General features: G+C 40.0%; 1 protein-coding gene and 1 pseudogene across 1 annotated transcript; one reads left to right on the top strand and one right to left on the bottom strand.

Annotated features, from left to right (window-relative positions):
- Nucleotides 1-13,673: 13,673 nt before the first annotated feature.
- On the bottom strand, nt 13,674-32,996 carry Wsb1 (WD repeat and SOCS box containing 1). The gene is made up of 9 exons (XM_047544636.1): nt 32,667-32,996; nt 25,944-26,112; nt 24,671-24,939; nt 23,214-23,345; nt 21,215-21,315; nt 18,806-18,978; nt 17,974-18,087; nt 16,890-16,997; nt 13,674-14,821 (listed from the first exon to the last, which is right to left on the bottom strand). Exons 1-9 carry the CDS (start codon nt 32,704-32,706, stop codon nt 14,662-14,664), a joined length of 1,266 nt encoding a protein of 421 aa, XP_047400592.1. The 5' UTR covers nt 32,707-32,996; the 3' UTR covers nt 13,674-14,661.
- On the top strand, nt 15,053-15,622 carry LOC124981242 (high mobility group protein B3-like; annotated as a pseudogene).
- Nucleotides 32,997-72,089: the final 39,093 nt, after the last annotated feature.

The raw sequence follows: 72,089 nt of genomic DNA on the forward strand, positions 1-72,089 counted from the left end.
ACACAATATCTTTATTTTTAATTTTTAAAAATTGTCGATGGACCTTTATTATTTATTTATGACTATGTGGTGCTGACAATTGTTCTCCTTGGTACTTTGTGCTATTTTTGCTTACTCTCTGCCTAAATGTCAAATTGGTGATCCCCAGACCCATAGACTGCAACTTTCATGGTTTTCCATTGACATTCACTACATGAAGAACGTGAAGAGAGAGCCTACAGAATGGTAGAAAATTTTTGCCACCTTCACCTCAGAGCATTAATCTCTAAGATATATAAAGAACTCAAAAATTAACACCAATAAAAAAAAACATAATCAATAAATGGGCTAAGGAACTCAACAGACACTTTACAGAAGTTATACAACTGATCAATAAATATATGAAAAAATGTTCAACATCTCTAGTGATTAGAGAAATGCAAATTAAAAATACACCTAGATTTCATCTCACTTCAGTTAGAATGGCAACTATCAAGAATACAAATAACAATAAATGTTGGTGAGGAAGTGTGGGAAAAGGTACACTCATACATTGCTGGTGGGACTACCAATTGGTGCAACCACTCTGGAAAGCAGTATGGAGATTCCTCAGAAAACTTGGAATGGAACCACCATTTGACCCAGCTATCCCACTCCTCAGTCTATACCCAAAGGACTTAAAATCAGCATACTATAGTGATACAGCCACATCAATGTTTACAGTGGCTCAATTCACAATAGCTAAGCTATGGAACCAACCTTCAACAAATGAATGAATAAAGAAAACGTGGCACAAATACACAAGAGAATATTACTTAGTCATAAAGAAGAAATTATGTCATTTGCCAGTATATTAATGGAACTGGAGACTATTATTCAAAGTGAAATAAGCCAATTCCAAAAAACCAAAGGCCAAATGTTCTTTCTGATATGGAGATGCTGACTCACAATAAGCAGCAGGGAGGAAAGAAGTTCACTGAATTAGATAAAGGGAATGAAGGGAAGGGAGGGGGGTGGGAATAGGAAAGACAGTAGAATGAGTCGGACATAACTTTCCTATGTTCTTATATGAATACAGGATTAGTATAACTCCACATCACGTACAACCACAAGAATGGGAAATTATACTCCATGTTTGTATGATAAGTCAAAATACATTCTACTGTCATGTATAACTAAAATGAACAAATAAAAAAAACCAAGAATTTTTAAAAATTAAGCAAATTTAAATTGCAAAAACAAATTGGGAGAATTTGCTTTTATCATATCTGAGAGAAAACATATTTCATATCTATAATAAATTCTTTTTCCAATATAAAAATATAAATACAATACAAAAATATAAATGCCATTAGATAAACAAGCAAAGGACACGACTAGACAACTACAGAGACATACAAATGGGTAACAGATGTAATAAATATTCTTTCTAAGAAGGAAAGATATAGACATTTTGCTAAATGTTAAATATTTTTAAAATACTAGCACCATTTTTTGAAATAAGCATATTTTGCTAGGGATGTTAAATAACCTTCTGCATCAAAAAAAAAAAAAAAAAAAAAGATTGGGAATGTAGCTCAGAGGTAAAATGCCCCCAGGTTCAATCCCCAGTGCCAAAGAAAAGAAAAGAAAAAGAAGAATGTGAGCTGACATGGTGGCACATGCCTGTAATCCCAAAGACTTTGGAGCCTGAGGCAAGAGGATCACAAGTTCAAGGCCAGCCTCAGCAATTTAGCAAGGCCCTGAGCAACTTAGGGAGACCCTGCCTCAAAATAAAATATAAAAAAGGTTGGGTACGTATGTGGTTCAGTGGTTAAGCACCCCTGGTACTGGGTTCAGTCCCAGTACCAAAAAAAAAAAAAAGAAGAAGAAGAAAGGAGGAGGAGGAGGAGGAGGAGAAGGGGAAGGGGAAGGGGAAGGAGAAGGAAAAAAGAATGTGAAATGTCCTTAGTCAATGATAAGGGGTCTAATATGATTTTTTAATTTTTTTAAGGAAGTCCATATCCTTTGACTGAATGGATAATATCAGGGACCTGGTCAGAAACAGTGTTAGGCATTTAGTCTACAATTAAGGTGGCATTTCAAACCAGTGAGGAAATATTCTACTAAAATTAAAAGACTGAATATTGGCACAGCGGGCCCTCCTTATCTCCAGGTTCCACATCCACAGATTCAATCAATTGCAATGGGAAATACTTGCCTCCAAAAAGTTTTATCTGTACTAAACATGTGAAGATTTTTTCTTGTCATTATTCCCTACACAATACAGTATAATAACTTCTTACATTTGCATTTGCACTGTATTGGGTATTATAAGTAATCTACAGATGATTTAAAGTACTGGGACTTGAGCATCCCCAGATTTTGGCATCTGAGGGGGTTGGAACCGATACCCTCAATGATACTAAGGGATGGCTGTATTGGGGAGTTGGCTAACTGAAAAAAACTAAGAGTAGATCTTTATCTTACACCTTACCTCAAAATAAATTCCAGGTGGGTTTAAAAGCTAAATAGAGGAGGAAGAGAACAAGTAGGAAGAAGAGGAGGGAGGAAGAGGAGAAAAGAAAAAAAAAATAGAATCTAAAAAAAAAATTAGGGGAATGTTCGATACTCAAACAGGAACAGTCCTATGGCTAAAAGGGAGAAAGAATAAAGGAAAAACATCGAAGTGTCGTATCATATAAAAATGTCACGTGTGTGTGTTTGTGTGTCAAAAATCACCAAAAACAAAATCAGAAGATAAATTCTAAACTTAGCAATACCTGTGCAACACATTAAGGGCTTCGAAAAATCAGTAAGAGAGGGAAAAAAAACAGAAGAGCAGACTAAAGATATGAACAGGCAGCTCACAGAAGAAAGGCAGATGTTCTTCACATCTGTTTATAAAAAGAGGCGTAGACACAGCTCTGGGGATGCAGAAGGCAGGGCCATAAACCAGGCTTTCAGTAAGAAAGCCAAGAACCCCTTCTGCAGCTGGAGGACCGCGGCACCGGGAGCCGGGGTCAGGGTGCTCGCGGCTGGGAGGTGCCGGTACTGGGAGGCGGTCCGAGAAACAAGCCCCTCCTTTGTCAAGGCCTCGCCCAGGGCAAAGCCCCAGTGCCCCTCTGGTGTGTGGGATGGGCGACTCCGCCCGCTTTCCAGGGAGGATGCTGGACCCGGAGGGGAGGGCGCTGGAGCTTGCAGTCCCCGCCAGCTGCAGGCGGGAATCGGGCGAGGTCACCCGACTGCCTTCCCAGGCGCTCCGCCCCCCTGGTGGCCACCGGGGGGCGGTGCTGCCCAGAGGACGCCAGCTCCAGGCGGCCCACAAAGGCCCCTTTCTCCACCTGGAGATGAGTCGCGGCCCTGGCAAGGGCCGTGCTTCAAGGCGGCTGCAGAGAAGCGCCTCTGAGTCACCCTGGAAGCTGGCTCCGGAGGCAGCTGCTTCTCCTGGGGCTTGGCAGGCCACGCGGGGAAAACTGGGTCAGGCGTGTGGCCTAGTTTCCTGGTTCGTAGCACAGGCCAATGGCAGAAGGTGAGCCTAAAGGGCATCCTGATTTACTCCCTGCTCCTTCGTGTGACCAACATCTGAGGTGTCCCTACCTATGCCAGTTCCTGGGTCAGGCATTGACTGGGTGTGGGACACCCCAACAGCCAGTTTCAAGTGCACTCTCAAAATCCAGGTCACATGAGTTCAGAATGTGTCATCTCAGAACCCTGGATCTGGACTTGCCTGGGCAGGTCCCCAAATCATTGGTCTCCCTGTCATATCTCAAGTTCAGCTGCTCACATTGGAATTGAAATGCCTCATTCTTGGCACGAGAGACCCTGGTGATTGAATGCCTCTGCACCTCTCTGACTGGCTCCCACCAGGTGGTCGTCATTCTCCCCACCCCCACATACATCTTGGGACCAGGATCTGTGTTCCTATCACAGCCTGCAATGGTCACCTGCCTCCCATGCCCGCCCAAGCCCATGCAGTCTCTCCTCAGCTTCTTCGCCTACCTGGAGGTATCTGGAGATGACATTTCTTTTTCTCTCTGAAATTGTCCCCTGCCCCCAACCCAGGACTGGGGATCTAACCTAATGTCTCTCTACCACTGAGCTACATCTCCAAGCCCTTTTTATTTTTTTATTTTGAGACATGGTCTCACTAAATTGCTGAGACTGGCCTCAAACTTGTGATCCTCCTGCCTCAGCCTAACTGCCAGGGCAGTTATCAAGTTAGTTTTTGCTTGTCAACTGTGTGAGAAAGAATGTACCAGAGAGGGTAAGGCAAGAGGCAGGGAGAACAGGGAGAACACTATGATATCAATAATACTGTCTGTTTGCTACATAGTATTGCTATTTATAATCATCACATGTTATTTTCAGAATGTTTTAGTTTATTCAGTGATAATCTTGTACATAAAAACTGTCAATGCTAAATATCCACAATCCTTAGTCTCCTCCCTTCCTTCTTTAGCCACTAATTTCCTGACTTGGTCTTTGCAAACAACCTTCATAATGTGAGCCATATCTGCCAATTATCTGTCCTATTAGCTGCTGCTACTGCTTCGTAGTAGTAGTAGTATTTTGCAGTGCTGGGGATGGAACCCAGGGCCTGGTGCATGCTGGGCAAGCACTCTACCACTGAGTTATATCCCCGACAATAATTACTTAATATAATTAAAAAATTGACTCTTTTTAAAAATTGAATTTATTTGAAAAGATTTGGGAGGGCTGGGTGTGACACAGGACTGTAATCCCAGCTACACTGGAGGCTAAGGCAGGAGGAGCACAAGTGTGAAGCCAGCCTGGGCATCTTAGAGAGACCCTGTCTCAAAGTCAAAATAAAAAGGGCTAAAGATATAGCTTGGTAATAGAGCACCTCTTGGTTCAATCCCTGGTAACACAAAAAAATAAAAAAAATAGCGAGGGAGAGAGGCCAGTAAAGAAGGCCTCAATTCTGAGAGGGCTAGAGAGTTTGGGTGGGGCCCAGGGAAGTAGACATTTAAAGAAGTCCAGCCTGGGGACCAAAGACCTATGGGGACAGCATTAGCAAGAGTGGATGCCAAGAGATTATATTTAACTTTGGAAAAATGAATACAAAATTTGGAATGCATGTTTTCCTCTGGGGAGAGAGTATCAAAGGGTTCTCTCTCTAAAGAGTTAAGAATAGGGTCTCCTGGGCTAGGGACGTGGTTCAGTGGTAGAGTACTTACCTAGCATGTGCAAGCCCTGGGTTGTCTCCAGTACTGCAAAAATTAATGACAAAAATAATAGGTAGGGTGTGCCCCCAAAAGGTCCCGAAGCTACAGGAGGCAGTGGGGCCAACTCCTCAGCTGCCAGTTCCCCAGTGGAAGGAAACCCTCAGATTCCAACCCCTTTCTTCAGGCCTCATCTTATCCCTGGCAGAGATGGCCCTGTGAGTACAGATGCAGTCCTGATGGCCAAGTCCTGGAGGGACTGGGAGACGTTGTAGCTACCCCTATTGCTCTGCCTAAGAGAGGGCACCGCAGTCATCTAGACAGGAGCCCTCAGTGACAAGAACTGCATAAGTGGACCGTGAAGCCCGGGAAGAGGCAGCCAGGAAGGGTAGCAGGCCCTGCCCCAGGCAGTTTCCAGCTTCCTCCCTGGTTTCTTGTGCTTTCCGGGTTTTTATTTTTTTAAAAACCTTTATTTATTTATTTTTATGCGGTGCTGAGGATCCAACCCAGTGCCTCACATGTGCTAGGCAAGTGCTCCACCACCCAGCCCATTTCTTGTGCTTTCTGCTGTGGTCTCCCTCTTTTGAGGGTCCCATGTGTTGTAGGGACTGCTGGGGCAGTAGTTCCAACAAGAGGATCGAAATAAAACGGCAGCTCCACTTCCCTCCCTAGGTTCCGCTGCTGACTTCTGTCGTGCCTTTGCCAGGCTGATTGACTTCAGTAACATCAAAGGTTCCAAATCAGATAGGTGGTTCTCAGGCAGTTCTCTGTGTGGTCTGGGTTGCTGTTCAGAATCTCCAGGGAAGGGACCTGTCAGGGTGATTTCAGAAGTCCCACAGTCATTGTGAGGTCAACACTGGCCTTAGCTCACTTGGGGTCCCTTGTCACCTCCCCATTCACTGGTGAGGGCCGTGGGGCACACTCACTGTGGCAGGGGTGGGGGCTGTGAGTTTGGGTTGGAGTGGGCACAGAACCCCAGCACCATACCAAAAACTTGCTGGCTATGAAGAAAAACAACACTTAAAATTGTGCTATGTGTCAGGTCTGATTACATTTTGAGAAATATTAAGGCCCCAGTCCTAACAACTCTTTAAGGATGTTTATTACCCTCATTTTACAGTCAAGGAAACAGACTCAGAGTAGTGCAGTCCCTTGTCCAAAGTTCCATGCAAGTTAAGTGGAATGCTGGGATGGCCACCTAGCAGCTCCACTGCAGGCTCTTTCTGTCACTTCCATTAGTGACCCATCATAGCATGTGGCCCATCATAGCACTTATGAGGTTGTCCTTTCTATAGCTGCTCAAGGGTTCGAGGCCTGTGATGTCTGAAGACAGGAACTGTCTTGGCATTTCCTGCACCCAGAAGAGCCTGGCATAGGGCAAGAGCTCAGGTACTGCATGTTGAGTGAATGAACAGAAGACCAGTGCTGGGATAAAGGGAGGCACCAGATGCCAAGGAAGCTGGGGCAGAAAAGCCACCCCTAGGCAGACTGAGAATCAAAACCCAAAAGGGAATTTTGTGCCTCAATCTGCCCATACCGAGGACCCCTAAATAGTGTATCTTCAGCCCATCTCAGGGAGTTGACCTGAGTACTGTTTCTAGCTGAAATCTCCACCCATCCTATGCTGCAGCCTCCCCAGCCCTGGCAGGCTTGCTGTGGAAAGAGGCTCCTCCCCTGGGCTCCAAGGCTTATGTCTTGGGGACAGGAAGCCAAACTGGGTTTCTGTACACTTCCCTCCTCCCCTCTCATCACTCCCCAATCATCTACCGCTCATAAGACATCCAGACTGGAGTGTGGCAGTTTTTAAGACTTTTAGCATTTGTTTGGGGTTGGGGGCACAAAACAAAACAACTGCTCAGTAAAAAACAAATTATCTGATTCTGATTTATGCCTCAAATTTGTATGGATGATGAGATAATCATAAACACCCAGCCAAAGCCTGTGTTGCTCTGGAGATGTGATCTTTTAGACAAATTAGTAACAGCTCCCTCCCATGCTTAGGCTAGGCCCTGTTCTAAGTACTTTTGGGGCTACTACTTTTTCTACCATCTTTCACTCCTGACATTGTATAACATCCTGCTGACTTTTTAAATGTAGACAAATTCCACTGACTTTGTATTTTATCAAACCCTAGCTACTACTGATTTTTATCTGTCCCACAGTCGATAATTCATTCAACTAATTCAAAATCATTTAGATAATTCAAAAGAAGATTCTTATTATTTTTTTCCCCCAGTACCACGTATTGAACCCAGGAGCATTCTACCACTGAGTCACATCCTCGGCCCTTTTTAAAAATAATTTTTTTTTTATTTTGAGACAGGGTCTCACTAAGTTGCTGACGCTGACCTTGAACTTACGATCCTACAGCCTTGGCCTCTGGAATTTCTGGTACTATAGGTGTGTGTGCCACCATGCCCGGTTGGAAGTATAACTTTTAATCAGTGAAATGTGGAAAGATTGACTTGAGCTTTATTTCTGACCCGGGCCCTTCCTGGCTCTGAATTCTCCCTGTTCCTTGTATGGCATGTTAGTTGACCTGGGTAACTTTTGGCCTCTAGGACCCACCCAGTGCCAGTCCTGGGGGCTGATACTCCTACTTGGTCCTCCCCAGGCAGGTGAGACCCACCTTGCCCAGAACCGCTGGTAGAAGGTGTTCAAATCACATGTAACCTGACCTGGTGTTGACCCTGACTGCCAGCAGCTGCAAGGTCAGCTGACTTTCTCATCTCCCCTGACTGCTTTGCTGCAACCTGCTACAGCCTGTTTGAGTTGGATTTGTCACATGGGCAATAAAAATGACCTGTTTTGAGATAGGTTCTCATGCAGAGCAATGTGGAGGAAAAATCCATTTTCCAGCCCAATCTCTCTAGGCAGTGGGCAAAGACAAGCACAATAGTCCTTATGTCTGTGTGCACATCAATTGCTAAATTATATTTGGAGTGACTCCTTTTATTTTTTCCACAATTCAGTGAAAATAGGTTGTGTTGGGAAAGGTTTAGCCTGACATCACAGCTGGCCCAGAAGGCTGGCAAAGACACAGGCAGGGATTCATTTAGGAGTCTAACACTGACTGAGTATTTTCCCTAAACTCTAGAGCCCATCCATAGCCATTTTGGAGAGAAACAGGGTTCCATCATCTCTTTTTTTTTTTTTTTTTTTTTTTTGTGGGGCGGGCGGGGGGAGGTTACTGGGAATTGAACTCAGGGGCACTCAACCCCTGAGCCACATCCCCAGCCCTTTTTTATATTTTATTAAAGACGGGGTCTCACTGAGTTGCTTAGTGCCTTGCTTTTGCTGAGGCTGGCTTTGAACTCAAGATCCTCCTACTTCAGCCTCCCAAGCTGCTGGGATTATAGGTGTGCGCCACTATACCAAGCTAGGGTTCCAATCATCTCTTAGCTGTTTCACCTGAAGAATGAGTTGATCTCTCTGAACTCCCAAAGCTATAAAATGAGGATACTGTTATTTCACAGGGCTATTAAGAAGCACCAGAAATAGTGATGAGCACATGATCAGTGTTCAACAAATGGTAGGAGCAAATGTCAAGTGCCTGCCATGCACCCAACACTGTGCAGATAGAAAATAAAAGCTAAACATGACTCATGTCAGGGAGGCATTATTACAGCATTCTTACATCAAGGCTGTAAAAATTACAAGCTGCTAAGCAGTCAAGCTAGCAAGCACCAGTTCTTCTTGGGACTACAACCTCTGCCATCACCTCCTTAGCGTCCTCTGGGCTGTATTCCTGGGACAAGGAACAGAGCCAACCTGCTATATGAACATCCTCCTGATCTGAGGCCAGATGGGGCCAAGCCCAGAAGGTTGGGTCTTTGCCAGGCATTGAGCAGTGTGACCCAGTCTTAGGAAACTGCTTTTTCACCCGGAACAAGCTGGGCAAGTGTGCCCAGGGCCTCTCTTATCCAACTCCCCATCTTAGGGGTACTTCCATGCCTGCTGACCAAAGGCTGGTCTTTCATGTCTCTGTGGCAGCCACTGCCAGGGCAGAGGCTCAGAATCAGGACCAAGAGGGAATTTTTCACTGATTTCTACACAGCCAAAGCCTCACGGTGACAGTCACTGTGACTCAAATACCAGCCAAGGACAGAGCTCTGTAGGAGACTGGGGGATGCCCTCGCCTGCAAGGAATTTGCCTTCTAAATGAGGCATCAATACCTGAGAATGATTAACTCCCAATTAGACATATTTGAAAGGCCAAGGAAGTGGTGTGGAAAGAACTCTGAAGGAATTCAAGAAAGGGTCGAGACTACTTAGGGCTGAAGTGGCTTATGTATGACCACCAAAAGGAGGTCTTTTAGGTAATGGTTCATCAATTCACAGAATCGATCCTATCATGACATTTGAGTAAAACAAGTGGAACAGGCTGCTGTCATGCAATGGGGGAAGCTAGGAACAACCTGACTTGGAGAGTTCCTGGTCCTGTTTCCCAGGTGCTGTCTGCAGACCCCGTCAACACAGTAGGCCCAGGGTCTCAGCTGCTCAGTCTCCTCTGAGTTCCACTGATATCATGCAAGAGGGAACCTGAAACCTATGTTAATTCCTGCCAAATGATGTTAAAGTTCTTAGAGGTGAAGAGATTAGTGTGAAACATACAAAAGTGGGTTTTGGTGCTTTAGCCCAGCTGACATCTAATTAAGGAGGCATGCCTGCTGGTCCTGTAGTGTGATCATCTGAACTCTTGTAACAAAGTACCATAGGTTGGGTGGCTTATAAACATCAGAAATTTCCAGTTCTGGAGGTCTGAAGTAGGTCTGAAGTATGAGAGTAGGGTACCTACATGGTTGGGGTATTTTCTGTTTTTGTTTTTGTCAGTTTTGTTGATCAAACCCAGTACCTCACACATGCTAAGAGTGCTCTACTGATGAGCTACCACTAAGATCTAAGTTGCCCAAACTGGCCTTGAACTTTCAATCCTCTGGTCTCAGCCACCTGAGTAGCTGGGGTTACAGGCATGTGCCAATAAGCCCAGTTTAGTAAGGGTGAGGGCCCTCTTCTGTCCCCATCTAATTTTATCCTCACTGCATAGAAAGAGGAAAAGAGTTCTCTGAAATGCCCCCACCCCCTTTTTTTTTTTTGGGGGGGGGGGTGGGTGGGATATTGGAAATTGATCCCAAGGGTGCAAGTTGCTGAGGCTGGCTTTGAACTAGCAATCCTCCTGCCTCAGCCTTCCAAGCCGCTGGGATTACAGGTGTGCACCAATGTGCCTGGTTGAAATCCTTTTTGTGGTGCATTAATCCCATGATGAAGGGTCAGGACTTAATCACCTGCCAAAGTCCCCACCTCCTAATATCAACACATTAGGGATTAGTTTCAACATATGAATGATGGAATGAACATTCATTTGTAACACAGTAAACTTTAGTCTTTTCCCTCAACAACTGCTAGGAGATGGAGACTACAAACCATACATACAATTTACTGGGTTTCCCATTTTGTGTACAGCCAAATATTTGGCCTAGTGCAAATATGCCTTTATGATTTCCATTTTTAAAAAATATTTTTTAGGGCAAGAATGGAGGAAGGAGGGACTATATAGAAGGATAAGAGGGGTGGGAGGGAAGAAAAAAAATATAACAATGAATCAAAAACTATTACCCTAGGTAAATGTATTACACAAATGGTATGCCTCTACTTCATGTACAGAGAAACAAGATGTATCCTATTTGTTTACAATAAAAATGAATTTAAAAAAAATTTTAGTTGTCAATGTATCTTTTAACTTGTTTATTTATTTACTTATTTATCTATCTATCTATTTATTTATATGCAGTGCTGAGGATCGAACCCAGGGCCTCACATGCCAGGCAAGTGTTCTGCCACTGAGCCACAACTCCAGCCCCATGATTTCCATTTTATATTAGCCTCATTCCTCGCTGTTTTATATCTTTCGCCACATCTTTTAATATTCTCCATCCTTATTCTCTTATTTTGCATAATTCTTCTTAGTTTTTTGAGACAGGGTCTTGGCTAAGTCACTGAAGTTGGCATCCAACTTGTGATCCTACCCCAGCCTCCTGAGTAGCTGGGATTACAGATGTGCACTGCACTAGCAACATTTCCTTATTAATCAAAAATTGGAAAGCACAAACAAATTTACTGTGGAGTAGCCACTTCATCTCTTATTTCCTGGCTTACACTAGATTTCTATAATTAATTTGTTTTTTTTTTTTAGGTGGCAAACTTTCTATATTTATGTGCAGTAGTACATTGACAACCACCTGTGAACTCCAAAAAGTTGATATATATGTATATAGCATATATTTAATAGTTTTATTAGTTGTTGATGAACCTTTATTTTTATTTATTTGTATGTGGTGCTGAGAATGGAACCCAGGGCCTCACACATGCTAGGCAAGCACTCTGCCACTGAGCTACAATCCCAGTCTCTATATTTTTAATACTAGGCACTTTAAGTATCATGAAAAAAATCTAAAAAGCCAACAGGAAAATTACAAATAACTCTCAAATAATATTCAAAAAAGCAAATTTTTAAAAAAATTCTTTAGTTGTTGAAGGACCATTTATTTTATTTATTTATATGAGGTGCTGAGAATTGAACCTAGTGCCTCATACATGCTACGCAAGCACTCCACCACAGAGCTACAGCCTGAGGGAACGATTTAAAAACAAAAAACCCAGTATTCTCCAAATGATGCTTTATCTTTTTTTTATCACTGACATCCAATAATAAATTCCTATGTAACTTACTGTAGTACTTTTTATAAAATCTATACATTCTATAGTTAAAATGCACTTAGGCCAGAACCTGGTGAGAACTTACACTAGATAAAATGTCACCTACAAATCTTTATTCTTAAGCTGGAAGCTGGATTCACTGTGGTTTCTGGCTCATGAGACAATGTTTAACTTCTCATGCTTTATATTTTTTCTTATCCTTGTGCTGACTGGATGACATCCAAGTTCTCCGCCTCTGTCACTGCCTCAGCCAGGAAACATGCTAGTGTCTTCTAGCCCTTTTCAGCCTCACTGTCCTGAGGGCAGTGCAAACCAGTTGAATCCAACTTTATCTCAATCACAAACATGCAGGGAATTTCAAGGATCATCAACTTGAAATAAAGCAACCTAAGATCAAGTTATAGGTCTTAAGGTGATTTCACTGAAAGGGTAGCTGGGCTGCTGAGTACAAGAGATATTTTCCTACATTCAAATGCACCCTTATCAGGTACTAAAACAGGAAACCAAATCTGAACATAAATTATAGCCTGCCTGTTCAAATAACATGCTTGTGGCAAAGAATATAAGAGAAACAATTTAAAATCATGCAGTTAGAAATCTGATCCAGGTAGGGTGAGAAGATAGCTCAGTTGGTAGAGTGCTTGCCTTGCAAGCACAAGACCCTGGGTTCAATCCCCAGCAACACACACACAGAGAAATCTGATCCAAGCAAGAACCCAACCACATCTTCCTTAATCTAAAGTATTATTATCCTGTACCTTCTTCCCAAAAGGAAATGAAAAAGTCAAGCATGTTTCTATTGACTTATATAGTTTGCAATCTTACTTTCATATTGGCACTATTGTTTTCACAAAAAAATTACAATTATGGACATCTCAAAAGGAATATATCTTCTGACCAAATGATTGAATACGTTGTTATAGGAAGTAGTTTAATTCAGTTGCAAACAACTATGGACATCTTAAACAGAATGTATCTTCTAATCAAGTATCTTTACTTGATTAGGTATGTTGGTGTTGAAAGTAAATAATCTAAGGCTGTGGAGAATAAGTAATGGTATCTTCTTTTAAAATTATAAAGCAGATACATTATAAAGTAAAAATTTTTTTAAAAAGTCACAAGAGGTTGAAAGATGATACCTTTTGTGCTTCTCTTTGCAAAATGGAGATAACATTCAAGTAGTTACTTGGGCAGATTTTCTCCTGGGTTTTAAATTCATAACCCACTATATAATTTTTTAAATCTGCTAACAGAACTGTAAGTTGTTCAAGTTTCTCAGTGGGAACAATTGTCTTTTTATCATGTACAGCTAATAAAGTTTTTCTTTTTTTTTTTAACCCTCAAAAGACGCAAATTACTAGACTTTTCTTTTATCTACTTCAAGCAGACAGATTTCCTATAAGCCTTTTAGTTCCCCTAAAAGATCACATTTTTCTTTTCCTTAGTAGTTATTTTCCTTTGCTCTACAGCTTTTCTATGCTTTGAAAATAAGCATTACCACAACTTTTCCTAAAACAAAACAATGTGAAAGTTGTTACACTCCTGAGGCACTGAATTAATTCTACTGCAATACCCAAAGCTGAGCATGCTAGCAGCTGCAGCACCAGCACGCAAAGGCTAAGGAAGAATTCACTTGAGTTCTCATTTTCAAGAACAGCCTGAGCATCGCAGTGAGACCCCATCTCAAAATAAACAAAGCAATGCCCTAGTCTTGTACTATTTCTCTATCCCTTTTCTGCTTGATTTGCTTGTGCTGCTTTATTGATCTTAAATGGAAACAAACCCTTCCAACATATTTAAGAAACATTTGCAACCAAGTTTTTCGTAAGTCTTTAATTAAAAAAAAAACTCAACAAAAAATATATAATCAAGCATTTTATGTAATGCATACATTCTTAATATCTGCAGATAAGATAAATACCAGAAGGTAAAAGCAGATATACTATATTGCTTCTCTTTGGCAAGTCACCAATATTATCCTCTGCAGAAACACCGAATATTAAAAAAAAAAGGGTCTTAAAATAGTTGTCCCTTAGTACAAACAAAATATTTACCAATAATACAGTAGAGGGATATTTCAAATTGACTAAAATGTATAATTCTCTATAGCATAGGGGTAAGGAGGCAAGTTGCTTTTTTACATTAAGGCTCACAGCAGTATTTAGGGGAGAAAAAGAAAGATACCCTTTTTAAAGTTAAATCCTGGCTCTTTTTTCTTCTTTTCTTTTTTTAAGTAGTGTCACATTCAAACTCCTCCTCTCAGATACCATCCCTAAAACAAAATCCTTTTCCATGTACAAAAACTGTTTCACTTGCAGGTCAGTCTGAAATACACACACCCCCCCACAACCAAATTCATTTTGTATGAGGCAATTCAGCCTTAAGTGGAAATTTACTATCTAACTTGGTGTTCAAAAAAAAAAAAGAAAAAAAAAATCATCATACTTTACAGTAAAAATACTTATTGTGGCTCTACAGAAGTAATATATACAGGCCAAAACTAAAAATTAGAAAAGCAAAGGAAGGGTCCATTTAACACATAGCAGCTTATGTCTAAATATATACATGTCTGTATGTTTTCACAGTTACTCTTAAAAAAAAATTTTACACATATGTTCAGAAAGTTCTCCTACAGTCTATAAATAATATTTTAGAAGCTCAACTGATGAAAATGTAGCACATAATGTATCAAATTAAATAATTCTTTCAAATCTTTAAAAACAGATACTTGAAGTCAGTAGAGCTTGAGGTTTGTTAAGTATATTCTGTCAATTCCCACTACTAGGAAAGGCAGAGCCATCTAAATACGATAGGAGAGAAACTCCAAAACTTTGGAAGGAACTGGCAGATCCTGGACTTCTTGTGTGGTCATTACTCTTCGAATTGACATTCGACATAAATGTTGAAGGCTAGGAACTTGCCTTGGTGTAGCCCAAAAATACACACTTCCATCATGTGTCCTAAACAGAAACAAAAAAGCACAAATTCAGTCACCCAACTACATGTATTGAAATGTCCCTAGAGCTCAAACAACTACCATTCAAGACATGTACATATATATATAGAATCACAAGCGGGACCTTAAAACTTAATTAAGGAGTGGGATCTCGTGGGCATGGAAGCAGCTAGTTCGAGGCTGGGGAGTCTGAGCCATGCATAGTGCTCTGCTCTGCCCAGACAAAACCGTCAGGATGGCTTAAGGTGACCCCAAGAAACCAAAGGGCAAGATGTCTGCTTATGCCTTCTTTGTGCAGACTTGCAGAAAAGAACATAAGAAGAAAAATCCAGAAGTTCCTGTCAATTTTGCAGAATTTTTCAAGAAGTGCTCCGAGAGGTGAAAGACAATGTATGGGAAAGAGAAATATAAATTTGATGAAACGGCGAAGGCAGATAAAATGCGCTATGATCGGGAAATGAAGGATTATGGACCACCTAAGGAAGGCAAGAAAAAAAAGGACCCTATTGCCCCCAAAAGTCCACCATCTGGATTCTTCCTGTTCTGTTCAGAATTCTGCCCCAAGATCAAGTCCACAAATCCTGGTATCTCCATTGGAGATGTGGCCAAAAAGCTGGGCAAGATGTGGAATAACTTAAGTGATAGCAAAAAGCAGCCATACATCACTAAGGCTGCAAGGCTGTAGGAGAAATATGAGAAAGATGTTGATGACTGTAAGTCTAAAGGAAAGTTTGATGGTGCAAAGGGTCCTGCTAAAGTTGCCTGGAAAAAGGTGGAATAGGAGGAAGGGGAGGAGGATGGATAAAAAACTGTTTATCCCTCTCCTTGTAAATACCTTAGAGTAGGGGAGTGCCGTGATTGACACACCTCATTTGAGATGCGTCTGTTTCTCTCATTAGGTTCAGTTACAGAATTTGATCAAGATCATATTGTAGTCTCTCTCAAAGTGCTCTAGAAATTGTCAGTGGTTTACATGAAGTGGCCCTGGGTGTCCAGAGCACCCTGAAACTGTATCAATATTTCCAAACATTGTACATATTTCCAAATATTTTTAAAATGAAAAGGCACTCTTGTTCCTGTTCTCCTCACTGTGCATTTTGCTGTTGGTGTGACAAGGCATTTGAAGATGTCTCTGGCATTTTTTAAAATTTATAAGGTGGTGTTAACTATATGGTTATTGGCTAGAAATCCTCAGTTATCAAGTGTATATATCTATAATCTGTAAGAAGAACAAAACAACCAAGAAAAACTCTTGATACTCCTTGCTGGCGCTGAGGCTGTGGGGGACAATGCCTTTTGGAGAGGCCACAGCTCAGGGCGTGCACTATGAGGCTGGACCTGTTGACGCTGCAATGGGCATCCGTTTAGCTTCAGGTTTTCTTGTTTTTGTATATAGTGATATAGCATTCTGCTGCCTTTCTTAGTTGTGGAAAAAGGGAGGTCAGCTGGCATGAGAAGTGTTTGAATTTTTTTTAGTTAAGTACAGTACATTTTAAACTTTGTTTTCAAACAAACTGTAGAACTCTTCATTGTCAGCAAAGAGCCACTGCATCAATCAAAGTTCAAGAACCTTCTGTACAATTTGCAACATTATGTTATTATTTGTATGTTTAAAAAAAAAAAACAAAAACCTAATTAAGAACCAACTAATGATGTACTCAATGACCAGCCAATAAGAATAGTGTAAAGAGCACTTAAGGGAGATTTACTGACAATAAACTACTGGCTGCTTTATATAAAAGCAATCTCAGCCAGCCCCGGCCCCCCTTTTTTTGTGGTACCAGGGATTGAACCCGGAGGCACTTTACCACTGAGTTTTATCTCCAGACCTTTTTATTTTTTTGAGTCAGGGTCTCTCATTAAATTGCCAAGGCTGGTGTCAACTTGCAATCCTCTGCCTCAGCTTCCCCAGGCACTGGGATTACAGGTGTGTGACACTATGCCCAGCCTATTTTTGGTGGTGCTGGGGCTCAAACCCAAGGCCTTGCACATGCTAGGAAAGCACTTTATCACTAAACGCTACATCGCCAGCCCTTATTTACCCTTTTAAGAAAAGAGAAATACATATTTACCCAGCAGCTAAAACACTGCCATCAGTAGAAAAGGCACAGCAAAGACCATTGCTCAGAGGTGCAATCTGTACTGGATAATCCTCATCAATTCTCCAGAATCTCACCATTCTGGAAGGAAAATAAATTATCTAATGAGTAACTAGTAGAAAATTTAAGGTAAAAGAAAACTTTTAAAAGAAATGCCACTGTGTCCCAAGTAACCACCCACCCCCAACACACACAAATCACTCCAATGGGTAATAATGGTACCTTACTTTATAAAATACTTTATGACATATAACAATCAGTGATCTGGATCAGTTCCAAAGAGACTACACTGGATGGCTGCCTCTTTGTCCCAGTATTCAGACTTGAAATGTTTACAAATATTACAAGCTTTTCTCCTTACTTAGACTTTAAACAGAATCTGTTTTATTGTCTTTCTAAGTAAAGCTTTTATACCCAGGTAAAGTTTGCCTAGAAATATAGAAGAGAACTATATTCAGAATTTGAGTAAACAGGAAAACAATGGTTGTTGGTCAATGAAAAAAGAACTCCCACCATTATTTTGCTAACATTCTGGAAAGATAATGATTAGTTTTATGACATGATATGATCAAACTGTCCAATGCTATATCCACGAACTTGCATGAGTAAACCATGAGAAAAATGGAATGGCTGTGACTAGTTTCTGCTTATCAATAAGCAGCACATCCCTTTCATGTGACATTTCATCTTCTAACCTTAATAGCACAGGATACAAATTATTCATTTACTATTTCACTTTAGAAATATCCTTTATATTATTTTAAGAAAAACCTCTGAGTTGGGCTAAAAGCTAATTAAAAATTTGCCTGGTTTGCCTCATCGGTCAAACAAGGAACACAGGAAAGGCATGTATTATCATTGGTTTACATGGATACCGTTTAGACAGTATGACCAATATTCTTTAAGACACACCAATATCTCTTTAACTTCTTGTCTAGACCTTAAAACCCTAACTGCAGAAAGGTTTTATGACCTAAGAGTGTTTTCATTAAGCAGATGAATGAAAAGAGATCTTTAAGAGGTAATAAGAAAGTCAAGCTGTAATTCACACACTTACTTATCATCAGCAAGGCTTGCAACATGCAGTCCATCATGACTAAAAGATACAGCTCGTACCCATCGGTCATTTGCTCCTCCAGCAAATATTGGAGTGGGTGGGGGAAATAGGTGCCTAAAGTCAAATACATGTTTTCAGTGGTTCTCAGAGACACTTCAAGAAACAAAACTACCAAGGTACAAAGTACATCTAAGGTTTAAAGTAGCCTTAACAAATACAACCCAGAAAACTTGAGTATGGCTGATATAGTCAAATTAAATGAAAGAGAACCCGAAAAAATTACTAATCTTTTTTCCACAACATGGTTTGAAACACAATTAAGTCCAACTTTGGTTTTAGCTAATTTTCCCGAACACAAAAATTCTATAATTATTATTTCTACAGAGTTAGGTACTGTTAAATAGGAAGAACTATATCATGAAAGCCAAACTTATTTTTAGAATTTGTATCTAAAGTTCTTCCTTATTCAAAAGTTTCAATAATAGCAAAATTTTAATTTATGACAGATTAATTTTATATTTCACGTTAGCAATTCTAATTATTCATACAACTACTTTATTTGGGGAGGTAACTGAGGATTGAACTCAGGGGCACTCAACTACTAAGCCCACAACTCCAGCCCTATTTTGTGTTTTATTTAGAGACAGAGTCTCACTGAGTTACTTAGCACTTTTGAGGCTGGCTTTGAACTCATGATCCTCCTGCCTCAGCCTCCCAAGCTGCTTGGATTACAGACAGGCGTGCTCCACCATGCCCAGACATGTAACTTCTTAAAAGTTACAGTGATAGCCACTGATGAATTACATACTAAAATAGTTCATGCTGTACCCACCCAAACTCCATCAGAATGTCTCCATTATATGGATCCCAGATAAATACTCGAGTATCATAAGATGCAGTAGCCAGTAATGCTCCATCAGGAGAAAAGTCACAAGCTACAACATCATGGTGATGGCCTTCTAGTTTCCGAATCATGGTATATTTATCCATATTCCAAAGGAAAACCTGCAATAAAAAGGCAAATGTTATAGCTTCATTCAGACACACAGAGGACAAAATGGCACATCTTAAACTAAAACTGCTAAATTTAATTATTATATTAAACATTTTAAATTATGAGTAATTTAAAGAATATGCTCAGTGTCATAGATTAAAAAAATCAGTCTTTAAGTTAATTAAAGCAGACATGCAAATTCTATTTCAAATGTTTCTGTTAAATGTTAATTTAAAAAATAAGCCTAAGCATAAAATAAAGGCAATGCAATTTAACCACAAAGTTATACTGAAATTCATTTATTCAAAAAATTAACTAAAATATATAGACATAAATAGGGATAAGTACTACCAACCCCTTTCTTTTTTTTTCCAGAAACTACCAAATTTTTTAAAAATATACAGACAGAAAACGTAAGGTTAACAAATTGTTACTCCATTGGCATCTCCCTTTGAGATAATCACTTGTTTACAATAGGCTTGGGTCACCAACGTGAGCCTAGGAAGAGAAACAGATACTGCAAGCAAAGAGAATTTTCACAGCCAAATGAAATTTCTTTGGCAAATAAGGATGTTAAACCACATTACAACATGAAAATGCTATTTTATGAAAATAATACAATTACAACATTTCTGTGAATTAATATTTACCAATCTTACTTTCCCCAAACCAAATACCATTAGTCATTTTCAATGTAAAACGGTTAAATTACTTAAGAACAAGTTCACAGTTTTAGATTTTAAACATCAATAGTTAGACTGTGCAGAATAGCTCTAAATAGGATTTTAATGTTTATTTCAGTTTGTCATGTTAAACTTAAGTTTGGAGGTTTATAACATCCTAATAAGACAATCTCTCCTCCTCTTGGAATAAAGCAATCCTTTTTACTACTTTTTTTTCTGCACAGACACAAGATATTATTCCAAAGGAAAATAAGTACAAATTTTAAATTGGATTAAAATCTTAAGGTATTTCTAGCAACTTAAAGAATTCCAAAAAAGATTACAGAGAAACCATCCAAAAGCCAATTACTTTACATTAAATTGGTTTCACTTGTCAGACTCCTTTTTCCACCAAACTGGAAGATCAATTTACTCAAAGGAGTCAGTGGATTTCACTGTGGGGGAAATTACTTTAAAAAAGAAAAAAAAAAAAAAAAAAAAAGAAAGAAAGAAAAGCAGAAAGTGGACATCGACCAGCACCTGTGTACGTACAGTACACCTTGCAGCCGAATGCAAGGTTACTTCATCCTATGGTAAAGGTCGCCCCCAGCCCGGTAGCCAGAGATGCCACTCTTTCTGCCCAGCTAACACCATTGTGCGCCTGTGTGCGAGTGGTGCCAGCATAACCTCAATCACACCAATATTGCTGCCACCACCTGTGACAGGGAAAGCAAGAAGCATATGGAAAACACACAGCCTAAAATAGCAATGTCAACATCTAGCTTTGTTCTTCTATGATTTTTTTTTTAAAGAACTGAGTATTTTTGTTTTAATTTGCAACTATCATTTTAACAAACCTCTTGGCTAACCAAAATGCATTTTAACTAGCCTCCACCCTCCCCCATTAATTCAGAGTCTACTGTGATCATCACATGTATTTGGACTTCAATCATTTCATAAATATCTGAAGCTTAATTATTAAGATCTCTTTAGCTATACTAACACAGAGCTTGTAAACAACTAAAACAGAGATCATTATAAATCAGCATAACCTTCTGAAGAGTCATGTCACTTAAATTGTCTATAGGTATGCTATGTAAGACAGACAATATCACATTTCTTTTACAATTCACTCGAGGACATACATGAGTGCTGTTTTTATTATTATTTTTTTCATTATTATGTATTTTTCAGTTAAATGTCCAGGACCAGCTGGGACTCAAAACTTTAAAAACAGCAAACTGGACAAAAAAATAGAACAACAGAGAAGAAAATAATTAGCAAGAGAATGCCTTAACATACAGACTAGATCTCTTTTATAACGATAAACTTTCCTAAATCTTACAAAAAATAAACTTGACATATCCCTCATTTTATAAATATCTCTAAGAGCAATCCAACTTCTCGCCTCACAATAAATAACTGTATTTAATTTCCTTCATACAAATTCTCCCCATCATCAAATAAAACATTTAATATATTCATGACACCGAGCAAACTCAATAGCTTTCTTAGATTTAAAATGATTATGCACACATTATTATAATCCAATTCACAATAAATGTACAAGAACTTTGACACATACTGCTTTACTGGCTCCAACTGAACACAGCATAGAAGAGTTAGGAGAGAATGCACAGCTGTACACCCAGTTCTGATGTCCTCTCAAAACTTTCATCATGTTTCCTGGACAAAAAAAGTATCTATATCAAACCCAGAATGTATTTCAAATGAGCAGCATTTCAAAAATGGCAGTAAATCACAGTATCACAAACTTGTACAGCTGAAAGCAATGCATCCATAACAGAAATTAGCAATATATACCATGCTTATTTTTGTAAATAAAATTTTACACAAGTATAATCATGCGCATTTGTTTATGTCATGCTACTGAGATAGGGATTCAGGATGAAGAGACGTACTGAATCTTAAATGAGAACAAGAAGCCACTGAGATGTAGAAAGCACAGTGGTAAATCTTGAGCAACAGACAGTCCAGGCTCTTGTAAAATGAGGGAACTAGGCAAGACCTGGGAAAACTGGCACAAATTTGTGCAGCTCCACCTTCAGTCAAGTTCCTGATATAGCCCTTCTATAAATACTGGACACCCAGCCAAAGGCAGGGCTTCTCACTCTCAAAATAGCCCACATTCTCCCTTCCATTTGTATCTACCTTCCTAAATAAAACTCTGTCTATGCCTTTGTCTGTCTCATGCTGAAATTCTTTTCATTACATATGCCAAGAACCCAGGTGGTCCTGAGTTGAATTCCCCTTCTCCTCTGGGAACTCCTGAGACCCTTCTCCAGAGACATCTCTTCTGTTACACTAAGGCAGAGACAGCATGATCCACAAACCAAAAATGTTTACTGTCTAACCCTTTAATAAAATGTCTGGGACCCTTCATCTACAGAAGACAGAATTCTTTTAGTCCAATTTCTTTGTTCTAAAATTGAAGGGACTGAACATAGCACATTTAAAAGACATCTTCAAAATGCCTTTCATTCCTTCGTTTTAAATAACCTATATTCTATTCCAAAGTCTTTGTTTATATTATATCCACAACACACAGCTATATGGTCATATAGATTAATTCTTTGTTCCTAAACAGCTGAGAACTGATAAAATGCAGAGGAGGTACTTCATGATTTGGTAATGTTGGCATATTTTATCAAGCAATGGTTACTATCCACTAGTTGGAATGGCTCTAAATCTGAAGGGTTTGTTTCCTACTACATTAAATTAAAATGCCATTACTCTTAGGCAAATTTGTCACTTCCAGTCTGAAGCTGTTAAGAGCGCCAACAGGTCCTACTAAAAAAAAAAAAAAAAAAAGAAAAAAAATTCGTTTAAAATGTAATAAACTAAGGAAATAGCTCAATGCAAGAGTGCTTGCCTAGCATGTGGGAGGCCCTGGGTTCAACACCCAGCACCACACAAAAAAGGAGGAAGAGATACTCATCTGTGATCCTCTCAAACAAGGTAAGCACTCCAAAGCTTCGTAAGCATCACAAATACCATGTTTCAGAAAAAGTTGAGTACTTGACATCAATATACCTTTTTCATATATTGGAGGGTGATTTTTTTTTTAACTTTTTATAAAAGAATTTCTTATCCTATGCTTATTAGCATTTATAGTGTTATAAATTCTGGTATGTAAATCATGTTTTAATCTGAATTTTATTAAGTTATTAAATTTGTTGCTTCACGATCTACTTACAATTTTCACTATATAAATAATGGAGATTAATAACCCTCCCTAAGATAAAAGGAAATAAACTAACAGACCTGTTATGTACAACCCTAAAATGATCAAGATTTTGTCTTCAAATAGCTCATACAGATCTGTGTGGTTAGTTTCTGAATAATTTCAGATTATTCACGCAAAGTAACTGCTGGCTCCTATTCTGGCTCACATTTATGTTTTTCTTTAATGTATACAGGAAAGGGACCAAAAGATTGAACAAAGAAAAGGAGACTTGGATCAGATGCCATTTTTAAAGCTGAATGCCCCCAGTGTTCCCAATACTTCTCAACAGCAATACCAAAACACCAGTAATTTTTCACAGCCTGAAATAAAGACATACCATCATCTTTCAGGTCCCACACTCGGAGAGTTTTGTCTCTTGAAGCTGACACAAGGATCAAGCTCCCATCTGGAGCAAAAGTTAAATCTCTGACCACTTCGGTATGATCTACCAAATTAAGGAGGAGTTTTCCTAAATTTGATGAGAGGATTAAAAAAAAAAAAAAAAGACAATAATAATACTTTTTATTATACTATATGCTTCCACTTTTGAAAAACAGGTTGCTAACTACTCGAAATTCTTGGACACCTCCTTGGTTTACCAAATATAAAATATTTATTTGTTAGTGCTATTATTGTTACCTGTAAGGATTAGCTATTCATGGATTATTTTCAGGATAGTAAAGCCTAACCTTAACAGAAAATTAAAAGGGAATTCCTGAAATCTAAACAAATTCCTGGACCAAGTTAATTTAATAAAAAGGAAAGTCCCTGCAGCTAGTCACAGATGTACACCCTTGTAATTCCAGATACTTGGAAGGGTGAGGTAAAAGGATTGCAAATCTGAGGCCAGCCTTGGCAACTTAGGGAGGTTCTTTCTGTCTCAAAATAATAAAAAGGAATGAAGAACTAAAGATATAGCTCAGTGGCCCCCTGGGCTCAATGACCCATACTGAGGGAGTGGGGGAGCAGAAATTATTATCACTTTTTTTGTTTTAAAACATTAAATCACTTTTTCCTTTGCTTGTATTTGTTTGCCTTTGGTTTACTAATGGAATATCAAACTCTCCAAAAGATACATATTATTCCACAAGCTTAATTTTAGAACACAGTAGAAAAATATATTTTACTTATCTATTATTAACAGTTTTCTTTTCTAGAAAGTCTACATGCTCAAATTTTTTTCAACAACTCAAAATTTGACTCATTATCCCCATTCAGTGTTAGTATCACTTGCTGCGTTCTGGGGTATGTCCTGCTTTAATGTTCATTTTTAAATTCTTTTACATTCTTGAGCACATACTATATGCCAGAAACTGTTCTAGGCAATGAACAAAACATTTCTCTTTAACTGTCCAAAGAATTTAACTTCTCAACCTACCTGGTTAGACTTTAGATAAATAGTCACAAAAACCTTTCAAGGGTTAGATAATGATTGTTAAAACCTGATTTGCCTTGAAAGTCTCTAAGCTGTCATTGAGAAAGTATGTGAGAGAAACACCTTGCTATTTGAGTCATGAACTAAATTACTAGTATATAAATGATAATTAACTGAACACTTCCTAGACCCTCCTACTGTAATATTTTCTGAAGAGTTATGAAGCAGTGTGAACTCTCCCGTTTTCCTAAATTAAAACCATGAGCTGAGGATGCTATTCAGGCCAATTATAAAATACTCATAATATAAATTCTTGCTTATTAGTATGTTAAAATCCTCAAATCATATATTCTAGTGCCTGTGAGTAGTGTCCTGCATCATAAAATAATCAAGTTTGCTTTTAAACTATGGATCCATACCTGTATATACATCCCATATTTTGATACGACCATTGTTTAATCCTGTTGCAAGGAGTAGCTGATCCTGTCCAAATCTGAATCGATGCCATTCTATATTTACACAGCGACTCTGTTTTTCTGGAACTGAAGACCCAAAAGCAAGACTCCAGACTATATCTCCACAGTCTATAATATGTTCACGAGGCTTATTTTTCTGACCACCATCACTATTTTGTCTTGGCAATCTTAAACTGCTTGAATTAGTAACATTCTTGGTGCCATGTAAGAGACTAAGGGAAAAGCCAGATTGAAACTGAATTATTATTTACTCCAAACTCCTGTAGACATTATTACAAATATTTGTTAAGATAACCTCAATATTCATCATAATGATCCTGATTAACAACAGAATCCTACAGACAGGAAGAGGAAAGTTTGTTATTTGAACTACTAGGGAATGACTGAGTAAATTCAGATCATTAATAGAAATGCTCAATGGCTGAGAAAAAATTCAATAATAAAGCAATTTATAACTCATTTGCCTCCCAAATTTTCCTCAAAATCACTACATCACCTGGGACTCCTTTAACCCAAAAGCAGAAGTACAAATAAAAAAATTCAAGTAATTTGATCCATTAAGTCCCAAGTTTTCAATTATGTGAATATTTTAACAAAATTGACACAGGTACATTAAAAGAGGTTGAAAATCGTCATCTAGAGTTTATATATCCTGTATATGTATTTCATCTATATTTTTTCAAATGCTCTAATCTTTCACCTAGTATTTTTCTCAAAAGAATAGAACACTAAAAACATTATTTTAAAAAGTTACCATAAGTGGTACATTTGTTGTACCACCTAAGTTTTTATAGGTGTACCACATCTGGGACAATGGGACTTACTTCCAACAAATATTCAAACTCAAGCCCAAGAGAGGTTAAGTACATTTAAAAAATTATGTGATTTATATACCAATATTATCCAGTTAAGTGTTGTGAAATCCAAAGCGAGTGCAAAAAGCATCACATAACGAAGGTCACCTAACAAACAAGGCACAATTAATCTGCCTTTAACACCCAGAAAAAAAGTAAATACATATAAATATGAGAAAATATTCTACAATGTATAACTAAGGCCAGACAATTCTTCACATAGCCTAAGATTAAAACACATTTATAATGTCTATAAAGAGAAAATTTAAATATCAAAAAAGGTTTTTATTATTCTACATTGAGAGACAAAAGTAAATTCCACAGTCAGGCAAAAGATACAAAACAAGAAAAAAGAATCTTACAAGTTCTTAAGGCTCTGGGACCACGGAACAAGCTTTACTGTACGATGTCCTTGTGACCAAGCAAAATATGAACCATCTGGAGCAAAAGCAACAGTCCAATTTTCACGACCACATTTCTTGTCAAAAGGAGCTGCTGGAGCTAAAAGTTCACCTATAGTACGTGATCTCACTAAAAAGAAAAAATACAGGATATCATATGAATTTGAGACTACTTTCATGACTTTGGGATTCACTGATTTTTCTCTTTTAGACAGGGCATAGGGAAGTCTGCTGTTCACCCACCAAGCAGAAGTATTATTCAGTGTGAAAGTCCCTTAACAATAGTAACTATTGTTGAGTTTTGATGAAATGATTTCCCTAAAATTTCCCAGTGTAAGAGGTTTTTTTTTTAGAAAGTTTCAATGAAGCTAGGTGTGATGGTACATCCTGTAATCTGTAAAATTTGGGAGGCTGAGGAAAGAGAATCAAAAATTCAAGTCCAGCCTGGGCAACTCAGGGAGACCCTATTGCAAAATAATAAATAAATAAATACTGGGGATGTAGTTCAGTGGTAGAATATTATTCCTGAGTTCAATATCTGATACTACCACCAAAAACAAAAGTTTCAATGAAAAAAACTAATCAAGTAATAATAATGTAGTGAGCAATTCAGGCTAGCAATTACTTAAGATCTTAATTTTACACTGTATTTTGCTCTCATCAAATTACTAATGTTTAAAATGCAAGAGATTACTAAAAGTTACTTTGTAAGAAAAATATCTTCCAAATTAAGTTTTCTAGCTTTCAAGAACTATATACTGCCAGAGGTGATGGCATATGCCTATAATCTCAGAAACTCAGGAGGCTGAGGCAGGAGGATTGCAAATTCAAAGCCAGCCTCCAAAACTTAGTGAGGCCCTAAGCAATTCAGGGAGACTGTCTCTAAATAAAATATTAAAAGAGCTGGGAACGTGGCTCAGTGATTAAGGCCCCTGGGTTCAATCCCCAGTACAAGAAGAAGAAAAAAAAAAAAAAAAAAAAAAATTGATGGAGATGTAGCTCAGTGGTAGAGCCTAGCATGTGGGGGAGGGGTGGTATTAGATTTGTGATTCTCAAAATAGTAGTCCTCAAGAGCCTTCCTAGTGGGCCCCAAACTGATACAAATATGTTACTAATTATTTTGGTTTTCAAACAAAAAGAATAATGTCAAACATTTTTAATTTGGTTAATATTATTTAAATTTTGCATTCATAACAAAAGCTGGTATATTTCCAAAGATAATATTAGTTTCATATTTAACAAAAAGCCAGATCAACATGATTCTGACTGCAAACTCAGCTGAAATTTCCTCAATTTTGGAAAAGGACTTTCTTGGCATAACACCAGTACTGTCTCAGGTCTGTCTTCATTCCAATTTTGCTATTTTTCCTTTTTTCTTATAGGCTGGTTGTCTGGTCAACTCTATAGCGTACCACAATGTGTTTTTATATGCTTTTGGCTTAAAAATTCCAACAACTGAACTTTAATATAATCTTATGTATTGCAGATCAAATAAAAACTATTTATAGCTGGGAACTGTGGCATACACCTATAATCCCAGCAATTCAGGAGGTTAAGGCCAACCTCAGCAACTTAGCAAAACTGTTCCTCAAACACAACAACAAAAACAAAAGAGAGAGCCTGGGGAGATAGCTCAATTAGTACAGTGTTTGCCTTGCAAGCTTCAAGGCCCTGGGTTCAATTCCCAGCACTGCAAAAACAAACAAACAACAACAACAAAAAAAAAAAAAAAAAAAAACACTGGGGACATAGCTTAGTAGTAAAGTACTCCTGGAATCAATCCCCAGTGCCAAAAACAAAACAAATACCAGTTATACTCCTGTAGCTAGATATACGTTCACAAACCTCTAAAACGTTCAGTGGCACTTCCAGTCTGAATGGGTGCTCCCGTCAATAGCTAGTATTGCACTTGCCATAAGATAGGAGCTCAGTAAATATTTACTGAACAAATATGAAAGCACATGTATAAACTCTGGTTCTTAAGTAATTTAGATGTTCCCTGCCCAGTTTCCTTGTTACATTAACAAATTAGTATGATTTAAAATATAAAATCAAACAAAAAAATCTAATATCTATTTTTCTAAAACATTCATAGATAAGAATAAGGATTACTCTATTTTTAATATAGCGAGATTATAAGAAAAAAAATTTTTTTAAATGATTCAAAGATTGAACCCAGGGGTGCTTAACCACTAAACTACATCCCCAGCTCTATCTATCGTTCTATCTAGAAACAGGGTCTTGCTAAGTTGCTGAAGCTGGCTTTCAACTTGTGATCCTCCTGCTTCAGCCTCCCAAAGTGCTGGAATCACAGGCATGCGCCACTGAGACTGGCAGAAAATTTTCTTTTTAATAACGTAAATCTTCCTTCTAACCATTCCACCCAGTTCTGATTCCAATCTAAGAGAATAAACCTAAAAATCCTGATCTCAAATGACATATAACATACAAAAGACAGCCATGAATGAGTCTTTTTACTAGGCTAAAATTTCTAGTTCTTTCAATCACTCCTTGGACTATAAAGTTTCAAGTCCATTCTCCATTTAATTTCATAAATTAAATTATGAGGTAGTAGTCCTCATAAAACTGGTAGAGGGCCAGGTGGTAGTGGCCCTCATAAAAATGGCACCAAGAATTACACACAATACCTCAGGTGTGGTTTAATCAAGGTAATGAAGATCCCCACTCACTCCATCTGTATTTACAGAGCATAAGATAACATTAATGATATGGCAGTCACATGACTTTCTTAACAGAAAATTCACATATTGGTAATACTCAGACATCTGCAGAAAGATTTTTTAAATATACAAATGACCTCAGGAAGGGCATGCTGCTCCAGGTTTCCTTATATTTTTCTAAGCCCCTGGTCTCACATGGTCATTTTACTAGGTTCTTTACATGCCTGGTCTCTGAATTTGCAACTTCTGCCTAAATCTTTTTTTTTTTTTTAATTAACTTTCTGTGTAACCAAACCAATCTTTTAAAAATTCTTACATCCATACATTTTGGGAGAAAAAAGCCAAGTTTACAAGCAAGTGATGCAAGTTTTAAAATACAACTGAAAATATGGAAGCATTATCTTTAAAAGAGAAAGCCCCCAGTTAAACTAAGTGAATACAAAATTTCCCACACAAGGCTCATCTTAGTCCATGTTTTAAGATCATTCTATTTTTCCTTTTGGCCACAATCATGAACTCCACTGTATAAAGAGTGGTAGTAGAGTACGGGGTGCACACCTGTGATCCCAACAATTTGGGAGGCTAAGGCAGTAGGATCACAAATTCAAAGCCAGGCTCAGCAACTTGGCAAGCTCGTGTCTCAAAATAAAAAGGACTGAGGATGTGGCTCAGTTGTTAAAAGTCCCTGGGTATAATCCCTGAAAACACACACACACAGTGGTAATAAATTAAAAATGGAAAGAAAAAAAAAAAAAAAAAAAAAACTGGTTCAAATAGTAAATCCCATGAAATAAGCTAATTTGAATTTGTTCTCAAACATACAGAAATTCAAGAAATGTTGCAATTATAAAAACTGCCACCATACCCGATTGACTCATAAGTCTGAGGCAGAAGGATTCTAAGTTCAAGGCCAGTCTGAGCAACTTAGGGAGATCCTATCTTAATACAAAAACGACAGGGGATGTATCTCAGGGATAAAGCACACACCCTGGATTGGATCCTCTGTACCCCACCCGGCCACAAAAATGTCAAATAAATATGTGACACTATAAAATACTAATACTTCATTTCTTGCTGACTGAGACATATAAAATGATTTTTGCATTTTAATCAAATAATTTAAGCACTCAAATACTTAACCAGTATAATATAAACCTAGCACCAGGCTTATACTAAAGCACATTGGCAAAACATTTATAGTACTTGGAACTGTTTAATGTTGGCATTCTAAGAAACATCATTTTAAAAAACATTTTTAGTTGTAGATGAACACAAGACCTTTATTTACTTGTTTATTTATTATGTGGTGCTGAGGATCAGACCCAGTGCCTTATGAATGCTAGGCAAGCACTCTACCACTGAGCTACAACCCAGCCCCCAAAATATCATTTAATGACCTTTTCCCAAAGCTGCATGCTGTGAATAATGTACCATAAGACAGAACCTGCATTAGTTATATCTGTAGAGTAGTAACATATGAGTCACCACTGAACCAAGCAAACCAGATATAGCTCCTTCTTCACATTCCTCCCTACAATTTCATAACCAGAAAGGGAAGATCTGTGCAATGCCTTTTGAAAGATGGCAGGAGCTCAAGGAAGTTAAGCCCCAGTCATACATTCACGATTCTTCAATCATTCGTGGAATTTTGCCTCTACTTTCAGTATGTACTTAAGAAGGCAAACTTGGTGTGGCTACAATTAATCCCAAGAAGTCAAAACTACATAATCCTAGCCACTCAGGAGGCTGAGGCAAGTTCAAAGCCAGTCTAGGCAATTTAGTGAGATCTCTAAATAAAAACAAAAAGGGCTGGGGATGGTAGTGGCACATGCCTGTACTTCCAGGGACTTGGGAGGCTGAGGCAGGAGGATCCCAAGTTCGAGGCCAGCCTCAGCAACTTAGACCCTTTCCCAAAATAAAAAATAAAAAAGGGCTGGGAATGTGACTCGGTGGTCAAGCACTGCTGGGTTCAATCCCCAGTACCAAAAAAAAAAAAAAAAAGGGTGGGGGGCTATTTAAAGGATGGTTCTACCGTATGGAGGTATGCTAAGTGGCTTTCTTCATTCCTTAGGAAAGTTTTTTAAATGGGCTATCAAGATTAAGTAAAATACATAAATATGAAATGCAGATCACTCATGTGTAGTATTATGGTGAAGCAGAGGGGGAAGAAAACCACAGAACTGATTTTAAGAATTTTTCAGACCAAAACATACTTATTAGGGGTTGGAGTTGTAGCTCAGTGGTAAAGTGCTTGCCTAGCATGTGTGAGGCACTGAGTTCTATCCTCAGCACCACATAAAAATAAATAAAATAAAGGTATTATGTCTATCTAATACTAAATTTTTTTTTTAAAAAACAGTATGTTATTAGTCTTAACATACTGTTAAAACTAAAACAGGACAGGAATTTACTGTGTTCTCAATATGTTTAAGAGTTATTAAAACCAGGGTTAAAATCACCTCCCAATCAGTCATTCGACCTTATTATCCCTAAGAAAATGAAAGTTCAAAATTTTACAACAGGATTTTTTTTGATATAGAAATCTACAGACATACAGGATAAAGGACATTTTAGCTACTTGAGTTCCTCTCCTTCTCTAGAAACAACTCCACCAAGTATTTGGTAAAGAAGTACACTTACTTCAAGAGCAGGAAATGCAAAGGTTCTCTGCTCAGTGGTCACTGCCAATTTTTATTAACACTGTTAAAGGAAGATCAGTGTCTACTAAGCATATTAGTCAATGTAAGGCACCCAACAGCCACAAAAGTTGTTTCATGTATTTTAAGAGGACTTAAAATAATGTTAATACTTTAAACTGAGCCACTAGGTATGTCTGGACCATAACCTTCAATACCAGTCTTCAGTTTGGCAGTGAGATTACAAGAACAAAGGGTAAATGCATTCCTCAGCCTTGGTTTAGAGCCTGACAGCCATTAAAAGGATCCATCATAACTCTGTCCATTTATCCACCCTCAAACAGCACTAGGTATATAATTAGAGCCATGGTGCTTTCACTTAATTCATTCTTATCACAGGGCGAAGATGCCTCCAATTAATATTCCTAAACCCCAGACCATTCCTACAAGCAGTCAATAAAACTAGTTCCTTTCTTTTGTTCCAGTGTGCCAGCCTGACACTTTCTTGTCAGAGCTGTGTCTCCCTTCCCAACAGGAGTCCCTAATAATACAGGTTTGCCTGTATGCTAGTACAACCCAGACTCGATTTCATTTCTATGATCATCAGTATTCAGCATCGGCAGGGCCATCGGATCAGTTTTTAGAAAGCCTTTTCAAACTTTGCTCTTCTGTTCGATAGTCTTTCTTCTGTCACTCCACCCTACTCTGCTTCTCCCATTTGTACTTGAAAGATAATTGAAAAAGTCTCCTCTTAATCGCTTTCATTCAAGTCACATCACTTTTAAAAATATTGCGTTCTCCAGGCCGTTGCCACCTCTGCAGGTACATTTCTCATCAAGGAGTAGTTGACGAATAGAACCCTCTCCCTTTCACTGCAGGTCAGAACATATAAGTTTATTTTTTTCCCCATCATAAATTTAAGAGTCCCTGAGACGCTAGTAACCATTGAGATAAACATTTCCCAGTCCATTCGATGCTCAAGCCCTTAGCCATGAGACTCCCAGGATAAGTGACCTGCGCCGAATTCCGATGAACTGGGGTCCGGGAGGTGAGCGCCCGCTGGGTCACACAATAAGCCGGAGTCCCGCTCGGGGTCGGCTCGGGGCTCGCCCGCACGCACCCAGGTTCCACTCTTACAGTCCAGTCCCTCAGCGCCGCGCCCAGCAGGCGCCGTATAATGCTGGTCCAATTCGCCCCTAGGCGATCACCCGCCCGCGAGGCTACTTCCTCCTCTTAGCTCAAGAACTTGTCACCACCTCGATCACTAGAGCTCTTCCCTCGGACTAAGACGCTTCCTCTGAAACCTCTTTCGGAGAGTCCCTACTTCTCCTCAGCCCCGCGCACTCACCCACCGTCCCATTCCTCACCGATCTCTTTCTCGTTGACCCTCGGGGGAAAGCTGGCCATCTATGGGGCACCGTCTGATTCCGGGGACACGATGCAGATGCAACGACAGAGAAGGGAAAGGCGAACGCTGAGGGGCGTGACGCGGGCTCGTTCCCTCCCGAGTCCCGGGACTGAGGGGTGGGGCGGGGGCGGCCGCTTCGGCTTCTGCTGGCTGCCCCGGGAAAGCACCGGAAGGCCTCGGATCAAACTACGGAGTCAAACACAGACAAAAGACCCTGTACCCTGGCTCCCGCCTACAGACAATAACAGTAGCCTCAATGCCGTCGACGCAAACGAGACACTGAGACAAGATGGCGGGCGGCTCGGCAGATATCTGGGCGGAGGGGGCGTGGTCCAGTGACGTCAGAGCCAACGGCTCCGCCTCCAGACGCACGGGACGTGACGGCCCAGGCCTGAAGCGCGCGGGCGTTGTCCAGGACTGACGGGTGGGGTGAGGTCGGAAGAGTGCGGAGGTGGAGGAGCAGAAAGCCGAAAAGAACATTCTCACTGCCTCTAACCTGCCGTTTATAAGTCGACGTGCCTTGCGAAGGGCAAGCAAATTGTGTAATACATATTAACCTCAGCCAAAAGATTACATGGAATTTAAACTGACTGAACCGAAAGAACAAAAAAGATACTTCTAATTTTAATTCGATTTTGCCACCTCCCCAGGCCCCATGTACTAGGGAACTGGAGGTTGCATTAATGAAAGAGCATGAGAATTAACTTTTTTGTACGCCACCTGTCCCGGCCCAGACTGGGCTGACCTGAGCCGACCGGTTTTTGGAAGGGCCGAGGTGGCAGGGCGTAGGGAACAATAAAGAGATTGCGCCTCACTGCGGGCCCTCGCTGGGCTGCCTTTGTTTGACTAATCGCAATACCCGGGCCTGCGGCAGAGCCGGTGGTCAGCGGGGTCCACTGTTTCAGCTCAAAATCCGCTCTTCCTTTACCCGACTCCTGGGCCCCGGGACAGACAGCTTGTGAATACATCAGAGCTGTTAAAGATGTCGATGTCTACTAGATCCCAAGCTTTTTCCCGTTTAGGGATGACATATTTGCATTTTAACGGCCCTAGTGCGGACTCAAGACCTTTTTCCAAAGGAGGGCATATAAGGCTGGGAATTTCAAATATGCGGTAGATACTCTTGGGAGAGAGGCTGTATAGTCTTAACTCCTCTGAGACATCTCAAGTGACAACACGTAGTGCATGTCTACTTGTTCTTTGTGTGAGTGTATAAATCTTCAAATAGTGAAATGTTTAATAGACGTAAGAAATGAACTCCCTCTTTTTCTCCACCCCACCCCACCCCAGCCCTTACTGGGAATAGAACCCAGAGAAACTACCACTGAAATACATCCCCAACCCTTTTTATTCTTTATTTTGTGACAGGATCTCCCTATTTGCCCAGGCTGGCCTAGAAATTATGATTCTTCTGCCTTGGTGGGCGTGTGTGTGTGTGGGCGTGTGTGTGTGTGTGGGCGTGTGTGTGGGCGTGTGTGTGTGTGTGCGTGTGTGTGTGTGTGTGTGTGTGTGTGTGAGAGAGAGAGAAAGAGAGCGAGACAGAGACAGAGACAGAGTGAGACTTTTTTACCTTCAGTCAACACATTTATTGAGACCTTACTGTGAGCAAGGCACTGGAGCTAGTTGCTCCACATTATTTAGAGTAGAAAAAAAGAAAATAATAATAATAATAATAATGCAGTCTTGTAGCTGGTATAGCAATATATATATATATATATATATATATGTAATTCCCAGTTATTCTTTTAACTAAAGTAAATTACTCCTATTTACTTGTACTGTACCATACAAATTCATAGAAAATACCAGTTCTGGAGTTTCTAGTAGTAAATTATTTTGGTGGCTTTTTCATACAGTTGTTTCCCACTTTTGCTGGTTCTTGCTGACCAACAGACTTCCTGACCATTTGCTCAACTAGTAAAATATGATGGTGCAATGAAAAACAATTTTATGATTTGTGTACTCATTGGTGAGATTATCTAATATTTTGGGGGTCTGTGTTACATGTTAGGCGCTCTGCCACATAAGTGCTTTTATGGATTAATCCATTTAATGCTCACAACAGTGAGAATAATGTATTGGTCATATTCATGTTTCATAGGTACTAAATTGAGAACTGTTAAAAAATGAATAAGTGACAAATGCTAGATTTGAACCCACATTGTGGGTTCCATGCTACTTCCATGCTACCTTGCTTCTCATCAATGAAATCTAATCTGAAAAGCAAACATGTATTTAGCCTCTATTTGTTATTTTATTGTCATCTTGGGGTTCTCCATAGTACTGTCCTTGGCTCACAGTTATTTTCTTTTTCAGTCCCTTCTCTGCATAATGGCAACCACTCTCTTCAGTTTAACTACCAGCTCCATGTGGATAGGCTGAAGTCCAGACCTGAGTTCTCTTGAGCTTAAAATTTACATATTTACAGTTGAGGATTAGCTCAGTGGTAGAGTGCTTCTCTAGCATTGGTATGATCCTAGGTTCTATCCCCAATACATTAACAAAAAAAGTACTAGCAAGCACAGTGGCACACACCTGTAATCACAGCTGCTCTGGAGGCTGAAGCGGGAGGACTGCAAGTTCAAGGCTAGCCTGAGCAATTTAGCATGATCCTGTCTCAAAATTTAAAAAATAAAAAGGGTTAGGGATGTGGTTCAGTGGTAGAGTGTCTGTGAGTTCAACCCCCAAAACCTCAAAGAAAAAAAAAAAAATCTCATATTTAAACACTTAAAATAAATGTCAGCCTGACAAATTTGAGTGCATCATCTCCCAAACCTCCCTACCTTTTATATTTCCTGCCACTGTGAGTATGCCCACACAGTCACTGAAGCCAGAGGGCCAAGTCAGACTTCCCATTCTCCCTCCACCCCATGTGGAATCAATCAATCCACAAGCCCCAACAATATTTTTTTTATTAATTATTCTGGAGTTTGTTCTTGGTTTCAACTGAGCAGCCGCTATTAGGTTAAGGTCTTGTCATTTCATTTCTCTTAACAATCCCTTATAACCCTGCATTCTGAAAAAACACCACTGACATCTTGGTGTGTTTCCTTCCACTTTAAAAAAAAGGTACTAGTTATATCATGTCCTTGGACAAAGTTTTTAACCTCCCCGTGCTTTCTTCTCACCTATGAAATGGGGCTAGTAATAACAGCTACTTCACAGGTTTTTTTTAGTAGTTATTTTATTTTTAATTTTTAAAAAATTTTTCATACTTGTATATAGGGTAATAATGTCTTTGCCTCATTCTAATGTCCTTCCCATTCCCACCATCCCAGCCCTCCCCCCACTCCCTTCTGCATAATCCATAGTTCTTTCTTACTTCCCTACCCACCTCCCACTATGGATCAGCATCTGCTTATCAGAGTAAACATTCAGCCTTTGGTTTTTTGGGATTGACTTAGAATATCACTTAGCATGATATTCTCCAGTTCCATTCATTTACCTCCAAATGCCATAATTTCATTCTTCATTAAGACTGAGTAATATTCCACTGTGTATATGTACCACATTGTCTTTATCCATTCATCTTTTGAAGGGCATCTAGGTTGGTTCCACAATCTAGCTATTGTGAATTGAGCTGCTACAAACATTGATGTGGCTGCATTACTGTAGTATGCTGATTTTAAGTCCTTTAGGTATAAACCAAGAGTGGATAGCTGGGTCAAATGGTGGTTCCATTCCCAGTTTTCTTAGGAATCTCCATACTGTTTTCCAAAGTGGTTGCTCCAATCTGCACCAACAATGTATGAATATACCTTTTTCCTTACATCCTCACCAACACTAATTATTGCTTGTGTTCTTGATAATTGCCATTCTGACAGGAGTTAAGTGAAATCTTATAGTAGTTTTGATTTGCATTTCTCTAATTGCAAGAGATGATGAACATTTTTTCATATGTTTGTTGATTGATTGCACTTCTTCTGTGAAGTGTCTGTTTAGTTCCTTAGCCCATTTGTTGATTGTGTGATTTGGGTTTTTTTGGTGTTTTTTTTTAAATTTTTGGTTTGTTTTTGCTTTTGTTTTGGTACCAGGTATTGAACTTAGGGGCACTCAACCACTGAGCCACATCCCCAGTCCATTTTTTTTGTATTTTATTTAGAGACAGGGTCTCACTGAATTGGTTAGGGTCTCACTAATTTGCTGAGGCTGGCTTTGAACTCATGATCCTCCTGCCTCAGGCTCCCAAGCTGCTGGGATTACAGGCATGTGCCACCATGCCCGGCTTGGTGTTAAGTTTTTTGAGTTCTTTATATATCCTGGAGATTAGTGAACAGCTACTTCACAGTTTTAAAGACTACTACTATATTTACCACAGGACCTTATATAAACATTATATATTATTTTTAAATATAATCCCAGCTAACTGCAAAATTGAAAGATTAAAGTCTCATATAAAATAGGGGGTTGGTAAAGAGCCATAAGTATAGCATTAGGGTTGGGGCTGTGGCTCAGTGGTAGAGCGCTTGCCTAGCACGCATGAGGCACTGGGTTCGATCCTCAGCACCATGTTAAAGAAATAAAATAAAGATCTATCAACAACTAAGAAAATCTTAAAAAAAAAAATAAGAGTATCATTAAATGTTTGTGTAATCCAAATAACAAGTATGGTTAGGGGTATTGTCCAGTGGAAGACTGTGTGTTCATGCAGAGACCCTAGGTTCCATCCCCAACACCAAAAAATAATAGTAAGTAAAAGTTCTGTAAAGTATTAATTTCAAAAACAAAGCTGAGTCAGGCACAGTGGCGCACGTCTGCGATCCCAGCAGCTCAGGAGGCTAAGGCAAGAGAATCACAAGTTCAAAGCCAGGCTTAGCGACTTATCAAGACCCTATCTCAAATTTAAAAATTTTTTTTAAAAAAAAGGTTGACTCAAACACTAAAAACTCATTCTTTTGAATCTCGTTCTTGAATTATTCAGAAAATATTGCTGCTGTGCGGTCATTATTGCTAAGGCCAATTTTTCGTGTGTACTGAGGGTTGGACACAGGGCCTACAGCATGCGAAGCATTCCCTATTCACTCTACCACCCAGCTACACCCCAATAAGCCTGATTTATCTGTAAGTTTTGTCATGTGGATATTATTTCTTTTGAAAATTTGGAACTATTTACTATCTTGAAATACATATCAACCTGGCGTTTTAATGTAGTTTATACCTTTATTTTTTCTTTTTTTTTTTTTTTTTTTTGGTACTGAGGATTGAACCCCGAGGTGCTTCACAACTGAGCTACTTTCCCAACCTTTTTTATTTTTTATTTTGAGAGAGAGTCTTGCTAAGTTGCTGAAGCTGGCCTGAACTGTGCTATTCTCCTATCTTGACCTCCTGGCACCATATTTGACAGGATGATATATAAACCTATAGAGAAGGAACAGTAGTTGGCACATTCTTCCCGAAGGAGGAGTGAGTATAACCATACATATGGAAATTTTAGCATTTGGGAGTAGACTACTTTTTTTCCCTTCCAGCCCTGGGAATGGAACCCAGGGCCTTCCTCAGGCTAGGCAAGTGCTCTATCACTGAGCTATCACACAGTCCTGGAAGCAGATTACAATATAAAAGTAGTAACTTACCTTTTTACTTTCATATTATAAAATAATACTTTCCCATATTTAATAAAACTTTTCTGCTTGGGATGTAGTTTAGTGTGAGAGCACTTTCCTAGCATGAGGGAGGCCCCGTGTTCAATTCTCAGTACTTAAAAAAATTAAGTGACCTAACCAGGCTGGTGGTGCATACCTGTAATCCCAGCAGGAGGATCCCAAATTCAAAGCCAGCCTTAGCAATTTAGCCAGACCCTGTCTCAAAATGAAATATAAGAAAGGCTGGGGATGTAGTTCAGTGGAAAAGCACCGTTGGGATCAATTCCCAGTACCCCTTCAATTAAATAAATAAATAAGTCTTTTGCCACATCATTGTAGAAAGCCTTAACTTCCTTCAGAAATGAACCTTTTTCTTTTCTGCCTCAAACTGCACAATACTTAATATTGCAGAAGGGTAGGCTTCTTCTGTAACTAAATTTTCAATACACCTATCAACAGTGTAGATACATTTCTTTTGATATAACCAGTTTACAATTATGGATTTTTTTTTTTTTTTTTTTTTTTTTTTTTTTTTGGTACCAGGGATTGAACCCAGGGGAGCCTAGCCACTGAGTCATATTCCCAGTTCTTTTTATTTTTATTTATTTATTTATTTATTTTTTGCGGTGCTGGGGATCGAACCCAGGGCCTTGTGCTTGCAAGGCAAGCACTCTACCGACTGAGCTATCTCCCCAGCCCTTCTTTTTATTTTATTTTATTTTTTTTTATTTTGAGACAGGGCCTCACTAAATTACCTAGGGCCTCACTAAGTTGCTGAGGCTGGCCTTGAACTTTGGATCATCCTACCTCATCTCTTCCCCCTTCCCCCCACCCAGTCTTGAATTTACATTTCTTTGTGGTATGCCTTGACAGTGGTAGGAACAGAATATTAGCTTTGGGTTTTTACAGATGTACAGTTTGTCCCTGCGTGGTGTCATACACCTTCCAGTGACTCAGGAGGTTGAAGCAGGAGGATCACAAGTTAGAAGCTAGCCTGGGCAATTTAGTGAGACCCTATCACACAATAGAAAATAAAAAGGGCTGGGGACACACACCTCACAGTTCAATCCCCAGTACCACACACACACAAAAAGGTATAGTTTGATCTTAGTTAACAGTTGTATCCAGGGTGTGGAAAATGGTATAGGCAGTCTAGAATTGCTGCACCTACATCTAGGCCAGAAGGCTCCTGGCAGCTTTACAGAAAATTATATCTAAAAGAGTAAACGTGGTGCCTTCTGTCTGCAATGTTCTGCAGGATTTACTGGGCTCCATAATGAGCTACATAATGAGCTATCCCAGATCTTCTCCCTGCCTTCAGGCTCAGGGCAGTTGCTCACAGGCTGTGTCCTTGAGCTCAGCTGTCCACCTTCAGGAGAAATCTGCAGAAGACAGACTATTCCATGTTATGTCAAGGTTTTCCTGATGTCAATCATTTTTCCCTTCCTCTGATAGGGTTTTGCATTTTCATTTTTCTAAAGATTTCTGCCCATGTCCATTCTATAGAGATTGTGAGGATGATAATTATCCTTCATCACCTGCATAAAACTTCAGGATTTCTCTGGTCTCCTCACTTTGTTTTTGGTGGTGCTGGGGACCAAACCCAGGGCCTCCTGCTTACTAGGCAAGTGTTGTACCAGTACGATACATCCCTAGCCTATTTCATTGTTCTTTTGTTTCCTTGTTTGGGGACCAAATAACTTCCAGAGTGTTCCATTTCCAGTTGCCTACCTTTTTTCTTTTCTTTTTTTCGGTGGTTCTGGGGATTGAACCCAGGGCCTTATGCATGCTAGTAAAGCACTCTACCGACTGAGCTATCTCCCCAGCCCTTCTTTTTATTTTATTTTATTTTTTTTTTATTTTGAGACAGGGCCTCACTAAATTACCTAGGGCCTCACTAAGTTGCTGAGGCTGGCCTTGAACTTTGGATCATCCTACCTCATCTCTTCCCCCTTCCCCCCACCCAGTCTTGAATTTACATTTCTTTGTGGTATGCCTTGACAGTGGTAGGAACAGAATATTAGCTTTGGGTTTTTACAGATGTACAGTTTGTCCCTGCGTGGTGTCATACACCTTCCAGTGACTCAGGAGGTTGAAGCAGGAGGATCACAAGTTAGAAGCTAGCCTGGGCAATTTAGTGAGACCCTATCACACAATAGAAAATAAAAAGGGCTGGGGACACACACCTCACAGTTCAATCCCCAGTACCACACACACACAAAAAGGTATAGTTTGATCTTAGTTAACAGTTGTATCCAGGGTGTGGAAAATGGTATAGGCAGTCTAGAATTGCTGCACCTACATCTAGGCCAGAAGGCTCCTGGCAGCTTTACAGAAAATTATATCTAAAAGAGTAAACGTGGTGCCTTCTGTCTGCAATGTTCTGCAGGATTTACTGGGCTCCATAATGAGCTACATAATGAGCTATCCCAGATCTTCTCCCTGCCTTCAGGCTCAGGGCAGTTGCTCACAGGCTGTGTCCTTGAGCTCAGCTGTCCACCTTCAGGAGAAATCTGCAGAAGACAGACTATTCCATGTTATGTCAAGGTTTTCCTGATGTCAATCATTTTTCCCTTCCTCTGATAGGGTTTTGCATTTTCATTTTTCTAAAGATTTCTGCCCATGTCCATTCTATAGAGATTGTGAGGATGATAATTATCCTTCATCACCTGCATAAAACTTCAGGATTTCTCTGGTCTCCTCACTTTGTTTTTGGTGGTGCTGGGGACCAAACCCAGGGCCTCCTGCTTACTAGGCAAGTGTTGTACCAGTACGATACATCCCTAGCCTATTTCATTGTTCTTTTGTTTCCTTGTTTGGGGACCAAATAACTTCCAGAGTGTTCCATTTCCAGTTGCCTACCTTTTTTCTTTTCTTTTTTTCGGTGGTTCTGGGGATTGAACCCAGGGCCTTATGCATGCTAGTAAAGCACTCTACCAACTGAGCTATATCCCCAGCCCTCTTTTCTTTTTTTAATGCAGACTTTTGAGTGCTACTTTTCCTTCTGACAGAGGGAAAAGACATCAGTGAGAATTCAAGTCTTTTTCTAAGGGTCTGAGTCCTGCTGACAGGTTGTTGGCTCTTTCTCTTTAAGCTCTCAGCTGGACTGAAATCTTGCATGCAAGATCTTCCCACTGGCGTCTTTGTTAGTTCATGCATCATTGTTTTTTTAGGCTGAGGAATGGCTGACTCTTTTCCGACACTCTTCCACATCATCATGTTATTTCTCTTTTAAGTTTTTTTTTTAATCTTCATATTTTTTCTGTGAAATGAATACTCCTTTTTTTTTTTTTTTTTGGTAGTGGGAATTGAATTCACAAGTGCTTTGCCCCTGAGCTACATCCCAGTCCTTTTTCATTTTTTCATTTTGTGACAGTTGTCACTAAGTTGCTGAGGCTGACCTTGGACTTGTGATCCTCCTGCCTCAGCCTCCTGAGTAGCTGGATTACAAGTGTGCACCACCATACTGGGTGTCCCAACATTTTCCCTTTTTGATACTGGGGATTAAACCCAGAGCACTTAATCACTGTGTCACATCCTCAGTCTTTTTTTTTTTTTTTTGAGACAGGGTCTCCCTAGCTAAATTGCTTAGGGCCTTACTAAGTTGCTGATGCTGGCTATTGTTGTTGTGCTTGTTCAGTACCAGGGATTGAACTCAGGGTCATTTAACCATTGAGCCACATCCCTAGCCCTTTTTTTTTTTTTGAGACAGGATCTGCTAACTAAGTTGCTTAGGGGTTCACTAAATTCTGTGACTAGCTTTGAACTCACAATCCTCCTGCCTCAGCCTCCCAAATTGCTGGGACTATAGGCATGTGTCTCTGCATCCAGGCCAGTACTTTTCCTTTTGCACTGAATTTTGTATACATGTCATCTCTCCCAAAAGAGCTAAAAGCTGATGGAAGACAGAAGTCATGTCTCTTTTGTCTTGGTCATTATGGAAGATAAGAAGTATAATATCTGGAGCCAGGTGTGGTGGTCAGTGCACACCCATAATCCCAGTGATAGGGGAGAGTGAGGCAGAAAGACTCCCACTTTTGAAGCCAGTCTTAGCGATTTAGGGGGACCCTAAGTAATTTAGTGAGACTCTAACCTTTTTTTAATTTTTATTTTGAGACAGGGTCTCTCTAAATTGCCCAAACTGGCCTTGAATTTGTGAACCTCCTGCCTCAGCCTCCTGAGTTGCTGGGATTACAGGTAGGCACTACAGCCCCTGGTGCCCCCTACTCTCTTTATAAGAGAGAAATTAGCAAGCGTTAGAATTCTCAAGTATTCTCCATTCTCAAAGTGGGAATTGCTTCAAGGTGCAATCGAAGACAACTGAAAAGAGAATGTCATTTCATTCCACAACTATTTCTAAAACTGTTTGGTATGCCACCAACAATTCACATCTCACATTTTGGGAAACACTGTTCTATCCAATAATAGCGTTTACTGAAATTCCCTTTGACTCTGCACTCTCATCCTTTGGTAGCATTGTACTACATATACCTTAATTAGCTCTTGTCTACACTGGTGTCTTAAGGGCATGGATTGTTATTTCTTCAACCCACAGAGGAATGAACTGAGATCTGGAGAGGACTGGAGGATTATCCCAGCACAGTACGTAAGTATGACTAAGCCAGGGGCAAATAAACTAGGAGATTAAATTCCTGATAAGAATTTGACTGCCTTCCTCCCTTGAAGAGATCTGGGATCCAGGAGTTGTGCAATTCTTGAGGTCACTCCAACTATCCTGGAAAGGGATAAGGAGGTGAGAAGAAAGCTGCCCTTCATTAAATTCTCTTTAGTCCTTTGCCAATTTTGCTTATTCAATCTTCCCAGCAAATGTATTCCCATTCCATAGAGAAGAAAACAGTTCCAAAGGAAACTGGTGAAGTGACTTACAAATTTGCACACTTGCAGTAAGATGCAGAGCCAGGATTCAAACCCCTTTTTTTTGACTTCCATGCTCATGTGCTTTGTTGACATCATAAAATCATAAATGTGGAAAATGGGACTCTGGGCTGATTTTGCCACCAAATCAAGATGCAACATTGATAAAAATCCAAGGATCCTGAGCCATTATTGTGTCTACTTTCTTTTACCCAAAGACTTTCTTAATTTTCTCATCATTTTCCCCCATCCCCTCTGAGGCACCAGTTTCTCATCATCTAGCATGGGGACATGCAAGATCCAGGTAGTAGGCTTCCTGACTTCCTTACATATGTACCATTCATTTGGCCACAGTTTTTATGGCATAATCCTGTTACACTAAAGCAAAGTCAAAATGTGAGAAATTGGACTCATGTCACATGAGGAGACAGCAAGTGGCAGATCCCTTTTTCTCCTCTATGGCTTGTCCAATGCAATCATTCACTTTGGATAATTCATCTACCATTCATCTCACCCACACCAAAAATTGTTCTAATTTTCACCAATAAATTTAAAGATTGTGGGAGTAAGTGGCAATTGAGAAACTGGGCTGAACTTGTTGGGTACAGTGGTGAACACCGTAATCCCAGCAGTTCAGGAGGCTGAGGCAGGAGGATCGCAAGTTCAAAGGCAGCCTTAGCAACTTAGTGAGACCCTGTCTCAGAAAAAAAAAGGGTGGGGCCTGTGGATGTGGCTCAGTGATTGAGCACCCCTGAGTTCAATCCCCAGTACCAATAAATAAATAAATACATAAAACATTAAAAGGACTGGTGATATAACTCAGTGCTAAAGCGTACCTGGGTTCAATCCCTGGTACTGCAACACACCGCAAAAAAAAAAAAAAAAAAAAAAAAAAAAAAACTGGGCCTGCTGTAATGGTGCACACCTGTTATCTCAGCTACTTGGGAGTCTGAGGCAGAAAGATCGCAAGTTTGAGGACAGCCTCAGCAATTTAGCAAGACCCTGTCTGAAAATAAAAAATGTAAAGGGTTGGGAATGTTGCTCAGTGGTGGAGCTCAGGGTTCAGTCTGTAGTACTGCAACAAAAAGAAGACAGAGAAGGAAGGAGGGCTGGGTTTCCTATAGGGAAAACTGTCCCTTGTCTTCTTTCTGTCACTAATTGTGTGAACATGAAAAAGTCACTTACACAATAGGACACCAGTTTCATCATCTATGTAATAAGGTTGCACTACATAATCTACATAATTCAAGGACAATTGGGCAATGTAACCTGACCCTGTGATGCCTGATACTGGAACTTTAATGTAAATGAGTCATGTGAGTATGAATATATAGGTGATGCCTTCACGGAGTCACCACTTGGGAAAGGACACACAACTCCAACAAGGAAGTGTCAAGCTGTCTTACTGGAATAAAAGGAAGGAATTAATTTCATTGGCTACTTACAGGGGTGGGCTGGGGTTTAGGAATGTTCATTGGAAGCATCTTTGCTGTACAAGGACAAGTTAAGGGCTTGGAATATAGCTCAGTTGGTAGAGTGCTTGCCTTGCAAGCACAAGGCCCAGGGTTCAAATCCCCATCACTGCAAAAAAAGAAAAAGAGTAAAAAAAAAAAAAAAAAGGATGAGTTAAGTGAAAGCACTGATCAGCTGTGGATGAAAGTTTATTTATTTATTTGTGGTGCTAGGGATTGAACCCAGGGTCTTGTACATACAACGCAATACATCCCCAGTCTACCTTTGTTTTTATTTATTTATTTTCATGTGGTGCTGAGGATCGAACCCAGTGTCTCACATGTGCTAGGTAAGTGCTCTACCACTGAGCCACAGCCCAGCCCTTGAACCTAGTATTCTTTGAGGTCAAATAAATAAGACATATCTGGTATCTGACAAACTGTGAGTTACGGTGGTAGAACATTTTAGTGGCTGTTAGGCTATGAGCCAAGGCCCAGGAATACATTTGACCTTTGTCCCTATGGTGGTCCCTGATTATCTCACCTTTCTCAAAATAAAAAACAGAAAGGGCTCTGGATATAACTTAGTGGTAGAGTATTCCTGGGTTCAATCCCTAGTACTGGGGGAAAAAAAAAAGCTGGGCCCCTCTCTCATATTTATGTCCTTTATTATTTTAAAAGTAGTAACTATTTGCCAGGCATGGTGGCACACACCTGTAATCCCAGCACTGGGGAGGCCGAGGCAAAAGGATCACAAATTCAAGGTCAGCCTCAGCAATGTAGGTAGACCCTAAGCAACTTAGGAAGATCCTGTCTCAAAATTTAAAAATGTTTATAAAGGACTGGTGATGTAACTCAGTGGTAGAGCACCCATGGGTTCAAGTCCCAGTACCAAAAAACAAACAAACAAACAAACAAAAACCCAGTTATCTAATTCTCCTATTGGAGAGACTCTGACTTTATTGATATGAAATTTGAAAGCACAGAGAAATTATCTTTACAGAGTCAGTACAAGGAACAATGGAAGTTTGTGAGTCAGTGTGTGATATTGTTATATAATAAGAAATATATACTTGATCTTTGCGCCAATTCCTGGCATAGGGCTTTTAAACCCTTGAAACTTCCTGAATGATGGGGCCATGGTTGTGGCTCAGTGGTGGGGCATTTGCCTAGCCTGTGTGAGGCACTGGGTTTGATCCTCAGCACCACATAAAAATAAATAAATAAAATAAAGGAATAAAAAATATGATAACATTATTTAAAAAATTCCTGAATGATACAGGGGACAGGAGTCTCCTTTATTGCAGTATTTGGTCTTTGACACAGAGCTTCTAACATTTTTATAAGTTTCTGAGTGATGGTTACACTACATAATCTACATTTTGTTCTATTGAGACCACTCTTGGTGAGCCCTTTCACAGTTTCAGGATGGTCACTGGAAAAAGCAAGACATGATTAGATGATTGGAACTTTAGCTCCAACCTTTGGGGAGGGGCAAAGGGCTGGAGATTAAATTAGTTACCAATGGCTAATGATTTGATCAGTCACATTTATGCAACAGAACTTCCATAAAAAGCCCAAAGCTTGGAGTTGGGGATGTGGCTCAGTGGTAGGGCACCTGCCTAGCATGTGTGAGGCACTGGATTTGATTCTCAGCACCACAGATAAATAAATAGATAAAATAAGACATTGTGTCCATCTACAAAATGGACACAATGAAAAACTAAAAAAAAAAAAAAAAAAAAAAAAAAAGCCCCAAAATATGGGGATCAGACAGCTTCCAGGTTGGTGAATGCAGTCACATGCCAGGAAGGTGGGACACCCTAATACCATGGGACAGAAGCTCGTGTGCTGGCATGTACCTCTTATCTGTCTGATCATCCTTTATAAGAAGTCAATAAATATAAGTAAAGTGCTTTCCTGAGTCTTGTGAGCCATCTAGTAAATGATTAAAACTGAGGAAGGAGTGTGGAAACACCTGATTTATAGCTTATTGGTTAGAAGTGCAGGTCACAATCCGAGACTTATGACTGGCATCTGAAGTGAGGACAGCATTGTGAGCCTGAGTCCTTAACTTGTGGGCTCTGATGCTGCTAACTCCAGGTAGTGATCATCAGAATTGAATTAAATCATAGAACACCAAACTGATATCTGGAAAACTGGAGAACTGGTAATTGGCATGGAAAAAAAAAAAAACCCTACACATTTGATATCAGAATTGTTCTATGGGTAGAAATAGATCTTGGCACAGTGACTAAAACAAGTCAAAAACCTCTCATAGACTGGGAGGGTAGTTCAGTGGTACGGCATGTATAGCATGCACGCAGCCCTGGGTTCCATCCTCAACACCAAAAAGAAAAAGAAAGAATGAATGAAAGAAAACAGCCTTTCATTATTCACCAACCTCTTGCCTTGATCTCTCTGAAAAAAAGTGATTCCAAACCAAAAGGTCAAGCAAACATGTCTAAAAGGGAATTAAAGTCCTAAGGGAGAAGGAATTAGGAGATCATGTGAGCTTGAGTGTTCAGATCCAGACCATTTCCATCCCATGATTCTAAAGCAAATGTGATTCTGAAGTCAGGATAAAAATTGTGATGAGACATCAAGAACATACCTTCAGTGAATTTGTAACTGGTTGAGAAATTGTACTAGGAGGGGCTCATGAATGGAACTGAACTATCTAGAGGAAGCTACGAGAGATTCCTTGAGGAAATTGGAAATCAAGGAGATGGTCGGGCACAGTGACGCATGCCTGTAATCCCAGCAACTTGGGAGGTTGAGGCAGGAGGATTGCAAATTTGAGGCCAGTCTTAGCAATTTAGTGAAGCCCTAAACAATTTAGCAAGGTGCTGCCTCCAAATAAAAAATAAAAAGGATTGCAGATGTGACTCAGTGTTAAAGTGCCCCTGGGTTCATTCCACAGTACCAAAAAAGGGGAAAAAATCAAGAAAATGAGCAATTATTCTTCAGAAGGAACCAGTCTGGAGAATATATCATTGGATTAGAGAGGTGGCAAAAAATCCACAACTTCAAGTCTAGAGTTTGGGTTTTTCTTCCTGACAATCCATACTATTTAAGGCACACAGCCTCCTCTTACATTTTTAGAAATTCTTCATAAAAAAAAAAGAAATACCTATGGAATGCTTCATGTCTCTGGAAAGAAAAATTATGTATGAAAGTAAGTAAGGATTATAATTTTCTTTATTTAACCCACATCTTCATCAGATTCATTAGAAATCTATTTAGCTTGAATTACCAAAAGCTTTGAGAAATAAGCTACAGTTTATGGAGAAATAATTAAAAATGACTATCAGTGGAGCTTGGGATTGGTCAGTGATAGCATGCTTGTCTCACATGCACAAGGCCTTGGGTTTTTTATTTGTTCTTTGTTTTTTTTTTTGGTATCAGAAATTGAATCCAGAGGGGCTTAACCACTGAGACACATTCCCAGCCCTTTTTATTTATTTATTTTTATTTTGAGACAGAGTTTCACTGAGTTGCTCAGGGCCTTGTTAAGTTGCTGAGGCTGGCTTTGAACTTGAGATCCTCCTGTCTCAGCCTCCAGAGTTGCTGAGATTACAGGCGTGTTCCACCACACTGGGATCCCTTCCTTACTCTGTTTTCCTCTCAACCTTTCTTTCTCTTTCTTTCTTTCTTTTTTCTTTTCTTTTTTTTTTTTTTTCTTTTCTTTTTTGAACCTCTCATTCATCTAATTCTTTGGGAGGCAATGTCAAAACATTAACTACTTAATTTTTCTTACCATAGTCTTGGTTTAAATTAATCATCATTTTTTCAAACCATGTTTCTGTATATGAAATTAGATAGAAAATAAACTGAGGGGAAAGCCAAATGGGAGTGTAGAATCTACATCGTGCACAACCACAGAAATGAAAAGACGTACTCCATTTGTGTACAATGAATCAAAATATAGTCTATACAACTAAAAAAGTAGTCAATTGATTAAAAAAAAAGCTGAAATCCAAATGACAGAGTCACAAAAAGGAAATGAATGAAGCTAGAATACAATCAAGCCATGTGAGGAATTCACGGCTTTTTTTCGTAAGTGACAATTATTTTTATGGACCTTACTATTCAAGTCCTAGAACTTAAGGCTCAAGTTTTCAAAACATAGCACCAAAAGGAGGTGATCTGGTGTGTTATCTTGTTTCAATAACTTCTTAGATTCAGACTCATTTATCTTAATCAACACAGACAAAAGAAGACAGAGAAATGGGGAGGAGGGAGAAGCCAAGAAATATGTTGCCAAGATTTTCTTTTTGTAGCAAATTACACTTAAGGAAGGAAGAGCTCCTTCTCTTATCCTGTTAAATCTTACAGCTTCAAGTTCCTCCCCAAATTTGACCTTCCTTTCCATTTGTATTGGAATCTCTCCAGCACTGAAGCCTATTGTCCAACTCACGTGATAACCTTTCCTATTTCCTTTCTTCTTGCCTGCCCTATTACAAATAGGTGACGCGTATTTTGCTTTTTATTAAAACTTTTTGTAACCAATGTTTATTTTTATCAAAATACCCCATGCAACTAGTTTAAGAAGACAAAAAAAAAAAAAAAAAAAAGGCATACCCCCAAGCAACAGCTTTTTTTTTTTTGGTACTTGGAATTGAACTCAGGGACACTTGACCACTGAGTCACATTCCTAGCCCTATTTTGTATTTTATTTAGAAACAGGGTCTTACTGAGTTGCTTAGCGCCTCGCCATTGCTGAGGCTGGATTTGAACTGGCGATCCTCCTGCCTCAGTCTCTCAAGCTGCTGGGATTATAGGCGTGCATCACCACACCCGGCCAGCAACAGCATTTTGGTACCCTCTTCTCCCACCGTTAACCACTTCTCATCATTCAGAGGCAACCACTCGACTTGTTAAATTTACCTCTTTGGACATTTGGTACTATTTATCTTTTCTTTTTTCTTTCGTTTTGTTTTTTTTTTTTTTTCAGTGCTGGGAATCAAACCCAGGTCCTTGAGCATGAAAGGTAAGCCCTGTACTATTGAGCTACATACCCCAGTCCTTATCTCTGGATTTCTAACAAAGATAAGTAGTATAATACTTCTATTTTATCACATAGCAATTGTGTTATGTAAGTTAGGCAATTTAAAAAATCTTAAAGATGTGAGTAAGCTGTTCATTTGATCAAGTTCATTATTCTTCAAAATTCAGGCAATAGTATGTTACAAAGTCCCTTCAATATGTTTGGTTTTTGATACTGGGATTTGAACCCAGGGGCACTGAACCACTGAGCCACATTTCCAGCCCCTTTTTTTGTATTTTTTTAGAGACAAATTCTCCCTGAGTTGCTTGGGCCTTGCAAGGTTGCTGAGGCTGGCTTTGAACTCACCATCCTCCTGCCTCAGCCTCCTGAGCTGCTGGGATTACAGGCGTAGTGCCACTGCACCTGGTTTAATATGTACAACTAAATTCAGGCAATAACTTCAATGTAGTTAGTCTTCAAAGTATAGAATCCACCAGGAACAGTAGCACAGACCTATAATCCCAGCAACTCAGAAGGCAAATTAGAGATCAGCCTGTGCAACTTAGCAAGACCCTGTCTCAAAATAAAGAATATAGATAGATAGATAGATAGATAGATAGATAGATAGATAGATAGATAGATAGTGTGTGTGTGTGTGTGTGTGTGGCGCTGGGGATTGAACCCAGGGCCTTGTGCTTATGAGGCAAGCACTCTACCAACTGAACTAGATCCCCAGTCTCAAGAATAATTTTTTTTTTAAAGGGCCAGGGATGTAGCTCAGTGGTAGAGCATCCCTGGGTTCAGTCTCCAGTACTGCTAAACAAATAAGGAAAGAAAGAGAGACGGGCAAGGTACTCGTTCTTATGTTTATTATTCTTCCGTTCCCACCATGCTGAAGCAGCTGGCTTGATGAACCAGTTCACAGCATGTAACTTATTGCAGAAACAGGAACTATAAAGACTTTTTCCCTTATTTTTTATCTGTATTAAAATATTTTGGTTTTCTTCTCCTCTCCTATGCTGTTATCATTTAACATGTGTTCATAGAAGATTAAATATATATTTCTATATTTCAGTTGTAGAACATCAAAGGGAGAGTGTGAATCAGTTAGAAGAAGAATAAACATCACCCAAAAAGCAATGTGGTATCTTTTAGGAAAAGGTTGGCTTGTTTTTAGTTATACGTTGTAGGGTTGTGTCACGTTAGGCAGAAATTTAACTGTCTTTGCTTGGAGATTAAGCATAATTTAAAATTCAGGTGCCAAATCGAGAAGGGGAGATTGTGCAAACTTTGTAATGTAATATGCCACCTTGGCTAGACCAAACTGAGTTTCCCAGTATGTTTCTGGTTAGGGTGAGCCACAGAAGCGTCCTTATGCAGATTTGGGGGGCAGAAAAGAAGGAACAGCCTTTATATTGTACTGGGAATTGAATTTGGGGGTGCTCTACCACTGAGCTACATGCCCAGGTTTTTTTGTTTTTGTTTGTTTGTTTGTTTGTTTTATGGTGCTGGGATTGAACCCAAGGCCTTCCTTGTGCTTCCAAGGCAAGCACTCTACCAACTGAGCTATATCCCCCACCATACATCCCCAGTTCTTTTTACTTATTATTATTTTTTTATTTTGAGACAGTGTCACTAAGTTGCCAAGGCCAGCCTTGAACGTGGGATCCTCCTTAGTTCCTGGGACTATAGGCACATGCCACTGTACCTGGCAGCAATGGTCATTTTGTAGATCATATTGTTCCTTATCTGCTGACTTGTCTCTTGGGCAAGGGGAAATGGTTGGGCTATGACTGCTCCATCTTCCCATCAATCCTTCTCCTGCTTTTCCAACTCTTGGCCTAGGTACAGCTTCTCCTGCAGGAACTCTATGCCATCAAGGACAGAGACAGTAAGAATTAGCATGGTTTCATCCTGTCCCCCTTGGTTTCAGCCTATATTTGCTTTCTCCTATTTTACCTCTATATTCCCTACCTTGACAGGCTTCCCCAGAGTCTTTAGGTTCCAGGATCAGGTGTGAAGACAGAAGCTTTACAGAGATTGCTTTAATAGTTTCCATAATTGTTTAAGATTACATATGATCTATATATGACATACACATATCCTAGCAGGTTATTCTTTGCTTAATTCTCTGCTTCTATGTTTGAATCCTGAATGATTGTAATTTGATAAACACGTTATCTTTTTTGAGTTTGCACTTCCAAAAACTTTTATCATACAGGATGATGTATTGTAGGTTGGTTATGTAGATTGCATACTTTGTGTGTGTGTATGTGTGTGTGTGTTTGTGTGTGTGTATGTGTGTGTGTGTGTGTGAGAGAGAGAGAGAGAGAGAGAGAGAGAGAATGTGTGTTTGGGGGGCTCAGACCCAGAGCCTTCTGCAAACTAAGCACAAATTCTACTGAACTACGATCCTAGTCCTAGATTTTATACACACCCTCCTTTTGACTCTCATTTTTTTCTTTCATTTTTGGTAATGGAGATTGAACCCAGGGGCACTTTACCACAGAACACATCTCCAATCTTTTAATTCACCCCCCGCCCCCAGGGATTGAACCCAGGGGCACTTAACCAGTGAGCAACATCTCCAGCCCTTTTTATATTTTATTTAGAGACAGGGCCTTGCTAAGTTGCCGAGGCTGGCTTTGAACTCGTGATCCTCCTGCCTCAGCCTGCTGAGTAGTTTGGGATTACAGGTGTGTGTGCCACCATGCCCGGCTCATATTTTATTTATAACTACTTCTTTTCTCTGCCCATTTCCATTCTCTACCCATTCTTTTATCCTCAGCAAACACTGTTAGAAATACTGAGGTACTGGAAGAAATACGTGCTCAGAAGTGATCCGCAAGACAAAATTTACTTCTGCCAGAAGGGCGAGCTACCGATCCTGACTAGCAAGCGCTCTTGGGTGGGCAGTGCACCTGCTTTGATCCCTAAGGCAGAGCTCCCTTCAACCAGCCCTGATAGAGGAGCTTGGGGTTACAATCTGAGAGACTGACTAATTTTAAAATTGGGGCGGACAAAGACAAGGGCTATAGTTAAAAATGACGACGATTGAATCTTTACATCCCAACTAAGGTTAAATACTACATTCTGAAAATGGACCATCAAACTTTCTATTTCTCACAAGCACCTCAGCTGATTTTAGTTCCTCACCCACAGGAGTAACCCAAACCTTCAATTCCTGAACAGTCTGGACCATTAGCAGTCCTGCCTTAACTGGGTTGTTATAGTTTTCTATTGGCTTTAGTCACTGGGCATGGGATTATAGGGATTCCTAGAGAATCTCCTGCATTCCAGACTTAGTCTTCTTTACTTGCACTGCATAGCAGCACTCCCAAAGGCATCCTTGATAGGATCAATCATGCTGGATAATAATCCTTCTTTGTGTGTTGATTTAGAAGCAAGAGAGCTCAAAATGGCTGGATGGCTGACTTGACTTCAGTTCACTAGGATCCTGGTGTTCCCTGGTGGAAGCATTTATCTCTTTGGAACCATGATCTCTAGACTGGTCACAGAGAAGCAAAATTCTGCTAGTGGATCACCAGGAGCAATAATGAGAGGAATCATTCCTATTCACACTCTTTAATTTCCAGACCTGTGAACCCTGGTGTCATAGTCCATTTTCTGTTGCTGTCACAGAATACCACAGAGTGGGTAAATCACAAATAATAGTTTATTTGGCTAAGGGTTCTGGAGAGGAAGAAGTCCACAAAGGTGGGGGTGGCATGAGGTAAGGGCGTCCTACGTTTCATGAAAACACAGTTGGAGATCCAGTGAGCATGCACAGAGGCCAGATTCATCATTTTTGTCAGGAATCCACTTCTGCAATAATCACTCCAGTCCTAAGACATTGGCTTGAGTCCATTCATGGGATCACAAGCATATTCCGTATTCATTTTTGTGGGGGGATGGTGCTGGAAAATTGAACCCAGGGCCTTCCACATGCTAGCAAGTGCTCGACCACTGAGCCACATTCTCTAGCCCTGTGAAGCACACTTTCTGCCTGAGCTACATCCCAGCACTGTTAGTTTTCTGGTTTTATCTTTCACACGTAAGACTTTAGAATACTTGAAACTGGGTATGATGGCACATACCTGAAATCCCAAAGATGCAGAAGGATCCCAAGTTTGAGGTCAGACTCAGTAATTTAGGGAGACCCTGTCTCAAAATAAAAAATTAAAAAGAACTGGGGCTATGGCTCAGTGGTTAAGTGCCCCTGAGTTCAATCTCCACTACCAAAAGGAAAGAAAGGCATCAGTATACTTGATGTTTCTTTCCTTTATACTGTGAAATAGGGAACCAAGCTTTTCTCAGTCCAGTTAGTGGAACCAGTTTCCCAACTCTCCATCCTTTCTTTGCATAGCACTGGGTCTCTCTCTTCTTTTCCATCTCAGCCTATTTCTATGACAGAGGTATACTTTCACTTGCTATGACTTTGCGGGTCTGGTAGAGACAATCTACCCCTTTGCTCTTCTGTTTTCAAAACTGTTTTAATTATTTACAAATAATTAAATACTAGATAATATTTTTAGTATAAATAAATGTTTCTGATTCAAATCCCCTCATGCCCCTTAATGCTAGAGGCATCTAACATTCCCTGTACCATGTGCACTTCTTTGGGAATTATTAGTTGTAAGGAAAAATTTAAACAGTGGTATTTAATCCCTGGAAACTACCTAGAAGTCCACCATTAGGGACATTTACCCAGTTCCTTTCTTTACTGCCCAAATTAAAATAACCTTAGGGTAAATTCAGGTTTCTGTAATTGTATTCCCCCTATTATAATAAATATAACAGATTTTAATTCAGTCAGCATCTTATTTAAAAACGGACACACAAAGGGCTTCCATATTTTCTTACTTCTTAGCATTTAAATGAGTTCTGCTTTTCTTTTGTCTTATTTTTAAATAAGTAGGCTGTTTATCCCTAAGATTTTTAAATAAGATTTTTAAATAAGTAAAATTGAGTAGAATCTAAGAATTGTTGTTTATAACATTTTACAAGTAAGAATAATGAGTGTCATTCAGGAGAGGGTAAGTGAAGCTGGACACACATTAAATTTTGAGTATTAAGTGCTCTGATGGACAGAAATAAACCAGTGTTTTTGGATGAACAAACTGTGTTCACTTACTAGAATCTCCCCCGCCATCCCAGGGAAGTTACAAAAAAGAAAAAAAACTATATCTAAATTTTAATTATAAATTAAATTTATGTCTTCCTTTTCTCTCCCAAGCTATTCATAGACAATATTTATAATTCTTTCTATTGTAATACATGGCATATAAGAAATAGATTTTAAAAAACACTGTATCTTTGCAAGAGGGAGACGGTTCCCCTCTATCTCCTTTGGTTCCTTTGAGAGCTCCTTGGCTAGATCTAGGAACCCAATTAATACAAGAACTGATTAGTAAGAAAAGAAAGCACAAAGTTTAACTAATCTTACACATACATGGGGATATTCACAAGGGAATGGAATCTGAAGAAATGACCGAAGCATGATGCTTACATGCTTTTTAGACAAAGAACAAGAGATCTATGAAGGAATGATGTGCCAGTTGACCGTCTGGACTAGCGTAGTAAATTCCAGGGATGTTACCAAGAGATATATAAGGGACACAGAAGCTCATGAAGATGGGGTTACTTCAAAGAGTCTGATAATTCAGGTTCCCTGCAGCCCCGGTTACCAGTCTCTGTGTATTGGGACTGTTTCCCAGTTGTGGTAAGTGAAGGACACCCCCACCCACCCTCACCACCAAAGAATCGTTATGACTTGCTGGATGCAGAAAAGGCAGGTCAAATGACCATTTTTTGTTAGTACTAGGTATTGAACCCAGGGGTACTTAACCACTGAGCCACATCCCCAGCCCTTTTTTTTTTGTTTTTTTTATTTAGAGACAGGGTCTCACTAAGTTGCTTAGGGCCTCCTTAAGTTGCTGAGGTTGACTCTGAACTCAAGATCCTTCTGCTTCAGCCTCCAGGGCCACTGGGATTACAGGCATGTGCCAGTACACCTGGTCCTTCTTTTATTTCTTATTTTGAGACAGAGTCTAGCTAAATTACTTAGGGCCTTGCTAAGTTGCTGAGGCTGGTCTAGAATTTGTAATCCTCTTGCCTCAGACTCCTGAGTCTCTGGAATTACAGGCACGCACCACCACACCTGGTCCAAATGGTCCTTTCTGAAGTAAAAGTTCCTGAAGTGATTTCAGCTTGAAATTATATCAGTTCAGCACATTTTCTTAACCTCAAACATCAGCATTTTTTTGTTATTTTAAAAAATTTGTTCTAATTAGTTATACTTGATAGTAGAATAAATGCATTTTGACGCATCATACATAAGTGGAGTATAACTTTTTTGTGTGTGTGGTGCTGGGGATTTGAACCCAGGGCCTTGTGCTTGTGAGGAAAGCACTTTACCAACTGAGCTACATCCCCAGCCCAGCATAACTTTTCATCTTCTTGTTGTACATGATATAGAATCATACTGGTCATGTAGGCATATATGCACAAAGGGTAACAATGTCCAATTCACTCTACTACTCTTCCTGCCCCCATACCCCTTCCCCTCCCTTCACTTCCCTCTGCCTAATCCAAAGTAGCTCTATTCTTCCCTAGCACACCCCCACCATTATTGTGTGAATTAGCATCCGCATATTAGAGAAAATATTTGGCGTTTGTTTTTTTGGGATTTGTTTATTTCACTTAGCCGATATTCTCCAGCTCCATCCATTTACAGGCAAATGCCATCATTTCATTCTTTAAGGCCAAGTAGTATTCCATTGTGTATATATACCACATTATCTTTATCCATTCATCTGTTGAAGGACACCTAGATTGTTTCCATAGTTTAGCTATTGTTAGTTGAGTTGTTATAAACATTGATGTGGCTCCATCACTGTAGTATACTGAAACTGAGGAGTGGGATAACTGGGTCAAATAGTGGTTCCATTCCAAGTTTTCTGAGGCATCTCCATACTGATATCCAGAATGGTTGCATCAATTTGCAGTCCCACTAGCAATGTATGAGTGTACCTTTTTCCCCACATCCCCACCAACATTTATTTGTTGCTTGTATTCTTGATAATTACCATTCTGACTGGAGTGAGATGAAATCTCAGTATAATTTTAATTTGCATTTCTCTAATTGCTAGAAATGTTGAAAATATTTTCATTTATTTGTTGATCATTTGTATTTCTTCTGCAAAGAGTTTATTCAGTTCCTTAGCCCATTTATTGATTGTTTTATTTGTTGTTGTTGTTGTTAAGTTTTTTAAAAATAGATGTTGATAGACCTTTATTTTATTCATTTATTTATATGTGGTGCTGAGAATCGAACCCAGTACCTCACACATAGTAGGCAAGCGATCTACCACGGAGCCACAACCTCAGCCCAAGTTTTTTTGTTTTGTTTTTTTTTTGAGTTCTTTATATATCCTGGAGATTAATATTCTATCTGAAGTGCATGTGGTAAATATTTTCTCCCATTCTGTAGGCTCTCTCTTCACATTATTGATTGTTTCCTTTGCTGAGAAAAAGCATTTTAGTTTGAATCCATCCCATTTATTGACTCTTGATTTTACTTCTTGCCTTTAGGAGTCTCGCTGAGGAGTTGGGTTCCTAAGCTGACATAATAGAGAGTTGGGCCTACTTTTTCTTCTAGTGGGCCCAGGTCTAATGTCTTGGTCACTGATCCACTTTGAGTTGAGTTGTGCAGGGTGAAAGATAAGAGTCTAATTTCATTTTGCTAATGTGGGTTTCCAGTTTTCCCAGCACCATTTGTTGAAGAGGCTGTCTTTTCTCCGGTGTTTGTTTATGGTGTCTTTTTCTAGTACAAGATATCCGTATTTATGTGGGTTTGTCTCTGTGTCTTCTATTCTGTTCCATTGGTCTACATGTCTATTCTGGTGCCAAAACCATGCTGTCTTGGTTACTATGACTCTGTAGTACAGTTTAAGTTCTGGTATTGTGATGCTTCCTGCTTCACTATTCATGCTAAGGATTTCTTTGACTATTCTGGGTCTCTTATTTTTCCAAGTGAATTTAATGATTGTTTTTCTAGTTCTATGAAGAATTTCATTGGAATTCTAATAGGGATTACATTAAATCATCAGTATATCAATTGAGCACATTTTGCTTTAACTCTTTCATCTGTTTCCCCTTAGTCTTTTCCATGTCAATAAAGGTTAGGAAGCAGAAGGTAGGCATAGAAAGCCCTACTAATCTATGTACAAGTATGATTACACAAATAGTGTAAATCTACATTGTGTACAACCATGAAAAGTAGTACACCATCTGTGTACAACGAATCAAAATGCAGTCTGTAAAAATTTTTAAAAATTAATTAATTTTAAAAAAAGAAAGCCCTACTAAAGGGCTGGGGGTAGAGCTCAGTGGTAGAGCACTGGGCCAGCATGGGTGAGCCCCTGTGTTCAATCCCAAGACCCACAACAAACCAATTAAAATACACTTAAAATATCCTGCAGAAGTTTAGCATCTCTCTCCTGGACATCCAGAGACTGGAAAGTCAGAGGAGTGCAGGTGGGGTCTCAGTAGAGAGACGCCAGGGCCACCTTTGGAGTTAGTTCCCTGACTGGTTCTCCTGGCCTGCAGGCCTGCCTTTTTTCTTCAGACCATAGGCACCAAGATGATAGCCTTATGTAGTTGGGGGCTGGAAAGAGGGAGAAAGAATAGTCAAGCACTTGGGGGAAATCAACAAAATATGCCTACTTGGAAAAAACAGACAAGAGTAACAAACACTCTCTGCATATGCTTTTCTAAGTGTTTCATTGTTCTGGCTAAAACCAACTCCATTTGAAATTTGTATCAAGGGTAGGATGAATCAACACACTATTTTCTTCTGAATTTGCAGTACTCAGCTGCTTTGGCGTCAGAGCCTTATGTGCCCGCTATGTTTCAGGGTGCCACAAGCAACATCTATCACAGCTCTGAAGATGTGCACGAACTCAAGTGAATTTCCTTCTTTTCAAATGCAAGATGTACTTCTCCAGGAGAACAGGCTGTGTAATTATTTAAATGTTTTAAACCTTTTAAATGTGGTGATGGCTTTAGGACTTTGTAGATGGATTGCCTGGAAAACCAAGGCAATATCACCATTATTCTAACTCCCTACTGTTTCCTTTTAATAACGAATACAATTCCAATGTCTAGAGCAAGGAATGATCATGAAAGTGAACAATTGTGGATATCAATTTTAAGTAAAGTATTTGGTTTTAGATAGTTGTAATAAGAGGTCCCTTTTTCCTCTCTATTATTACATTATTTTCCAAGTAGCTGAGTCCCCAAGCCAAGAAATTGCTGGCCGGAGATTGCTTTGTTGACACACTGCTGGGAGCTAGGAATGAAGCTTATTAAGAGCTTTTTGTATATTTTTGCTGCCTATTGAAGGTGTGAATGGACCTTCAACAATAGCCTGCATCTAGGCAAAAAGCAACATGAGTTAATTTCCTACCTCACCTACTCTTTTTAAAAGTTACTCACTGTTTGAGGTGACCTGCGACAGCCACGCTTCTGGATGTCCTTGACTTCTACACTGCTGTCCAGTCTACAAAAATAAGACTCCATGTCCCCATAGTAAGCCAATTTTTTCTTTGGTTCCTGGGAGTGAACCCAGGGGTGCTAACCCCTAAGCGACATGTCCAGCCCTTTAGAGGAGATCTGGCTCTGTTGTCCAGCTGGCCTGGAATTGCTACAGGCCTCCCTGGGTCTCTCCTGAGTCTCTGGGCATTACAGGCTTGAGCCACCATGCCCAGCCGGCATGTCGACAAGAGAGGGTCAGGAGTGGTGGGTAGAGAAAATCCTGGTCAGAGAGACTGTATTCTGCTGGGGTGATGAGGGAATATGGCTTCCCCTAGAGCCATCATTACTGGGGACCCTGCTGTGACCGGTAATTCTAGCCTCTTTTCCATATGCCTAATGTCTAATGCCTAATGGCCAATGGTTTTGACATTAATGTTGAGACTTAGGAAATTTCCAATCCTAACCCTTCAGCTGCAAAGGGAATTCAGGGTTTTTATAGGCTGCAGATGTTCTCTGGGTTCCCGTGTGCCTTGGATCCCAATTGCCACTGGGCCCCCAGAAAGGACTGGGAGTATGGGAATGTGCAGGAGGCTTACCACTGCTGAGATGTGCATGGGAAGGTGGCTCTCTGCACTACAAATCCCCTAACCTCAGCCAAGCAGTTGCATTACAGGCGTGCCCTGCGACCCAGCTGAACATTGTCTTTAATAAACAGCTTCCTTGAAAAAAAAAAAAAAAAGAAATAAACAAGGATAAGGATACTAACATGTTATGGAAATCCTGATCAGCAAGAGACCAAGCACTGTTCAGGGAGGTTACATGGGGCTTTTATAGGAAATTTGACATCATTTCTTAACCATTACAACATTGGTGGGTTTGAATTCTTGGCCTATGTGACCACAGACCATGCCCAGGGAATTTATAGTACTTCACAGGTATAGAACTAAGACAGTAAGACACCTGTGAGTGTTATTGCAAAGTGGTCTTCACCACAGGCAGCAGTCACTCAAGATGACTTATCTCCCTAAGAGATATATTTCTAAGAACTAAGTCAGCGAGGTTATAGTTTAGACAACAGTTAATTGGCATAGTAACTTACAATTTATACTAGCAATTAAGTGACGTAGCTACATTCCTCCAGGGTTCAGAAAGTTACAAAGAATAGGAAAATTAATCCTTTCCCCCAGGCATTGGTTCTTCATCATAATGTTCTTATAATTTCATTTTATAATCAGATCTGGTGTCTTCATCACTAACAGTCACAACACTCCTCTCCATTCAAATTCAATAGTCTAACTTCTCTAGCCAACAGCACTGTAACCAGGAAGAGGCTCTTACTTTACAGTTGTCTGTGTTAGATCAGTATATGAAAAACTATCAGGTAATCCCTATGTAGTTGTTTCTGAATTGGGAAATACTTTTATTTATGCTTATTTTGTGACCCTAGTGAATCCTGAAGGTATAGCCCCGAGAGTCAGATAGGGCTGGAAGAAATGCTTCTAAAAGCTGTCTTGCAGGTGGATGCCCTGCTTCAACCATGTTTTGTAGGACAGCCCCCACCCAACTTCATGGTCTCAAATTAAGTGTCAGGAATGTTCTTGGTCCCAGGATCTCTTCTGGGTGTTTAATTGACCCTTCTCTGCTTTGTGGCTTAGCCTTCATCAGAATTCAAAATGCAGGATGGCAAAGCAGAAAAGGAACCTAGAAAAACCAAGACAAATGTGGATTCCTGATGCAGAAAGCTGACTGGCAGTGCCCAGCCCACTACTTTTATCAAGGCCTGAAAATTTCCCACAGTCAAGAAGTGTGAGAACAATTATGGCCAAGTTGTTCAGAAGTCCCTCGGCATTGAATTTCTTGAAAGGGCAGGAAACACTATCAAAATACTGAAATCAAAAGAAAAAAAATGCAAAACAATGGTCATGCATAAAAACATGTTACTCTCATTAAGGCCACAATTTCTGATAGTGGTGTAATTCAACACATCTGCCTAGAGAGGCAGAACAGCAGGAAAACTGAAGTTTGCCTCAAGTCCTTCTTACTGCATGATCAAGATGGAGTCAAATCGTCCCCATCTTAAATCTGGGTTGTACTTATTGACTTCTCGAACAATGGAATTTGGCAGAAGTGAAGATCAAGACAGTTGCTTTGCTCACATGTTTGATGTCTGGGCTGGGCCTGCTGGAGTCGCGAGGGACTGAGCAGCACCACCCTCCCGGCCCACACAACCTCTCCACATGCCCAGCCCGGGGTTCCTCACAGCATGGTTCAGGGTGGCTAGATGTCTTCCATGGTGGCTGACCCAAAGGAAGCACTTGGACTAAGGTGGAAGAGAGTGTAAAAGAACTTATGACCTGCCCTTGAAAGTCCCAGAACTTCACTTCTGCCAAATTCCATTGTTCAAGAAGTCAATAAGTACAACCCAGATTTAAGACGGGGAGGATTTGACTCCCTCTCTTGAAGGACAGAGACAAGGTCAAGTTCAGAAGAGCATTGTTAACGTTTGGATCTGAAATTTTCCCCAACACTCATGTCTTGAAGGCGTGGTCCCCGTGCATCAATGTTCAAAGGTAGAACTTTGGAACGTGAGTGGACACGAGGTCTCTGCTCTCAACAGTGGATTCACCCATTGATAGGTTCATAATTGCTTGGACTACAGAGAGGTGGTAAAGACCGCAGGAGGAGGGGACTAGTTGGAAGAAGCAGGTCACTGCTGCGGGTGTGCCCTGGACGAGTATACCTTGTCACCATCCCTTCCTCTCTCGCTCTCTCTGCTCCCCAGCTGCTATGAGATAAACACCTTTGCCCTTTGCTCCTTCATGCCCTTCTGTCATGATGTGCCGCCTCACCACAGGCCCCAAACAATGGAGACCAGAAACTAAAACCTCTGAAACTGAGCCAAAATAAATCTTTCCTCTCTTAAGTTGATGTTCTCAGGTATTTTGTCACGTTGATGGAAATCTTACTAACACAAGCATGTAAGGCAGGAGATATTGTGTAGCCATCTTTGAAAAACATAATCCACCAGACCTCAGGACTCCAAAATTTCTTCTATTTTTTTTAGGGGGTGTGGTCTGATGCTAGGGTTTAAACCTAGAACCTCACATATGCTGAGCATCCACTCTACCACTGAGCACTTCAAAATTTCTAATAACACTTTAGTTCTCTAGTGTTGGTGATTCTAGTGGACTGTATCACAGCAGGAAAATGCTTCAATTCTTTGATTTTTCTTTTTCTAAATCTATTTGGGAAAGTTAAACATTTGCCAAGATTTATTTATTTATTTATTTGTTTGTTTGTTTGTTTGTTTTCTTCACACTAAGGACTGAGCCCAGGGGTACACATTTACCACTGAGCTATAGCCTTAATCCTTTTTTTAAAAAGTATGCATTTTTTTGTTTGTTTGTTTTTACTGCATCTGCCATTTGATGGGTACCTGTGAAAGCAGAATCACCAGAGCTATCTGTTTCCAAAGCTGAGATTTCAGACAGTAACCTGAGGCCACACGTACAGATAGAGAAATCAGACCCACCTGGAGAATTGGCAGCCCCTCCTTGGGGGGCATTCAGCAAAACATATCTGAAAAAGGAAGAATATTACAAGAAAGTTAAAAAAACAAAAAAAGACCTTAAGAGGGAAACCACTGAAGCAGGGAGGGAGAAGGGAAATGCTGGGGAGTGATATTGGCCAAATTATACTATTATATTGTGTGTGTGTGTGTGTGTGGACATGTAGCAATGAATCCCATTATTATGTACAACTATAATGCACCAATTTTTAAAAATATGGAAAAAATGTGGGATACCACTACAAAAGGGTAATGACCTTCACTAAAACTAAAATGTTACATATACTTGACATAAAATACTAAGTAAAAATACTGCATCTAAAAAAAACTTTTTAAAATGGTAAAAACTTTACAGATATATTTATGTTGTGGGTCATGGGTTCTCCCCTTGTCCGGTAGTGCTTCAGAACCCAAGTGGCAGAGGGGTAGGTGCGTTACTATGCCCAACCACTTTGTTGCCAGGCTGAGATGTGACAGATGGCACAACCTACCCCAGGACCCAATCTTTTTATTTTTTATGTTGAGACAGCGTCTTCTAAGTTGCTTAGGGCCTCACTAAGTTGCTGAGACTGGCCTCAAACTTGCAACCCTCCTGTCTCAGCCTCCCAAGTCACTGGTGTGTGCCCCCACATTTAGCTTGCTGAACTTTCTAACCAACCAAATGTTCATATTTGTTTAACTATATTTAAGTGATATTATGATTTCAAAGACATTATTTGTTTTGAACTAATAGTTTTTGATTGACTTCTTAAAAATCAAACACTGGATTTTAAATGTAAGTAGACACTATAGTAATCAATCATTGGTTTTCTATTGATTATTTCCATTCTGGAGGCTAAATTCAATAAATGTAGTAGTCAAAAGTTAAAAAAGAAATGAGGACAAGATAAGTATAGATGAAGTGCTATCCAGAAAACCCTCTTCAAGACTCATTTGAGGGTGTAGCTAGGGAATAGGGCACTTACCTGGTATGAGCAAGGCCTTGGGTTCTATTCCAGCACAGGGGGTGGGGCAGGAAGATGAGCCTCCACTGCTGAACTCAGAGGAATAAGCCTAAGTAAAACCTAGGTCTTCGTAGATAGTATCCTTCACATCGTCTTTTGGAATCCAGTCAACAGAATAGAACATGCATCTGGAAACAAAGTCATCAGCACATACTATGGGGACTGGAGATGTGGCTCAGTGGTAGAGTGCTTGCCTAGCATGCACGAGGCCCTGGGTTCAATCTCCAGCACCACAAAAACAACAGCAACCAAAAAGACTTATAAAAGACTATGATTTAGTGATGAATGGGCTGGGAAGAAGGATAAAACCTAGATATAACCAGAGATAGAGAAGGTTCAGATTGGAGGACAGTCATCGAAGAAGCAAGATCTCCGAAGAGACAGGCAATGCAAAACAACAGGATGCCTGCGTGGGACATAAGAGGATGTCCATGAAGGCAGGCAACCTGTTGGACACTCAAGGATGTCAGACATTCAACCATCCAGACAACAATGACGCCACTAACCATGAAGGCCAGGATTCCAGGGGAGGGCATTCAGATTCTGAAAAGAAACTAAACCTGCAAAAACAAAGGGAAGAACACATAGCTGTTTGAAAGAAACCAGTATTAACACCAGTTAAATCCCAGTTGTGTTCTTTTCTGCCTAGGTTCCGACTGGTCCTGGAACTGGACGTGGAGCTGGTGGGGTGCAGAATCAGCTGATTAGACTTGTGGATCCAACAGGCCCTCTTCAAGGTAAGCAGAAACTAACATTGACTCCCCAACCAGCCCTGACTCTTTGGGTGACCCAGAATCTCCTAAAAGGGTTAAAAGTCATGTTCTGGACTCAACCCCAGAGGCCCTGTGTCTGGGGTGCAGCTCAGGAATCTGTGGTTTTTGTAACCACCCCAGTGATTTGGCTGTCCCACATTTGGAGAACTACAGTAAACACAATCTTTTCCACTTGCTGGTTCAAGGATGGTGAGGATAGCCAAATTAAGATTTCAGCTCACCAACAGGATATGTTAGAATTTGGGAGAACTAAAGAGGAAGGATGTGAAGAATTTGAGAGGATTGAAATATAACCGAGGTAAGTGAATCATTAGTCAGAAATGATACCATTTCACATGTATTCATTCGTTTATTTATTTTGCAGTGCTAGGAGTCAAACCCAGGGCCTCATGCATGCTAGGCATGAGCTCCACCACTAAGTGATGCCCCCAGCTACATTTTGCTTTTAAGCAATGCAGCAGAACTATAACTGCCACATCAGAGATTTGAAATGTAACCAGAACATTTCACATCATTTAAAAATGGTAAGAATTCAAGACATTTTCCCTACCCCTGTTTAAAAGACTGCATATTTGGCATTAAAAATGCTTTTTTTAAAAAAAAAAAAAAGTAAAAACAATTCTTGTTGATTGTAGAAAATTAAAAATTTAGATAAGCAAAAATAATATTTTTAAACATCCATAGTCCCACCATCCAGAGATAACCAGGATTAGCCCCTTGGTATCTTTCCAGCCTTTGTCTAGACAAATGTATTCATACATGGGTTTGTTTTTCTCTCCTTTGTTTTGTCAAATGGGATGGTACTGTACATGGCTGATGGGTGTTTTTAAAGCTTTTGGTTTAGGACCAGGCACTGAGGTCATTCTCCCCATCAGAGATCATATGGCCTCTTGTCTCTACTTCCCTCTGCATCTTGGCTTCATTCTTGTCTATTGTGTGGATGATACTTTGTGCCCCAAACTGATTACTCTACAAATTACTGATAAATGCAAAAGATGTTGTGCCAAGTTATAGAAGCCAGACACAGAAGAGTACATATCATATGATCCACTTCTACAAAATTCTAGAAAGGACCCAACTATTCTAATAGTGATAGCAAATGCATCAGTTTCCTGGGTATGGACAGGGGAGTTGACTGTAAGCAGCAGAACACATTGGGGAGTAACTAAAATAGTCCATATCTCGGTGGTAATCATAGGAGTGTATAACTTTGTCAAAACTAGTTGAAGTGGAGCTGGGGTATAGCTCAGTGGTAGAGTGCATGCCTAGCTTGCAGAAGGCACTGGGTTCAATCCCCAGCAACAAACAAAGAAATCTCACTGAAATTAAGATGGATGTATTTTATCATACGTAAAGTTTGCCTCAATATAGATGATTTACCCTACATGAATTCACCATTCAGAAATTTGAGAAAGGGATTCTTATTGGCTCAGTGTGGGTCAAATATCCAAGCTGACTCCTGTCAGCCAAGGCTGAGAGACCAATGTCAAAGACACAGATTGGAGTAATTTCAGGACTCACAAGGCTTGCTTCTTTAGGGCAGCCCTGAGACTCAGAGTGGCCATGTCTGTGCTGTGGGACTTATCCTCTCCGCCACTGCCAGCTGCTCCTGGGGTGGATGTATGACCCAAACCAGGCCAGTTCTCCCCCAGGAGTTTTCAAACAGGAACTTACAGGGAATCAGTATTCCACTGGTAGTACTTCCTTTTATGTGAGGCCCAGGTGCTGCCAGGAAGTGGATCCACTGTCTCAGAGAACAGACAGAACGACATGCAGAAGGATGGAAACAGCCAACAAAGACTTGTAGAAAAAATTTCTCCAGAGTCCAGTGGGTATGGATATAGGAAGCAAAAATTCCAGTCACCAAAGTCTAAATACCCAAGGTGAAACCATTGATTAGGTTTCATCTCCCAGGGCTAGAGAAAATTCTAGGGACAGAGTTTGATCTTAATAGTTTATTGGGATCGCCCAAAGCAGCCAGGCAACATGGCAAAGGCCTTTAGTCCCAGTGTCTCAAGAGACTGAGGCAGGAGAATCACAAGTTTGAGGTCAGTCTGGTCAACTCGGTGAGACTTTGTCTCTAAATAAAAAATAAAAAAGGACTAGGGATGTAGCCCAGTGGTGGAGTACTCCTGGATTCAGTCCCCAGTACCACACACACAAACACACACACACACACAGAATTTCCAAAAGCAGGTATTAAGTGGAGGAAGAATCTCCAAAATCAGAAGAGCAAATTTCAGGTATGCCATCCAGTGACAAGTGGGACATCAGAGATGGGACAGAGGTCATTCCTCTGTGCTTTACTTAATATTTACTGAGCACCTCTGTGTCCCTGAAACTGTTCTGGATACTGGCAGAACAGTAGGTATCAAGGATGACAAGGTCTCTGCTGCTATGAGGCTTTCGTTGCACTTGAAGGAGACAGGCAGGCTACAAACAAGAAGCAGGCATGGCAATTCTAGATGACCACATACTCCATGAAGAAGTAAGTGTGACGTGAGGGAAAGCGGCTCCAGCAGAGAGCAGGCTGCTCCAGACTGAGACCAGTTAAGGCCTAGTAAGAGAGGCAGCCTTCAGGTGAGGCAGGAGCTCTAGGAGCTGAGAAGGAGCCTGGAGCGCAAGCTGTTAGAAAGAGAAAGAAATCTATGTGAATGGGGTGGAATGAGTGTGGCGATCTGTAGCAGATGCAAAGGTTGTCAGAGAGGGCTGGAGCTGTGGCTTGGTAGTAGTGCGCTCGCCTAGCATACGAGAGGGTTTGATCCTCAGCACCACATAAAAATAAAGGTGTTGTGTCCACCTACAACTAAAAATATTTTTTTAAAGTGTTAAAATAAAAAAAAAACAAGCAAATGTCGTCAGAGAAATAGGTTAGTGCCATTGTTATGGCGAGAGTGCAATAAATCACCAAGTCAATCTTAAAGCAGGAGATGGAACCATCTTTATTCACCAGCTGAGGGCAGGGTACGGGGGCCCAGCTGCAAGTCTACACTCCTCAACTCCCTCCAAGGGCTAGAGTACACTTTTGTAGTCCAAAATCACATTAATCATAAGTGGTTGTTACTATGATTCAAAACTACAAACATCACGAGATCTAAAATCATAAGCGGAAGGGAAGTGGGTCAAAACAACCCTAGTTGAGTACAAGTTAAAGAATGGTTACTAACGTCTAGACGATCATTCTCTGATAGGGTACATTGTCCAAGAAAAATGGGAACCAAAAAGAGAACAATTTTACATTGGATAAGAAGAACAGAAACAGTTGTGTTTCTAAGCAAGGTGTGCTAAGCTGGATGGCAGAGGCGGATTTTTCTGCTGGGAGAAGCATTTCTTACATGACATGGTATCTCAGGGTAGAATGGAGTCTGTTTGGTCATTGCCCATATAGCCTGGCCTATAATACCATATCAGGAAGACGCTGGATTATTAAGAGGAGGTTTCCATTTTTAAGAGTTCCTTCCAACTCTTATGCTGAGGACAGAATGTTCCATGGTAAGAAAAGCAGAAGGGAACCCAGGTAGACACCTTCACAGTTAGCCCTGTTCCAGACAAATGGGCAAGCAATGATTGGGATATGCATGATGTCAGGAGCTGAAGAAAACCTGAATACAGATGTTGGACCAGAGTTTAAATGTGGTCAAGTGTGGGGCTGCACGACTGTAATTCTAGCAACTCAGGAGGATCGCAAGTTCAAGGCCAGTCTGGGCAACTTAGGGAGACTCTGTTTCAAAAATAAAAAATAAAAAACAGGACTGTGGCTCAGTGGTGTAGCGCTTGCCTACCATATGTGAGTCCCTGGGTTCGATCCTCAGCACCATATAAAAATAAATAAATACTGTCCACCTACAACCACAAAAAAATTTTTAAATAAAAAAAAAAAAAAAATAAGAAGGGCTGGAAATGTATCTCTGTGTAGAATACCCTGGATTCAAACTCCAGTACCAGGTTTACATGTGTAGGCTAAGAATAAAGCAAGGTCACATGACACAGAGGCTACACACCAGTCAGTTTAGAACCAAACCTAAACAGCCAAGCAGGCTTCAGATGTTGAGTGATGCTGTTGCCCTCAGTGCCCTGAGGCCCACATGAGGATCTGCTGTCCACGTGGAGAACCCCACTCCATGTTTTGTCACACGTTATTATCATTTGGGCATCAAGACAGTGGAGGCTATGTCTGATATTTCAGATTTCTTAAGGGCAAGATTTCCCTCAGCATCTTTTAGAAGCACCTCTCCTTAAGTGCTCAGATCAGTGCTGCCCTCCCAAGACCTCCTGTGCTCTGGTTTGGACAAGCATTATGCTCCTCTACAAGCATTAATGGACTATCAAGAGCAAACTTCTTTAGGCCACCCACTTGCACTCCACTTTCCCATGGCCATTCACATCTGAATAGTCCAATAAGGGAGCCAGTTAGGTTAAAGTCAAAGCCAGGACTTACAGCAGAATCATTTTAAACCTCTGTAATTAATCTTCCCTAATATGTTAAAATATGAAGGACTTATTAGCAAAATGGATTTGAATAATCTAAGCTTAAAGTAAGTACTTACCTAGCTAGCAATGCCCTGAAATCTCAACTTTCTTTTGAAATTTTGAATGTTTTTCTCAAATTTTATTTTTTATTTTATTCATTTATTTATTTTGGTACTGAAGATTGAACTCAGGGGTATCTAACCACTGAGCTACATCCCCAGCCTTTTTTATTTTTTATTTTTAGGTGGTCTCACTAAGATGCTTAGGGTCCCACTAAGTTACTGAGGCTGGCCTTGAACTTGTGATCCTCCTGCCTTAGCTTCCCAAGCCACTGAGATTATAGATGTACACCACTGCACTTGTCTTTTCTCCTATTTTAAAATCAAGGAGAGGCCCAGTATGGTGGTGCACATCTGTAATCCCAGCAACAAGGGAGGCTGAGGCAGGAGGATCACAAGTTGAAGGTCAGTCTCAACAATTAGGGAGGCCCTAAGCAAGTTAGGGAGGCCCTGTCTCAAAATAAAAAATAAAAAGACTGGGGATATGACTCAGGAGTTAAGCACCCTTCAGTTCAATCTCCAGTGCAAAACAAAACAAAACAAGACAAAACAAATCAAGGAGAGAAACCAAGTCATGGGTTATATCATCTTGAGGCTAGAGTCCTAAACCAAGTGCCCCTTTACCCTGTTGACAGCCTTCTGAGATGGATTCTCTCCAAAACTTGCTCTTCTTACTCTTCCCAGTTTGTGAGCCAATACTGATAGAATTATAAACTAATTCTAGTTTAGTTTATTAGGTTGTTTGGAATTAGATTACTAGGAATTAATTTACCTACTCTTCTATGCAAGGATCTGTGAGTGCAGGAATCAAAAGCTTATATACCCATTATATCCAGAAAAACCTAACATGGGTTTGACCAAGAGAAGAAACTGAGGCTGTGGGGGACCTGCTTCTCTCTTTGGTCTCTTTCTCATCCCCATTCCAGCTGTGTGTGAACTCCATTCCTCTCTCGCTCTCTTTTCTGACTGGAATCTTCTTCTTTACTCATTCATTTTCTCTGTTCCCTCAGACTTTAAGCATGCACATGGTCCCATTAGGGCCGCTCAAACTTAACCCTATAATTTGCCAAAACCCTCCCACCTCTACCTGTGATTTAAAAATCACAGGATGTGAGCAAACTGCTAAATAAAATATAAATTCTTCACAGAGGAATGTTATGGCCTAACCCACTGATCAGGCCAGGAATCAGCTGCCTTTTGGCCTGAACTCTGTCCCTGATTGTATTGGTCATGGCGGTGGGCTCAGAGCACACAAACATGCTCACACAGGAGTAGCTGGATCTAGGAGCAGGAGTTTCCCAGAAGATAGAGGAGATGGATGGATTTTATAGTACACCCTCCCCATTCTGGGTCTGGTCATAACTATTGGGTTCCTATGTTGCTACCCAAATCTCCTCACTGGCAATAAAACCTAGGACCCAGTAGTTTTGTGGATGTCCTTCCCCAGGCTTCTAGCTGATTATGATCATCATTCTTTCTCTTCCTCACCTTTTTTTCCTTTCATTGCCTCTGTCCAAAAGTTACAGAAGTGCTTTTCACCCTTTAAGCATAGGAACCAATTGGACTTGTGAACACAGTTTATAATCCCAACAAATCAGGAGGCTGAGGCAGGAGGATGGCAAGTTCAAGACTACATTTGGCAATTTGACCAGACCCTGCCTCAAGATAAAAAATAAAAAGGGTTGGAGATAGAGACCAGTGGCAGAGCACTCCTGGATTCACTCCCCAGTACCAAAAACAAAAAACAAAACAAAACAAAAAAAGGAATTAAACAGGATTTTGTAAAATGCATATGGCTTTTGTTCTTAAGCAGTTTGTTCTTTTTAAGGTCTTAGGCCTCTAGACCTGTACAACAGAACGTCAAGTTATACATATAAATTATATGAAAGCTAGAACCTCTGTTCAAGATACACTATCCTCTATGTGAAACAAGATAGAGGGAATTATACTTCCTAAAATTCTGGAAGATAGTGTCCCCAAAAGAAAATCTGACACTGCTGAAGATTTGATCACAACCTCCAGCAAACTCCAGTGATGACCATCCCTAACATTTCCAATCCCTGGGACCAAGTGTATGTGAAGGCCCATGGACATTGGGCCTAAGTATTTAAAAATCACAGGATGTGAGCAAACTGCTAAATAAAATATATCCCACCCTTGGGCCTTGACAAATATATTTTTGAGATGACAGTATTTTTTTGTGTTGTGGGGGTACCAGGGATTGAACCCAGGGTGCTTAACCACCGAGTCACATTCCCAGTTCTTTTTTTGTATTTTATTTAGAGACAGGGTCTCCTGAGTTGCTTAGGACTCCACTAAGTTGCTGAGGCTGGCTTTGAACTTGCAATCCTCCTGCCTCAGCCTCTCAGGCTGCTAGGATCAAAGGCGTGCACCACCGCCCCTGGCTGAGATGACAGTATTTTTAAATACATGTATGACTGGGTGTATTTAATGGCACAGTACTTCCTTCCCTAGCATGTGCAAAGCTCTGGGTCCACCCCCAGCACAACAAAAATTATAAATTAATTAAAATACATATAGAACTGTGGTTTTATATGCCCGAATCAGTAAATTATCAAAGAATCAAACATTATTATTGTTGCCTAAATCTTAGTATTGGATCGATTGGAAATGTTTAGAAGTTTAATAAAATAAAACAAATATAATTTGCAAGTTATATATTTAATGCACCTGCCTAGTACGTGTGAGGCCCTGAATTCAGTTCGCATCAACACAGCTGGAAAAAATCTTTGCACTTTCATAATTCATGTAGTAACCTTTGTAAATAAGCTTTTTTTTTTTTTTTTTTTTTTTAATTTTTGCACTGGGGTTGGAACCCAGAGGCACTCTATCATGGAACCACATCCTCCAGCCCTTTTTATTTTTTTATTTTGAGATAGGGTCTAAGTTGCCCAGGGTGGCCTTGAACTTGTGATCCTCCTGCCTCGGCCTCCCCAGTCACTGGGATTATAAGAATGAACCGCACACCCAGCAGCATCTCGCGCTAATGCTGGCTGCTGCCCAAGTCACCAAACTTCAAGGCTTTGTTCTCTACCACTTTTTGTGTTGAGAA

This window comes from Sciurus carolinensis, chromosome 3, assembly GCF_902686445.1.
Source record: "Sciurus carolinensis chromosome 3, mSciCar1.2, whole genome shotgun sequence".
Taxonomy (NCBI): domain Eukaryota; kingdom Metazoa; phylum Chordata; class Mammalia; order Rodentia; family Sciuridae; genus Sciurus; species Sciurus carolinensis.

Bases quoted from the DNA above. Each gene is read 5' to 3' on its own strand.
- Wsb1 (XM_047544636.1), bottom strand. From the start codon at position 32,706: ATGGCCAGCTTTCCCCCGAGGGTCAACGAGAAAGAGATCG. The intron at 18,979-21,214 runs GTATGTGTCAAA...TTTTTATTGCAG, and splicing joins CAGTTGGAGCCAGTAAAGCA to GTTTTCCTTTGGAATATGGA. The intron at 16,998-17,973 runs GTAAGTGTGTGA...TTTTCCTTCCAG, and splicing joins GCAAGCCTTGCTGATGATAA to AATGGTGAGATTCTGGAGAA.